Here is a 52,596-nt window from a genome sequence, read left to right as displayed (position 1 = left end):
TTTTTTACCAAACACCAAGTAAATACCATCGTGCAAGCATTGTATTCACCTATATGGCCCCGTGCGACTTCTTTTTGTTTCCCAAGCTCAAGTTACCACTTCGTGGAACGAGATTTCAGTCGATAGAGAAGATCAAAGAGAATGCGACGAAGGAACTGAAGTCCATCCCTTCGTCGGCCTACCAGAGGTGCATGGAGGGCTGGGTTAAACGTTGGCACATGTGTGTTCCTTCAGACGGGTCATATTTTAAAGGAGGTAACATAAATTTAACTCTGTTTTGTTTTATTTAAACATTTCCGGTACTTTCTGATGTGTACATGGTGATTATGGTAAACGACGGATGAACTGCGGCGGGAGTTGACTCGATCCGCACTCGACTCACTTTTTTCTTTAAACTGTATTATGAACACCGACGAATGCACTGCATTACAATCCGTAAACTTTGTTATCAACACAATCAGCTGTTTAAATTTTCAAAGCACAAAATATGGATACTATATTCTTTTACCTGGATTTTGGTGAAAATACAAAAGGTAATTTAAGGCGAAGCCGCCAAAAAGTTAGGGATACTGCTGATGATGTACTCCGGTTGCCTGATGATATGTAAGCTTTTCGTTGCAGTATATGTACGTAGAGTTATGATAATGTGAGCTCCTTTTCAAGGTTTTTAAAACAGTTTCGGCTTAATAAAGCAGCCTTTGAATATATTTTGAACATATTGAATGGAAAAATGCCTCCCGTTCGAAGATCATGGTCGATATCACCAAAGCTTAAGCTTGAAGCATGCTTAAGGTTTTTGGCCGAAGGGGGCTATCAAAATGTACTGGACAAGATTTTAACATAGGAATGGCGAAGTCAACAATTTCTACAGTACTTTCAGATGTTTTAAATATCTTAGAGGCTACATTATGTCCTAGATGGATAAGCTTGGCAATGACCGAGACTGAAGAGCTTGAAGCCAAAAGATATTTTTTTGGAAAAACAAGAATTCCCGGCATGGTTATGTGCGTAGATGGCACCCACATAAAAATTTTGAAACCTGCTGGAGACAATTCGCATCTTTATTATAATAGGAAAGGATATTACAGTATTAATGCAATGATAGTAAGTTAATTTCTGAAATTTTAATTGACTAATAAAATGACTTTTTTCTATCTTAAGATATGTGACCATAAGCAGCGAATAAGGTATGTGAACAGTAGGTACGCAGGTGCAAGTCACGATTCTTTTATTTGGGAAAATAGTGAGGCTTCAAGACATTTCCAAACCATGTATGAAAGTGGACACAGAAGCACTAGATTGTTGGGTACATATATGACAAAAACGAAACAGTTAAGAATACGTAAGTAATTTTGATTTAAATGTTCCCTAGGTGACTGGATACCCACTTTTACCCTGGTTGATAACGCCCTTCCGAAATGCCGGAGCGAATACACCCCAAAGCCGTTTCAATAAAAGCCATAGCTCGGCGAGCTATGTACAACATCAAAGATATACCAATGAAGCAACTCCGGAATGAAATGCTACACAGCTTTTTATAAAGAAACTTTTTTTTTTCATTTAACGTACATAAATATATGTATGTTTGTATATATTTCTTAAGAACAAAATAAAAACAGCCTTTTTGGCAAATGTTGCACATTAAAACTTAAGCTTAAAATATAAAAGCCTTTTTGGCAAATGTTGCACTTTAAAACTTAAGCTAAACAAAATTTCTAATTCACAGTCATTTTTTAAGTCTCAATTGCTTGTCAACTTCTCCTAATTCAATGCTTAAAAGTTCTTTTTTCACCCTTAATTTTTCAATAGCATTTGTCTCCATAGCCATATTATGTCTTATTGGGCCTTGTGCATAATAAGCGAGCATTTGCTCAGACTCGAGTTTTGGAGTAAAAGGTAGGTTTGGTATGCATAAAAATTGTTGAACTCGCTTGCTTTTACTCGGTACGTGAGATAGATCTCACATGTCGTGTTTGAACTCAAGTCATGAAATGTTCGTGAGTTAGAGCTCTCTTTGGTATGCATAACAGCAAGAAGTTGCTCACTTTTTTGAGATCGATCTCACAAAAAGGTGAGACTGCCTTTTAGTTGACTCGTGTGTTTACAAGTATAAAGATGGCCGAATATTTTGTTCCTCTTAGACAAAAAAAAACTTATAAATCAAGAAAAACCGCTATTCAAAGTGAATATAAAAAAATGTACCGGTTTGATTTTGAGCGTAGACTGGCTGACAAACTATTTCCTTGGTGAAAGTAGTGAAAGAAAGGGTGGCGCGATTCCCAACAGGGAAAAGATGTGTATATTTTTAAGGTTTTGTGCCGATCCGGGCTTCCAAAATGGAATTGGGGAAGATGCAGGAGTTCACCAAACCACCGTGTCAAGAGTGATTGGCGAAATGGCACGGATTATATCAGGGAGGGCTCATGAATGGATTCAATTTCCATCCAAATTGAAGTAATCAGAGCTGCGCAAAACCAATGGAAAGCAAAAAATCGTTTTCCGTTTGCAATTGGCGTCATTGACTGCACGCACATTAGAATAAAAAAACCGTCTTCGCAAAGTGATGAGTACATATGTAGAAAGGGCTTCCATTCGATAAATGTGCAAGCAACATGCGATGGTAATGAATGGTTCACCAGCTTGGATGTATCCTGGCCAGGTTCGGTTCATGACTCTCGGGTGCTAAGGAATAGCAGCATATACACGATCATAGGGAATGCTCAAAGTAATGTCTTACTCCTTGGAGATGAGGGTTATGCTCTCTCTCCTTGGCTAATGACTCCATTTCGAAACCCACAAGCAGAAGCAGAACTAAACTATAATAGAATATTTAAGAAAGAAAGATGCATCATCGAGCGGTGTTTCGGTCAAGTAAAACAGCGGTTTGCAGTTTTGCAGTACAAGGTGCGAGTAGCAACAGAATTGGTGCCAATGGTCATAGCGAGCTGTTTTGTTTTGCATAATATTGCAAAGTTTTTAAAAGACGATTTTATTTTTGATGAAAGTTATACACCAGATGACTCCCCGCATTCGGAAAGGGACGAATCTGTGCGAACCAATTCTAGAGTTTTGGAAGCGGGAAAAAGAAAAAGACAGTTAATTTCGAATTTATTAAACTAAATTTTTACAGATGTACATACATACATACATACATGTATTTGTTATTCCTTTGATTTTTAACAGTTAATCTAAAACTGGCCGCTGTGGCTGAGTGGTTAGACGTGCGCACTACATTCAGCAGCGCCTGGGTTCGAGCCCTGGCTCCAGCAACATCTAAAAGTAAATTGTAGAAAAAAGGTTTTTTCTAAGCAGCGGTTACCCCTTGGCAGGCAATGGCAAACCTCCGAGGGTATTCCTGCCATGAAAAAGCTCCTCGTCAAAATACATTAGCCGTTCGGAGTCGGTTTGAAACTGTAGGTCCTTCCATTTGTGGAAGAACATCAAGGCGCACACCACAAATTGGAGGAGGAGCTCGGCCAAGCACTTAGAAAAAGTGTAAGCGCCAAATTATTATTATATTATTATTATTAATCTAAAACTAAAGAATTTGATTTCATTTTATTTAACTTTTTGGAAAAAATATCTAATTTGGCAAAAGTGCAAAACCGCGCATCGCAATTCTGCAAAACAGTTGTTTTAATTCACCATAAAATATAAAAGCTATTGCTATAAACTCTGTGAAAAACAAGAAAAATATTAATAAATAACTTAGTTTTAAATATATTTTCGAGATCGTAGTTGTTATGTTACTTTTAAGTTTTAGTGTTAGTTAAAAAAAACAGATATTCAGTAAAAATAAGTATAATAAATTTTATGTTTTAATATTCGTCCAAATTTAGCTCCTTTTCTGCAACCCGATTTTCTAAAACTTTTAATTTCAATGAAAGAACTTTATTTTGCTTCAACAAAACAAGTATTTGCAATTGTTGAAAGTTTAAACTTTTCGTTTCCTCTGTCTTATACTCATCGAATATTCGTTTGGCCTGTAATTAAATTAAGTTATCAGATTTAAGCAATCATATTAGCGGTGTTAATCCTACGTCTTAATGCAGTTCCATAATAATAAAGTTGGCTTTTATTTTAAGAGTACTCTCAATTCTAACTTATTCTTACTCCTATACCTAGGGTTTTATTTAAAAGCTTTATGTAACAAATATTTAGTTTTTGTACTTATACTTTGTTTTTGCTAATCAAGAAATAATACAACAAAAACGGCTCAACTAAGGGACTTTTGTAGCTCTATGCTCCTTAGCCTAACGAAGACTTACCGGCCGAATATCATGTTCGTTATCATTTAGCTTTCTTTTTGATGTTTGTTGTTGTGGCACAGATGGGACATTTACGGGTGTGTTCTGTACTGCCGCGCTGCTGGTGGAGCTGTCATTATTAATGCCCACTGCACTCTCTAAGTTGCTGCTGGAACTCTCATTAGCATTAACGCCTACCGAAAAATTGCCTCCAGTGGAAAAAGTAAAATAAAAAAACAAAAACAATTTATTATCACCAAAAAAAGCCACGCATTATAACGGCACGATTACTGGTAACTTTTCCGATAGCTGGATTCGATTCAGCAGAAAGTAATTCAAATAATTCATGTTCCCATTTTTTTAAATAAATTTGTTTGTTTCCCGTTTTATTTTTGTCACTTTTTGACTTTACTCGGCACTTCATATTAGCAATTTTCTTCATTATATTTTTTTCGCTTATTTCCACACCAGTTTTTTTTTTTATATTCGCCACAAAGTTTTCTAATTATTTCTTTTTTTTTATTTTTTACACCGGGGAGTTGGCTTTTTTCTAATAAAGTCTTATATTTTTTTAAGTATCCAACTATGAAAATTGATAAATTCTCATTAGCATCAAAATGTAAATTTTCACTTAGACTTTTGCAACTAATCAAACAAGCGGTTTGATCTCAGCTAACTCGAGTTCAAGGTATTTGCTCTATCTCATTTTTATGCATACCAAATTGAGCACGAGCTCGGTCTTACCTACTTGAGATAGATCTCACCAGACTCTACTCGAGCAAATGCTCACTTATTATGCATAAGGCCCATTGTCTCCTCAAGAAAAGCTTGGAGAATTTCATTGTTTTTCTTCTGGTGATCACCCAGAAGGTCAACCGACCTAGTCAGATTTTTCAGTTCTTTTTTTACATTTTTAAAATGTAGTTCCTGTGCCCCAACACCTTCCGAAACTTTTGAATATAAGCTCTCCTGCACACCGATTTGCTTGTCTAACAAGTCAAACTGCTCTGGTCTCTTTTTTTTTCGGAGTTCATTTCGAATGTTTTGGTTATTTTCCACATCGTCATTTTCCAACAACTCTATGCAGATGGCGTCTCTCGAAGTATATGAATTTGTACCCTCACGAGCTCTCTTCGATGTAGATGGAGTAATGTCTTCAACCACCTGCTCTGAATTTAGTGGAGTGGCATGCTCAATAATTCTCCTCTGAGGCACTCCAAACTCTTTTGAATTTTTAATGCCCCCAACACAGTCGTTTAGGCCCACTAGAGCAGCAACATCTTCTTCTAGCGACGATAAAGGTAGTTCCCTATTTTCGCCTCCACCAGTTGCTTGTAACTCCCTTTTATTGTGCGCCAACTTTTTCTTTACTGCTGATTTAAAATCTGACCAAACCTTTAATTAAAACGGAAATAAGTACTTATATTCTCAATGAACTTTTGAATTATCAACAAACCTTTTTCCATTCTGAAATACTCTTCGATGGAGGCCCTAATGATTTCAGTTCCTCACGCACACTCTCCCAAAATTGCTCTACCTCGTTAGGAGCACTTCTGGTAAAATTTTTTGCAATATCGGGACGCTCCTTCATACGAGATATTAAACCTTTAAATTGCTCTCTGGTGGTTGTGCGTTTCCTAAAATATATAAATTTTGCCATTTGTATAAATTTTGCCAATATATATAATACGAAAAAAACAAATAAAAATGTTTTTCCTTACATTTTATTGCTCTCCATCTTTATTATAATAATATCCGCAACACAATGACCTGCGGGTGAGAAACGAGTAAATTTGTTTGAAACGCGTATTGAGTGCGTTGTTGGTGATGCCATTTTTTTTAATCGATCCGTAAACCACATTATCGATCCGCATACTGCTTTATCCGACGTTTATTATGATACCGAATACTGTCGGATCGAGTATAACTCCCTCCGCAACCATCCGGCGGATACCATAATAGGGGCTGTAGTATATATGTATATACATATATATATAATTGGTGCGTACACCCTTTTTGGGTGTTTACCGATCTCCTCCTCTTATGTGTGGTGTGCGTCTTGATGTTGTTCCTCAAATGGAGGGACCTACAGTTTCAAACCGACTCCGAACGACAGATATTTTTTATGAGGAGCTTTTTCATGGCATTTTCATGGCAAATACACCCGGAGGTTTGCCACTGCCTGTCCAGGAGCGACTGCTATTAGAAAAAACTTTTTCTTCATTTTGGTGTTTCACCGAAATTTGAACCTACGTTCTCTCCTGATTTCGAATGATAGTCACGCACCAACCCATTCGGATACGGCGACCGAGAGATCGGTAACTGCTAAAAAGCTCATAGTCTTCAAAGCTGTGCCAAGTAAAAGGATAGATTGAAGGCGGAAAGGAGAGAAGTAAAATAGTGAAATAAATAGAATAGAATAGAGATAGAGAGCTCGTCCTGTGCGCATTTTCCAAATTCTTGGCAAATCAGAAAATATCCTCCAGCCTGAGAGAACGAATATTACTCATTCTCATGACATCGTAACTCAAAATTTGTAGCCTTGCTCTAGCAAAGGCAGCACTCTTGCAGAGAAAATGCTGAGTGATATCCGGCTCCTCTAAGCAAGACAGGCCAATCCGGTCTTCAATGATTCCAATGGTGATCATATGCTGACCCCATGAATTGAGTCCCGCAGTAATACTGACCATCAACCGAACGTCTTTTTTTCCAAGTTTTAGAAGAAAATTCGGCAGTTTTCTGTTTAGGCTTGTCATAAAATATTTTGCAGTTCCGCAGCGTTTTAGACTGGACCATCGCTCCTGATATAAATTGCATACATAATCGCTGATCCAATTCATGATCCTGTAGAACTGATTCCGATTATTGGCTCTGATACCTTTACCCCACAGATCCGCACTTGTCCAAATCATCGGCAATTTCATTTCTTTCATCACCGCGGTGTCCTGGAACCCATACAAGTACAAGCTTATTACGTCTTGCAACAGAATTAAGCTTTTTCTTACATTCTTTAACTATCTTTGATTTTTGCCTTGCCTTGACTGTCTCTAAAGGCTCCCATTTGTTTCCCGCTCCATCTCGTCTCAATTATCCATTCTGCTACTTTCAGAATGGCAAAAATTTTCGTTTGAAAAACAGATGCCATTCCTCCCATAGCGGAGGAAGGAGTTTTATAAAGGGAATATTTGTTAGCAAAATGTGATGATTTGCATTAAATACTTTGGATTGAAACAGATTCAAATGGTTTGGTAAAACTAAAATCTACTTAAAGGCAAGCAGCAGAGAGTAGCTGACTAGTTTTAAAGGATGTGAGCCCATATACCTGAAATATCTCATTCAAACAAATCGCACCTGTGATAATTATAAAAATAATTGAATACAACTGTCAACTGCTTACTTGCCACCTTTGCGCACCATCTTTGAGATAGAGTGTGTATGTGTGCATGCAAGAAGTTTGTAAAAAAGCTATTGTTGAAGTATTGAAAATATTAATGGCACCCTACGAGCACTCAGTGGTACAAAAGTTTAAATCGGGACGTACTTTGGTTGATGATTTACCTCGTTCCGGTGTTCCACTCATATCTGTAAGCATTACAAAATCATCGACAAAAAATAAAAAATTGTTCTCGAAGATCATCACGTAAGATTCCTGAAGACTGGTTCGGAGGAATTGCAGCGTGACTTTTGCCGAGACGTTGGCATGGATCTATGAAAATTATGTTGAAACGAAATTTTCAGTTCTTGATTTTCAGCAAAAACAAAAATTGTTTAGAGATTGAATCAGTGACAAATGTAACAGATATCTCAAATTTACAAATGGGAAACGTTTCTGAATTCTGAAATTGAGCGAAAAAGTTGATTCGTAACAATTATTAGATGAGGGATATTTTTTCCGTTGCCGATAAGTTATTTCCCAATGCATATTTTTTACATGACCAATCAAATAACCTTGTGGCGAATAGATGAAGCAACCGGTGTAAATATTTTAGCTGCGCTGGAATAGAGCTACCTTAAATTACATGTGTTTATAAGGCAGTGAGTTAAACCAGTTTATTGACCTATAGCCATACTCGCTAGGGGTGAATCTTATTCTATGACTTTGTTGTTGCTTTCGCATGCAAATTTTTCGTTAAGTTAGTCAAGCATAGAGATAGCGAGCAGAGAAGTGGCGAACAGAAGAGGTCTTATATTTAATATCTGCCTGCATTAGTATACTTATATGCAGGATGTTCGGTGGCATAGTAACGTTTTAAATTTAAAGTTTCTCTCTAACCACTGAGCGTATGAGTGGGGAGGCAATCGCGCTAAATTTGTTATTCGTGCGGGTTATTTAGTTACAATGTAGCAATGGACAGGTGAACAACGAAGCATATTTCAAGGCCAATGGTTCGTGAGCAGCTACTCGTCGTAGATTTTGTTCATGTTATAATATTCGAGGTTTACGTGATGCCCCAAGTGAAGATTTGATTCGTTCATGGCTGCGAAGGTTCTGGGGAACAAGTTCGGTGGCAAACAACCCACGGCGGTAGATCGAGAAAATTATATTCAGAAAAAATATTAAATTATACCGAGAACGATATTAAAATGTGCGGAAATAATATGTATTGATGTCTATGTAATTGATATATGGGGTTATGGTGACTTGGGGTTATGTAAAGGTTATTGATATATAATTGGCCCTTACACTCTTTGTTGGTTGTTTGGCCGAGCTCCTCCTCCTATTTGTGTGATGCGTCTTCATGTTGTTCCGATCCCTGTTGGATAGGCTTTTCCGAATGGTATGCACATACCCACCATTCGGCTTCGGCGACCGCCGTAGAATTACTATAAAGAAAACTCGTGCAAATTAGTTATTGGTGATGTAACTGAAAAATATCTCTTATCGGCGAAATAAAAAATACTTGTTATCTAATAACATTTATGGAGCAACATTCTGCGATAAATTGCGATGTCATGTACCTGGATTTAAATACATGTTATGTGGCCAGAGTTATGCCTTTTTGTTTCTTAAGTTTAAAATCTTTTATTTTCTTTCAAGCCATCTCGTTTCTCAAAATTGAGTAAGTTTTTTCCTTGTTTTTTTTTTTTTTTGTTTTTTCTTAAAATTTTTGAAAATTACCATATGGAAGGTGGCGCAGCTTTTGATTTTCCTGTGTGCGGCCACTGTAGCCAAATAAGTTTGTGCATTAATATCATTCGGTTGTCTCGGGTTCGAGCCTCTAAAAGTTTGTAAAATTTCTCGGCATGGGTTTTCCAGGGATTTATAGGCCTTGAATCCTTCCCCGGAATGTCATGGAGTCCTATTAAGGAAGATTATTATATTTGAATGATGCTGTTCCACAAATGTTCTCAAATGTAGGACCTACAGTTTAAAGCCGACTTTATGAGAAGCCTTTTCATGATAAAAATACACTCGGAGGTTTGTCATTGACTGCTAAGGGGCGACCGCTATTAGAAAAAACCTTTTCTATCATTTTGCTGTTTCATGCACGAAGACCCGAACCTATGTACTCCCAATTGATAGTCATGCCCCAACCTCTTAGCCTATGGCCACCATTTGTGGAGCAATATAAAGACACACGCCAAAAAATATAAGGAGAATGCATGTAGAAAACAACATAGAACCCAAATCCTTCAATCGGGGAGTGTTAGCTGGTGGTTTTGAAGAACTAACAAACCTTGTAAGCTCAATGTTGGGGTAGTCATAGCATTTTTTATTGGGCATTGTGTGATGAAGTGCAAGGTACAGCAGCTATCACCAAAAGGCTGCGATTTTTTTCTTAATGATCCGTCTTTCTTTAACGAAGACATGTAACCGCAAAGAGATTTTGTACGGTACATAAGTTCTGGTCTCAGCGACTTTGAGGCTTTCTTCTTACTTATCTTATTATCGAGTATATATACGAGTTTATATATATATAGGTATATATATTTATTTGTATGAAATAAATATTGTTTTTAATTATAGTGAGCCTAAGAACAGTTATTTTGCGTGACTCAATACGCAGGCTGGTATGATTTACTTTTGTTCGAAACCGTATTGTACGAGTATACATCAAAAGGATATACGACAGACGATGAAATTGTCTTCATTCACATAATACGTTATAACTTCTACAAGTTTTCGTCTATTCAGACAAACTTAGGCTTAAAATGTAGGTGACAGAATTGTCTTTTGTCGGTATAAAAAACATTTTTGTTCCAGTAAAAAGTTAATTAACTTTGATAATTTAGTAAAAAACGTCTAAAATGCCTTTTTTCCAACTTTAGACAGCTGTTTTGCGGAAACTACGACTTCCATTGACACGAATTATAATATTGTATATATTGCCATATAGGTTATATGTGTGCCTTTCGAAATTTATGCACTTCAAAGAAATGGCGCGCACTGTTTTCGAGATTGCAGGTAATAACTGCACTATTGCCCAAAAAAACAGGTTTTTTGGGAATATCTCGAAAACCGTTCTTTGAAAAAAAAAAAACACTTATTTTTGCTTTCAGTGACCTCAAATTAGTCTAAAAAACGCTTTTTGGTCGAGGACCATGTTTGAAAGTGAAAATTCGTAAACTAGTGTAATATTTATTTACTTTTTTTGGCAAGAAATAAGTTGGGAATACATTTTTAATTACATCTGTTTTTTTCCGTTGCGTGACTAGTTAAAGTCACAGCATTTCTAATGAAACTTTTTGATGCCGGAAGTTAAAGCCCGTAATCTCCACAACATTTGGTTCCAGCAAGACGGGGGACGGCGCTACCCGCCATACAGCCCGTAAAACAATGGATGTACTAAATACTTTGTGGATAAACCAGCTTCGATTGAGGCATTGGAAACCAACATTACTAAAGTTTTTTACGAGATACCCACCGAGTCATGGTAAATTATGGTGCAGTAGCGGCCAGCATTTCAAAGGGATTATTGTTAAAAAAAATAAATGTCATCAAAGGTCCTATACAAAATATTAAAGATTGCCCAATAGTATTTGAATTTCCGTTGTTTTCATTTGTTTCATTTCAATTTAAAATCCGATATCTCTAAATTGATCACCATTTATATGTAATAAAAAAATTATTAAGTATACAATGAGCATAACTATTTGAGAAAAACTTACATTTAATCAGGTGCACTGAGAGGTAGAATGGTCAGGCGAATTCTTTTTATATTAGGTTTTTTAATTTGCAAAAGAAATCGAACTTAGAGTCAAATTTAAATGAAATCGAACGAATTACAGAACACCCAGGACAAATCATACAAACTGCCATTTCGGACTCGATTTTAAATCGCACGATTTTCAGGTTACGCCTGATAATGATAGAATCGATAATGAATGAAAAATCTCAATTTCATTACAGTAGGGCAAATTCTTAAACAGTTCAAGTAAATACCAGAAGATCAATCCAAAATTAAGGTTCTCTTATTAAATATAAGTTTTTATTTTACTAAATTTTTGATATAAAAATATACTTTATAATGAATGTACATACATTAATAGATTACGTAACTTTAAGTCGTATATATACATAAATATGTGATATTACATTTAATTTAGATGCATAAATATTTCGAGTCATATTTCGACGTATCGACTTAATTTAGCTTTGGTCACATCTGACTAACCGATTGCCAGTTAATTTTAAAATGGAAGGTATAGCCTGCTAGTTCACGTTTCTTGCAAACAGGCATGAAAATAACATAAAACCACCACTCGAATCGAGTGCTTTTACACAATTATATTCCAGAATTTGTGTGGTCGCTTATTTAACTTTAATCTTAAAAAATTAATGATTGTGGCTAACGTGATATAAAATTAGCACCGGAAATACTATATTCACTTTTTGTTTTTTCATAAAAGTATTCATTACAGCTCTCATTTATCAATTCCCAGGGCTCTCCGCTACACCGAATGCGGAAATGAACACATTAATCACAGTTATTATAAAAATGCCACAAATTGTGTAATTGCTAACTTTCTCAGCATGGCACACCTCCTTTTTATCTTCAATGTTGTAACGACTGTTAAGGATTAAACCAACACCAACCGCTATCTGAAATGTTAAAGAAAAAACGTATTAATGTTTGAAGATTCATTTTTTGTGAGACTAGCATCAAAAAGCCCTGAAGAAGAGTATAATTTCGAGTATCAGTGGCGATCTTTTGCTTCACTAAATTTGGGACCGTTTTCGCAACTAACTCCTAACCCTACAACCCACTTTATAATGAGTATGAACATATTTTCATTCACTCAAAAGCTCATTACATCCTTCGAGTTTTGTTCAAATTTATAGTTAGCAATACAGTAAAGTAAAGAGAAGTGAAATTATGATAAAAGAAAATTATGGTTATAAAGAGTCTTTCAAAAAGCGTGCCTAGATATCGTTTTAATATAAAATATGTAAATATTTCAGATTCCGCTATTTTTATTCAAAATACGACACTTAATAATTACATGTGAAAAATTGCATCAAATTCTCTACAACAGCAATATTCTCAACAGAACGTCCAGTCCTTTTTATCCTTGGCAGAACCAGTTTCTTAAAATTGTTTCCTAACCTTTGAATTGTTGACCCATACGGACGATTATTTTCCCCAAAAGTTTAACGCATTTTTACGATATGTTGCGCTTAAAGATCGACCATTTTCATAATAAGTTTCATTAATTTGAACCTGTTATTCTATTATGTAAAGTTGTACACTTGCCAGTTTAATAAATGTCGAATATGGCATAAAAAAGGTGCAGCTAGGAATTATTCATTTATTTCATTCCATTTATTTATTCAGTTATTCAATCCTAACACGGCAAGGATAAACCTTGTAATTTTTAGTGCTAGTCACAATAGGTTTTAATTCTCATGGTAAAATTTAGAAATATATTTTATGTCTCAAAAGAATAACGAATCAACTTAACATTACTTATGAATTACTTATTATTAAATTATCTCGCTTAGTACTAATATATCTCGGAAGTTCGCGTCTAAGCTAATTACAGATACTAAATTTTGGGGAAGAGAATTCCAAAGTCTATATTTGTATTTTGTATCTAGCACAGCGATAAGTTTTGAGTTTCCCACTGACTTCGTGGCAGTTATTGTGAGGGCGAGGTATCCGGGTGCTTTCAAGAAATTAAAGCTATTTTTGCTGAAAAAATCGATGAACTCAAGCGTGATGGTGTCGATCTTCTGGCAACTGATGCGTCTGTTGTGCTTAATGCTGTTGGTTGTGGCATTTTTAATGTTACAAACAACACGGAGCATTTGTTTAAAATAGAAATGCGAACCTCCTCCACTTTTGGTGAGTTGTGGGCTTTGCTTAAGGCCTTAGATATTGCGAAAGAATGAAAAATTAGTAACATCTGTATTTTTACTGATAGTATGAGTTCAGTTCTTCATCGTGGTTGGTCTCCTTGCCGCGGGGATGGGGCTTAAATGAAGGCTAAATTCCTTTTAGGAATTTAACCTGTCATGAACTAAGAGGGAAGCTCTGTATGGGGATTGGTCGAACACCCTTACACGATACTGCGTGTGGGATGCTCGTCCAACCACCTATATGGAGAGTACCGTACCAACACATTCCCAAGTCAAGGGGTGCTTGGTATCGTGCCGAGGACTGAATGGTGCAGGGAATTAAAACATGTGCATCGCGAACGGAGTTTCCCTCTCGAATACCTGGCCGCCTTCGAGAGTAACTGTGGCCTTACCGCGGTAAGGGGCGCTGCCGCGGGGGACCCCATTACTTCCCCTAAATACTCGTGGGTTGTGGAGCTTGACGTAGTCAGGCGAAGCAACCGTAAGAAACAGATGAATATGAACACACAAAAAAACGAACAGAACAAAAAATTTGTGCCGCGCTGCGACACAATACCATCCTCCGAGGAGGATACCCTGCTGGCCTCCAGCCAAGATACGGCTGAGTCAGCAAAGAGTAAGGGAAGTACCAGCCATAGCATACCCTTACTAAGCAAGCAACAACAACAACAAAAAGTTCTACCACAAACCTCGAAAAAGGCGGCGGACGGCACTCAGAGAGAGAGTCAGGCCGCTAGAAAACACAAATCCGAGGGTGCCCTCACGAAGTCTCGCTGCACGAAGGCGAGGTTCATTCTAAGCAAGATTGCCAAAAATGAACTCGCTGGAGCGACTGACGAGCGCGACGCGGCCGACAAACTAAAATACCAGCAGGTGGTTAAGGAGTACGAAGACTTCTTATCCAACAAACCTAAAGAGGACAACAAGAAAAAGGCGATGCGATGAAAAGGAACAGGTCACAGGACGTGATCGACCAGGCACCGAAGAGACCTAAGGTGTCCAGCAGCATCGAAGAAACAAAGCAACGACCGTTCAGTGAGGTGGTTAAGGATAACCTCCTATATGCACTGATCGACGAGACCACAAACAGCGGCAAAGTGGTCCTGCAGAAGTGGGGGCAAGTGGAGGCCAAACTATCCAAGCTCGTGTTAGACAAGCATGTGGTTGGAGCACAGGGCGGAACTCTCCCTTCCTTCGATTCTGCAGGAGTACTTCGCGGCTGTAGGGTTATCAAGTGCGACGACGACTGGTCAAGGGTTGTCCTAGAAAGGTGTGTTGCTGAGATCAGCAGCACACTGGAAGGCTTAAAACTTAAGCTTATTCCGGCCAAGGACATCCCCTGCCCTCCTCGCGCTCGCATTTGGCTGCCGGTGATGGACTTGAGCGGTGCAGAAGTGCTGAAGTACCTGAAGTCACACAACCCTGCGGTGCCGATGGACGACTGGGCAATCGTGAAGGCAAAAAAACCGCAAAAGAGCAGCATGTCATTCGTTCTGCAGATTAACGATGAGTGCCTGCCAATACTAAAACAACACGACAACAAAATGCGGTTTGGTCTAAGAAAGGCCAAACTGAAAATTTTCAAAGCAGACAGCAATGAAAATGAGGAAGACCCAGATGAGGCAGACAACAACATACAGCTAGAAAGACTAGAAAAGCTCGACCTAGCTGAAGACAACAATAAATCCGATGCCTAGAGCCATACAGGTGAATCTGCATCACTCGAAATGTGCTACAGAGAACTTGGATGTCTTCCTCAGGGAAGGGGACATCGACATCGGTTTCATACAGGAGCCCTGGGTCAGAGACAACGAGATTAAGGGGTTCCAAAACAACAAGAGCATCAACATATTCTACAACAAAGCAGACGGTAAGCCACGGTCATGCATAATCACTAAAAAACACTTAAAAGCTTTTCTGTGTTCTAATTTTAGCACTCCCGATTTTACGGTGGTGAAAGTGGAGCTGCAGAAATCGGCGATATACCTGGCATCGGTGTATATGCCACATGAGAAACCGGCGCCGCCAGACGAAGTGGCTCGATTCCTGTCAACATTGAACAGCTCGGACAAACTATTGATGGGCTGCGACGCAAACGCCAGAAACGAGCTTTGGGGCAGTTCAGAGACGAAAGAAAGAGGTGAGTCACTTTTCGAATTCCTATTAAACACCAACCTAGACATATGTAATGTAGGGACCACCCCAACCTTCACTTTTTCGAGCTCGGCAAATTTTCCAGGCTGGGAAGAGGTCTTAGACATTACCCTATGCACAAATAATAATTCCCAAATAGTCACAAATTGGAGGGTATCCGACAAGAGATCCTTTTCAGACCACAGCTGGATCCTATTCGATATCAATCTTAAGCTTGAGAAACCTTTCCCATACAGAAATCCCAGAAGAACAAACTAGCATACATTCCGTAGAGTGACCCAGTCTAAACTTCAAAACTTAAATAGAACCATAACGTCACTTCGAAACTTCCCTGACGAAAGGACTTGAAGCCTCATGTCCCGCCACATATGGCAAAACAACCTATCCTACCTGGTGGAATGAAGATCTAAGTAAACTCAGGAAAATGACAAGAGAAATCTTCAATATCTGCTACAAACACAAATACTTCAAACCCTACAAAGACTGCCTTAGGGAATACAAGAAAGCAATCAAAGAGGCTCGGACAGAGGCTTGGAAAGATTTTTGTAGTTCCATAGAATCGACCAAAGATACGGCCAGACTAGGCAAGCTTCTATCCAAGGAACACTCCTGCCCTTCCTTCTTGAAGAAAAACAACGGAGAGTGGACAAAATCATCAGCCGACACACTAGAACATCTGGTAAATACACACTTCCCAGGCAACACAGAATATATTGAGAACAATACTGACAGTGTTCAAACATCCAAACTATCACCCATTATAACCAACCACATCGTATCCCAAGATAGAATATTATGGGCGATAAAAAACTTTGAACCATATAAGGCAGCCGGTCCAGATGGGATATTCCCAGCCATGCTGTGGAACACTCGAGAAACGACGATTCCTTGGCTGGAGGTCTTTTTCAGGAAAAGCCTTATGCTAGGGCACATACCAAAGAGCTGGAGGAGGGTAAAAGTGATATTTATCCCTAAAGCTGGTAGACGCGGTCATGATACAGCGAAAGATTTCAGACCCATCAGCCTATCCTCCTTCATCCTCAAAACTCTCGAGCGATTGTTGGATGTATATCTCAGGGAAAAGATTACAGACTCAACGTTTTCACCATCTCAACATGCCTATCTCAAAGGAAAATCCACAGAGACAGCTCTTCATGAGGTTGTAAGTGCGATTGAGAGGAGCATAGAATACAAGCAATACTCACTAGTTGCTTTTCTCGACATAGAGGGGGCGTTCAACAATGTTACCACAAGATCCATAATTGAGGCTCTTAACATGTTAGGCATAGACATAGGTCTCAACGAATGGATAGGGAACATGCTCAAAACTAGAATAATCATCGGTGAGGTAGGCAGCAGTACGATAAAACGGTCTGCCAACAGGGGAACCCCTCAGGGAGGAGTCTTAATCCCTCTACTGTGGTTACTAGTCGCCAACAACATCCTAACCAAATTTAACCAAAAGGGAATTAAAGTGGTGGCGTACGCGGACGACATAGTGCTTATGGTTTCAGGAATGTTTCCAACCACAATCAGTGAGATTATGGAAGGAGCTCTGGTATTACTCAGCAATTGGGCCACGGACTGTGGTTTAAGTGTAAACCCGAGAAAAACTGAACTGATGCTATTCACCAAGAAAACCAAGGAGCCAAACTTTAATCTCCCAAAACTAAACGGCGTCAGCCTCACGCTAACCAAACAGGCAAAATACCTAGGGGTTATCCTGGACCCCAAACTCAGCTGGAAGTCCAACGTAGAGTACAGGGTAAAGAAAGCGAACATAGCACTTTACACATGTAAGAGAATGTTGGGGAAAAAATGGGGTCTCCAACCAAAATTATCCAACTGGTCCTACACTGCCATTGTAAGGCCAATACTAACATATGCGGCACTAGTTTGGTGTCCTGCAACAGAAAGGAAATACATCAAAACTAAGCTGAACAAGATACAAAGAACAGCGTGTATCCTAACTACAGGAGCGCTTAGCACCAGTCCTACTGAAGCGCTCAATGTACTAACACATCTATTGCCATTAGATTTACACATTAAAACAATAGCTACTTGCAGCGCGGTGAGACTCAGAGACATAGGAAACTGGACAACAAGGCCGTACGGTCACAGTAAGATCCTCCTACAGGGACCCCCGCTGCTCACAAACGGATCGGACTACACAGTCCCCGACCTCAACTTCAAGAAAGGCTTTACGGTACGCTTTCCACCGAGAGCCGAGTGGAGCAAAGGAGAGGTGATTGGAAGACACGATATCGAAATTTATACCGATGGTTCTAAGATGAGCTGTGGTGTGGGAGCTGGCTTCCATTCGGAGCCACTCAACCTATCTCAATCAATTCGTCTTCCTGATTATGCCACCGTGTTCCAGGCAGAACTTTTAGCGATCAGAGAAGCATGCAAATCCCTAGAACTCTACAAGGAAGTTGGTGCAAGAGTAGCTATCTTCTCAGACAGTCAAGCAGCTATTAAGGCCTTAGACTCCAACTACATTTCATCCAAACTGGTCTTACAGTGTAGAGAGGAGCTGAAACTGCTCAGCCATTGGCTCGAAATTACCCTGATATGGGTGCCCGGTCATAGGAACATACGGGGCAATGAGATAGCGGATGAGCTAGCAAGAAAGGGCTCGACACTAGACATAGCAGAGGCGGTGGCAGTCTCACCCCACTGAACACACTAAAAGCATCCATTGCTTCATACTATCATGCTTTAGCCGAAAGAAGATGGAAGCAAATACCTACATGTATTACAACAAAAAACACATGGCCGTCATACAAAATCCAAAGGACGAATGACCTCCTAGGATGTTCTCGGCCAAACATTTCACGTATCACTGCAACCCTTACAGGACATTGGAAAGTAGGGGATCATGCAGCTAGACTCAATCTACCCTTCAATCCTATCTGTAGAAGCTGTCAATCGGAAGGGGCGAAGGAGAGTCTGTTCCACTATTTATGTGAATGTCCGGGACTAGCCAGGGCACGACTCCGATCCTTCGGTAAGCCTTTCTTACAGCATATTAAAGAAATCTCAGATATCGAGATAAAGGATTTGCTGCTATACTTGGACCTCACTAAATGGATCTGACTTGGAAACAAAAAAAAAAAAAAAAAAATAACAACATCATCTTCACACGAGATAGTGGTAGGAAAACGGTGCTGGTCACTAATTAGGAGCATTTCAGCTCAGAAATGTTCAACCACCTCAACAACAACAACAACAACATGAGTTCAGTTGGTATTCCAATAAATGAAAGAGCCGATGCTATTGCTGCGGCTCAATATTGAGCGTAGAATTCACTCAGAATTATACGAAATTTTATATTCAGGGATTGGTAGCCCTCATACCATTCGTTCATTCTCAGAAGTAAAGCCAAATCTTTTTGCCAAACCGCATGATTGCTTGCCGACAAAACCTTGATTTTATAAAGCTTGCTTTGGTGTCAAAATTGTCAAAATGGTAAATAGAATACTGGTGGGATGTACTTAAGACAACATATATTTGTACAAAATACGGGCTAATAACACTGATCTTTGTATGTGCGGTGAAATTAACTCTTACGTTCACAGAATCGTTAACTGTCCACTCCTTGATCACATCAGAACAAATTACAGCTTTTTTGATTCATACACGGACTTTGTTTCCACATTTAAAAAACAATGAAGTCTTCAAGTCTTTTATTTCATTTCTTAGTGCTGCCAATCTTTCCTTTTAAATAATGTCACTCTCAAAACTTTGATGCACCAGAGCACTTAGTTTTACATACCGAAAATAGGCATTTTTCAATACCAAACGTTGAACACCCTGCCTTTGGTGGATGTCAAATCCCGCAAAACACTTCTTAAATTCCAAAAAAAAAGAGGAATGTAAACTGAAAAGCTTCAAGGACATGTACTCCATGTATTAGAAAGATGATTGTATCAGAAAGATGAGAAACCTGGTCTCTTGCCTTGATGCCGAGCACGTAACGATTAACATAATTATGTTTTAACAATTAAGATGCAAATACGTAGAGGAGTAAAGTGTTGCGTAGTCCAGATCGCGCGAAGCATTCCGTACATCTTACCTACGACTAAATTTAAATCTCGACCCTAAGGACATAATTAATAGTAATACCGTCAAGTAAAATTTTTTGAAAAGTTGAAGTGTCGAGGGACTTTCTCGATATAACAAGCACTTGACACTTCCCAATGTAGAGAGTTAGTGCATTGTCGGATGCCCATTTGTTTATGCGGCATAAATTTTGGTTGATTTTAAGAGCACAGTCATCTATCATATTTTATTGAGATTGCAAGATCGATAAATCTGGGCATCATCTGCATACAAGTGAGAGTGCATTTCGGTAAAGATTGCTGGTAGGTCTTTGAAGCACAAAGAAAAGAGGACCAAGAATAGATCGTTGCGAAACTCCCCTGTGCAATTCTAAAATAGATGATATCAGTGTTCAGTATTCACTACTGACATCACTTTAGATAGACCCTTTATAAATAAGAGTAGCTGATTTTGCTCACACGCATTCTTTTTGTATATGAGGCAGTTGAAAAACGAAAAAATCGAAGTAAGCTATAGTTTGCTAGTTGGATTAGCAAAGCTAACTTCATTGGTTAGATGTGAAAACAGTCATTTGACTTATTCTTTATCTAACTATTTGATGTTATTAAGTGAGCCTCAATGCATAAGCGCAGATGCAAAAAAATTACTTACTTGGAAGCCAATACTGAGTATGAGGAAAATCAGGCTGGGGTAGAAATATGGATGTCTATTGTAGGTCTCGAGCACATAACGTAACTGGTTGGCGTTTGCTGTAAGTAGTGCTAAATCCATCATACCCTGAGCTAAGGTTTTCTTATGGGCGTACGCATTGACATCCACTGAAGAAATGTCTTCCAAGGCATCCAATTCCTCTGCAAATTGTAAAAGCATAAACAATTTTATATTTTCTGTAAAAACACTAGTTTTAATGTCCAAGTAATATTGGTATATGTATAGATATATGTACTTAACTATATTTAATACATTTATAGTAGACTTTAATTTTTTTTTAACCAATTGGTGATTACTTTTTGAAATTTGTTAAATTTTTGTGTATTTTGTATAAAATTTCGATATATGTCATGCGTATATGTATTGTACATACAATATATTTCTATGAAAAGTTAACAACAAAAATTTGGTTTGAAAAATTTTGCGAACCACGTTAAAAGATGGAATGACTTAATTATGTGAGCACAAGTGTATATTTTCTTTGTCCGGTTCAATAATATGAACTCATATACTAGGTTGTTCAATAAGTTTTGTGGTTCGATAAGAGAGGGCGTTGCACTAGCCTAAATTTTTTGTATGCCTGAAGTATCGTGCCGTGATTGAATTTTTATTTTTGGAAGGCTTAAAAGCAAGGGAAATTTATGAAGGAGTGTTGAGTGTCGTCATCAATTAGTAGGTACAGTAGAAAGATACGCTGCTGAATTTAAACGTAGTCGTACAAGCCTTCAAGACGATCCACGTCACCACGTCAAGGACGTCCAAAAACAGCAACAACACAAGAAATCGTAGAAAAAATATATGATTTCGTATTGGAAAATTGTCCAGTGACTGAAAGAGAGTAAAAAAAGCCCTAGACATTTCATTGGGCAGTGAAAGCTTAAAGTGGATTTTGTGCGTCGATTCATCACTGTGGATGATACTTGAGTCTATCAGGGTCGTGCTCAGAAATCGGCCAAGAAGGTGTTAGCATCATCTGTTTCTAAAAAATACATGAGTGGAAAGTGTTTTTAATCAAATGATGCGCTCATGATGGCTCAGGGATGGTATAAATTGGAGTCTCGTTGGAACATAAAGAGCATTTCAAACCATAAAATAGCGTTTTTCTTATCGAACCTCAAGACTTATTGAACAACCTAATTTATAGATTTTTCGAATAGCCTTTGCATTTTACCTCGAAATGAAGTTTTAGATAATTATGAAAGAGTGTACATACATATACCACTACTAACGTAAGTATTACCTGGAACCTGTGTTGGTACATCTACTTCACTACGTTCCGAATTTATGAAATAATCATTGGTCAGGTGATCTCTATCCGATGCATTGTCTCCTATATCAATGAATTCCTGGAAAAAAATTATGTAAACTCAATTTAATATGGAAATTGGTTGTAAAATCATTACTTTTTTAAAATGGGTTAAAAAAATAGTCTAAAATGCTGTAAAATCCAATATATTTCAATCTAAATAATTCTTCTTAAATAAAATGCACTGCAAACTGACTCAAAAGTAATTCAAAAATAAATATATTATGCACTCAAAGCAATAACGTTTGTCCATGGGATTGTCAATTAGTCAATATTACTACCTTCATTTATTGCTGAACTCCATAAAAGAATAAAAAAAGAGGGCCCGCATTGCAGAGAGAAAGTCTTGGACTATCTCACGAAACAGTAAGAGAAAAATATTTCCAGCACCCATACCCATGTGATCGAAATCCAATTTCATTATTGTATTCCTTTCGGTGAGGCATCGCATAGCTTCTTTTTAAATATATACCTATTTTTATAAAATTTATTGTGCAATATTTTTCGTTCATTTTTGAAAAAGATGATTGAAAATGTGAAATATAACTTTATTTATTCTTTCGGCTTGAAATACAATAATGGGAATAATATTTTGAATATCAAATTTTAACGGTAGCAAAAATAAAACAAAAATATATACCAGCAGCCATGGACTTTAAACGTCAAGGCGATTTTAGTATTGAAGGTGACACCAATGAATAGGAAGCCTCCAAATGGAGTTTTTTTGGGTTTTTATGTGTATGACGCCATGGCAAGAAAGTGTGTATGTATATAATTTCTTGTGTTGGGTACGGGATACGGTACGGTACACTAAACTGGGCTAGTTTACTGAGGCGGCAGCCCTTGGTCGGGAAAACCCTGATTCATTCCCGTAACGTAGAACCGGCTGCCATGGGAATGTTGTTGTGTTGGGTAGTTTCTATTGCTTTCGCCTACTCTTCCTCTTCACAAAAAAGGAATTGCTCTAACTTTTGCTCGTTTATTCATGGAGCCTGACGCTACAGCGAATTCGGAAGGCGCAACCTTGTATTCTATCATCTTTGCTTAAGCGTTGGGCAATTCATTTACGTATATTTAGTGGGCATTTTCACTTCAAAGTATTATTTGCTTGCAGAATTGTATTTTTCTTAAAAAATCTGTTTGAATTTTTATGAAAAAATATGTGAAATCTACAAAATGTCTGTCAAATTTCATTTACAAAAAAAATGTTAACTGATGCGGGCGTAGTTTTATTCCATGTATCAAAAGAGCAGTACACAGGATTGGACGAAGCGTCCTATTGTCGACTGAAACAATTTTACACGAGTTTCGCACAAAGCTCAGGAGGATATATTTCAAGTGTTTAGATAGATAGATTTTAGGTTTGCACTTCGACTTATGGTCTTGTGTGCCTTTTACTCATCACAGTACCTCATCCAAACCCAGTTTCTTTAATAAAATTGGCATAGAGCCGGTTTGGGCTGTGTGTATATGCCTTTTTTCTGGCTGTAATTGGCCGAGATATCGCAACTTTCCCAGCGCTATAGCGCTGCATTCAAGGAAAAAGTATATTGCAGTCTCCGAGGATTGGTAGCAAAAACGATAAGAATCAGTGGACTATATCCCAATTTTTTTAGTGTGAAATGTCACCTTGACAACGAGCATAAATTTTAAATTGTTTGATTGATACTTTACGAGATATCGATCACTATCACACCCATCTACCAAGAAAATAATGGATTTCTTTTCCCCAAAGTAATATTATACAATATATATTTTTTTTTTTCAACAGAGGACTAATTAAAACATAATTTTCCATCATTGTGCACTTTTTAGGTATATAGGGCAGCAAAACAGAATATTTCATAAAAATGCAAAGTATAATATTTTTTTGGAATATAATTGTAATATTTAGAAATACTCCTTACGAAAGTATTTTTAATAATCAAGAAAATAAACTTTGAAAAGAAATTGTTAAGCAAAAATAAAGTATCCTCCTTGAATATATGCATATAAATATATTTTTTGTAGCAGTCTATTAGCTTAATAATGTAATTTTGTTTTCCTACCTTGCAAATGGAAGTTTTTTGTTATATTTCCCGAAAAATAATAATTTTTAAAACTTCTGTATATTATTAAACGTGCGATATATTTTATCTACTATATGCATGTATACGTACATATGCAAAACACTTTATCAAAGCGAAGAAAAAATGCCAAGAAGAACGTTAACCTCCCGAGTCAATAGCATTGCCAAAATAATTTCTTCTCTTAGCTTAACGTGGCAACACGCATTTGCTTGCACAAGGAAAAAAAGAATTTTGAACAGCGCTAGTAATAGTTGTTAACTAAGTCTTTCGGTTTTATTTATACTACCAATTATACCTATTAATAGATAGTGTAAACATTGAACGCATACTCGTCTATTGTTATCACAAACATACAGCTCGCGAACAAAATATAACACCTCCAAATGTGGAGAAGATTTGACTATTTATTTATTTTCTAATTTAAATTATTTTTTATAAAAATATACGTTTTTCATTCTATAATAAAGAATATTAATTTTTAAAACTTCCATTTTTTTTCTATAAGATTTATAAAAAATCGGCAAATTTTATATTAAAATGTTTAATCAGAATAAAAAAAGGTGTACACAGTTTAATAGCCCATTAAAATTTAGTATACTAAAGAGTGGCCTTACTTTGTGGCAATTTTTTCTCTTGGTGGTGTTTAGTAGTTTCTCCATAGAAAAAAAAAATCCTCGGTTTGTTATAGGGAGAAAATGCGCAACACTGCTAAGGAAAAAAATTAAAAAAAAAACGATATTTTTTAGTAACTTCAAAAATTAAAAAAAACGATATTTTTACAACTTTTCTTTATTATACTACAATTTTTCTTGGTACTCTAATTAAAAACCGTGGAATTGAACTGAAATTTTTCAAATTTTGTATAAAATTTTTCAAATTTTGAATAAAAAAATTTAAAGTTGGATTTATATGGCCTCTTTTTTTTAGACGTAGTATAGCACTTTTACAAAATAAAATAAAGAAGGGGAATATTGTCATATTTTTCCTGCTGGCTGTATATATTGCATTTATAGTAACACTAAGTAAACCACCAATACAACTTTTATACGAGTGTGCACGCAAGCAGAGCGATTTTACCGCGTCTTTTCGAAGTATGTACTGCAAATTTTATATGTTTATGAAAGTTTTCCCCATTTGAAAAAATTCAAGTGTTTAAAAGGGTCTTTCAAAAGTGACGCCTAGATGTTAGTAGCGAATAATTCCTAGACCTTTCATGTACTTGTACTTTTTTATGTCATCCTTGAAATGTTTCAAGCACAGATATGCAATTTTACACGATAGAACAAGGGGTGAAAATTATGGAAAACTATCATGAAAAAGGTCGATCCTTAAGAATAACATATAGCAAAACTCCTGATTTTTTGGTGGAAATAATCAATGGTGTGAGTCGACAAATCCAACGTTGGTAAAAAAATTCAAGAAACTGGTTCTGTCGAGGATTGAAAAAGGCAGATCAAAACTTAAAACGACATCTAGGAGTGTGTTTTGAAAGACGCTTTATATTTAAAGGAGCTATTTGGTTTCCCAATTTTTTCAATGTGCATATCACTAATTTATTGTAAGAATTTTAGATAACTGTGCAGAAATTACCACCGGCTCTTCTTTTATGTTGTGTAAGAAATTTATGGCAATTCCTATTTACAGTATGGCTTCGCGCGTACATATTTTATATAAATAATTGGCGCTTACACCCTTTATTGGTTGTTTGGCTTGGCTCCTCCTCCAATTTGTGGTGTGAGTCTTGATGTTGTGCAGCAAACGGAGGGACCTACAATTTTAAGCCAACTCCGAACGGTAAATGGTTTTTTATGAGGAGCTTTTTCAAGGAAGAAAATCACTCGGAGACGGCAATTGCATGTCGAAGGACGAGCGATATTATATTAGAAAAACTTTTTCTATCATATGGTGTTTCATGCCCAGAAATTTGAACCCGGACAATACCGAAAAGTAAGCGGAATAACCGCAGGTGACGTTGTAAGTCACCTAATTTGAGTTCTGTTTTGTTTACGTTAGGTTGTCACATCAGGGATTAATATTTCACCAAAAATTGTATCGATATAGTTTAACATTTGTAAAAATTATACTGTCTTAAGTGAATATATCTATGCACGTGTTTTCGTTTTCTTCCAGTTTTAAAAATGAATTTGAATTTGCACAACGGGTTTGTACTAAATTTTTGTTTGTACTAAATTTGGATTCAATGGTGCGAAACCCTTCGAAAAGTTGGGAATCTTTTTCGGTAATGATACTTTACGAGTGACATGGACGCTTCAAAGCGATGATCACGGTTTTTATGGACTACAGCGGTATTGTACTCCACTAATTTTTACCAGAAGGTCAAACAGTTCATAAGAACTATTATTTCGCCGTTATTAGACGTTTACGTGAAGCAATTCGCCAAAAGGGAAAGGATTTGTGGGAAAACAACTCGTGGATTTTGCACAACGATAACGCACAGTCGCACCTTGCCGCATTAACTGTGAATTTTTGACCAAGAACGAAACGAATATCATCCAAGAGCCATCAAATTCACCTGCTATGGCTCCCTGCAATTTTTTTTCTGTTTGATCGAGTTAAAAAACCACTACAAGGAACGCACTTTAACGGCCGAAAGGAAGTAATGGAAAAATCGAAAACGGCTCTCATGGCTACACCGAAAATAGAGTTCCAGAAATGTTTCGACAGCTGGAGAAAACGCTGACATGAATGCGTTGCAGTTTATAGGGAGTACTTTGAAAGAGATAATATCACTTTTGAGGAATAAATTTGTATTTTAAATATATTCCGCGAAATTTCTGATGAAGTAGGTAACTTTTGAAATAATGTCACTAGACGTTTCTTTTCTCAATAAAATCATTTAGCCTGTTCGTTTTGATTCATTCAATTATTCCATCAGCAACGTATGATAATATAAGTAATTAATACAATACAGCCTCGCCTAAATACCTGAATAATCTATCAGTGGCTGCACATTATTGACTGCGTGACTCGTGAATGCAATTCGACATTTTACCGCTTATGTTGTTGCTGTCACACGCAAGCCTTTAGATGCGTCGTCAGCAATATTTGTGGAAATGGAGTATTTGCCGGATGCCGTTTGCTGGTGTTAACTAATAGTTTGTGTAACAATAGTGCATTAAAATCTTGTTTTAGAGTATTTATTACCTTAATACAAACCCACATTTAATTGAAAAATAATAATAAGATTGATACACATACTTATTTTTGTGAAAATTGTAAATTTTTGTGTATAGAAATTTACACTTTCCCGACATTATTCATACATAATAAATCAAATAAATAAATAATTCGTGCGTACATTTCTGTTAGGTATTTGGCCGAGCTCCTCCTCCTATTTGTGAGGAGCGTCTGAGTGTTGTTCCACAAATGGAGGGACCTACAGTTTTAAGCCGACTCCGATAGGCAAATGAATTTTTATGGAACAATTTTTTTTTTTTTATTATTTGTTTATTTAATTTTATTTTCTTAGCTGATCATCCCATACTGTCGTAAGATGGCGAGTCAGAAACGTTTTTCTAAAACCATCGACATCAAATAGTAACCTCGATTTATTCAATAATACAAACAAACTTTCCAGTACCATGGACAGTTGTTCAGGATCCTACAATAGCGCGCCAATGTTTCATTTATTGAATTTATCACTAGATGCGATATATAGTTTTTGATAGAATTTTTTAATTAATTTATTGTAGTACTATTTATTATATCCTATTTTTAAAAGTGAAATCTCAAAAGAAAAAATTAAATTTTTTTTATTGTTGAAACTAAGTCTGAGATTAAACTTTTCCTTAAATTAAGAGAAATATATGTATTTCATACAGAAAAATATCTCTTTTGTTTGAAATACCACGATTCTCAATGAGAGATGTCGGAAATCAACGATGCAGATTTTAGAAATAAATAAATTAGTAAATGGCTAGTTACTTAACCACCAGTTAATTTCAAGTCTAAACATTTATTGGCTGCACATACAAAGGTGTGACTACTTTTTGCAACCTATAAAACATCATGACTTGTTTGAAGATAAAAAAGAATCCCTCAACAGTAGCTGCATCTAGCTATACTCGTATATAGGCTTAAAACTCACAACTCATTGCTTCGCCGGTAGAAGAGCTAGCTAGAATTTGAAGGAATTTCCAAAGGGCTTGCGTGAATGAGAAATACAAATAAGAATAACATTAACACTGAGTACTGCCAATTAAAAATATTATTTATAGCCGCAATTAAAGTTGACATGCAACTATGCTTGTTTAGTTCTAGTATTTAGCAGCGCTAAGGCTGCAATATTGCGCAGATCCATGATGGAAAGAATAATGAGATGGCGCCTATCGTGGTCCCGTTACTTTGCGCTCAGCGAATTTGACAACTAGTTACGTGATTTTAGCTCCAGTATGGCCAGATTACCATTTTCGTAACTTGATTTAGCTTTTTTTTTTTTGTTATTTAGTCTCGGAGTTTTAGTTCTTTCTTGACATTTTTCTAGCTGTTCTAATTAAAATGTCATGTTTATAATTTCGTAAAATATACATTTTTTAAGAATTAGTTAAATAATTCACTCAGTTTGATTTAGCTTTACTTTTTTTTAGCATCTGGTGGCATTGCCCGCGATTGCCGGTTTTGTTGGTGTTCTTTTGCTTTCGGCAGTCAAATCTCTCTCTCGCTACTGCAGAGTTGCCTAGCTTTGGATATAAAAACGCACTTAAATGCCCATTTAAAGAAAATAACCCAACAAATTTTTATTGAATCACTTAAAGAACTTTGTCTGCGTGACAAATTGTCTTTAAAATGTGCGTATTTTGAAGTTATGTAACTAGATAAGGTACTCTTTTTGTAAAAATGTTAGTATGGTTTCTTTAGTATTTTCTGGTATTTTGTTGTTTATTTTTACAATGAATATAACTCTTAATGTCCTATGTCTCACTAAGGATTGATGACCGGAAGAAACGATTACACCTCTATGGTTTTAATTCGCATTCAATAAACTCAAAGGCTTTTTAAAATGTGTAAAAACGTTTTCAATCTTAAGAAGAGTTGAGAGAGGGGCATTTAATATTTTTGCATAACCTTAAATGGAGCCAAAAATTAAATTTACACTTTCAAATTATCAAATTTTATAAGAGTAAAAAAATTTTCATTAGCACTAAAATCTTCTCAGAGTGACCTTTTTTAACCTTTTTTTGTTTAATAATATAGTTTGTTATAATAAAGTTATAATAAAGTTTTGGTAGCTTAAAATTAAAAAAAAAAAAACAAACACAAAACTTAAAAATTTTCGCATTTTCGGTATAAAAAAGCATTAAATTTATTGCGAAGGGCAAATGGTTGACAATACTGCACAACTCAGCAAACGTGACGTCACGTACGCTCTGATGGGCGCAATCTTCTTTCTATCATTCTTGGCGCAGATCTACTAATCACTAATACATGAACACAATATTCTGGTTGACTTGGCACACGCAAAGGAATTAGTCATATTTTAAGGGAAAAATATATTAACATCAACTAAAGTTTTATTACCTCTCCTTTGGTTTCGGATTTATCGTTCAGCAATCCATTTGGCTGCTGCACTTTTGCCATTATTCTTCTTATTTTTAATTATTCTTCGTTTGAATGATATTATGTACGTATATTGACACGCTTGATCACCACTGATGTTTGCAATTTGACGTTTTCCAAAATAAGCTGATTTTTTGTGGCACCGTTCCTACTATATATTTATTTGTTTTATTTTTGTTTGTTTACGAATACTTTTTTTATAAGTATATATAAGTAAATACACACTGTGTACACAAATAATTTCACAAATTTGTGATTTTTATTCCGTGCTTTTATTTTTTATTTTGCTTCTTTATTTTAATACTTTCTATGGAATATTCACAGCAACACAAAAATTACTCATGCAGCCGCCTTCGAGGCTCCCAATGAACTGATTTTGAAAAATGCTCAAATTGAGATTTCAACTAAGCTTTTCAAGCAACGATTGTCGCTCCCGATCGTTAGCCATGAGATGTACAAAAGAGCAGAATCTTAACACAACATGGCTAGGTACATGTGCATACACATACATACGTGTACAATCACACAAAGCTTCTCTGGTAAAATCCCCGCAGAAGAAGAAAAGGCAATAGCGCTTTCAGTGATAAATACATTCACTAGTGCTATTGCAATAACAATGCATTTAGCTTCAAACTTCAGTGCCTTTTAATTATAGAACGACCGAACCTTGGCTTCGGCTTCGGATGCGGCAATATTCGCCAAAAAAGTTCTGTTCGGTTTCGGTTTCGCATAAAAAAACCAAATATTGGCCGAACATTGCTTAATTTTTATTCCTTCAGAAAAATTTAGATTTGATCTTTAGGTTTTGCACGATTGCGATATGAATTGCAGAAATAATATTGAAAAAAAAAAAATCCTTACCGCGCATGCCGTTAGAGGGAAATGCTAGGAAAGCTTTTATTTAAACATAGATTGGAGGAAAAAAAAGACGGCGCCCACGAAAGAGATGGTTAGATGACATCGAATCACATCTTAAGAAAATAAATGTACACAACTGGAGAGATGAAGCCATGGATAGGAGTGGAGAAATATTGTGAAGCTAAGAAGAATAAAGAAATGGATATGTGTGTGTTTTTTTTTTGGAAAAAATTATGTCATCCGCCCTATAAATATGTTACGTGATATGATAATATATATATATATATATATATTGTATATATATATAATTGGCGCTTACTATCTTTTTGGCTGTTTGGCCGAGCTTCTCCTCTTATTTGTGGAGTGCGTCTTGATGTTGTTCCATACAAATGGTTTTAAGCCGACTCCGAAAGGCAAATATTTTTTTTTCTTTATTTTGGTCTTTCACCGAGATTCGAACCTACATTCTCTCTCTGAAATCCGAATGGTAGTCACGCACCAAGCCATTTGGCTACGGCGGCCGCCGTATGATAATAGAACAAGAAAAATGCAACACTTCTATAAATTATATATTTATTATAATAAAATAAAAAATAATAAATTTCTTGTAATAATTAAAGTTTTCGCGCAACTATTTTCTCGAGCTTATGCGCACAGATAAACTAAAATTAGTTGAGCAACGTTCACTCTCACCTTTTGTTAAGTGCAGAAAATGCTCAGAGTACAACAGTTTGAGAAACACAATCCTGTGAATAATCTGAAAAAAGAACACGAAAATTTTAGAGCCTTGGTACAGGGAAGAATAAATGTGGCATTATTGCGAGAGAAGAAAATACTATTAATAAATATTTGCTCCCAAGAAATTCTAACATTATGGAATATTTACTCACATCAAACCTCATATTTTCTGTTCCATCGGGTGTGGCTACTGAGCAGTTGTTCAAGGCTACAGATCAGGTCTATATCGATAGACGGCGAAGGCTGCAAGGTGAAAATGCCGTTAAGCTTTGTTTTTACATTACAATATAACACTATTCAACAATAGGTATTAAATAATTACTACATGTACTTGTACACGTGCGAAAAAAGGTTTTTTGTTTTGTACGTTAAGAGCTCAAATTTATATGCTTTATGTATCTGCGTTTTGCTTTTTTATTAATAAAAGTACTGGAGTTTTAAAAATTGCATGGCATGTTTATTACTTGGTGCCTTGAAAATGTTCGGTTCGGCTTCGGCTTGGGCTTCAGCTTGAAAGTCTATGTTCGTTCGTTCTCTACTTCTAATCAAAGTTGTTCCGTATAAATTTGAGAAATATATTTATGCAGCTCCATTACCAGTAAAATATTACTAATTCTCAACGGAAAATTGGAGTAAATTTCCGCAAACGAGAATTCCCCCAAATATAAATTATTTGATTTATGTTTGTATGCATGTTGGCATATGCATGAACCGAAGGCGCTTAGTCATTCTACTTTTAATCATATAATATAAGTATGAGCTTTGAAAGCATTGGCATATATGTAAGTATGTATGTATGCAAAATTTGTTTATGATTTACCTGCGCGCGTTAGATAATGGGAGCATCTTATATTGTTTGTTGCTTCTAAACAACAAAGAGAGGAAATAGACTGCTTGTGGTCTGCATGATCGAAAGTGCTCTCAAACAGATGCGGTACTACCGGTGCAGTACGAGTATAAGATCATGTTTTATGCGGTAACGATAAAAATCAAAGGCCCTTAAACTGGGTTTAAACAGGGTTGCAAAACCAGATTGGTGCATTCGTGCAATAACTATCTTTTACGCTTGCCTTGTTGGTTGGTAAAAACTCGAAGCAACATTTATTTGAATTTAATAGTTTTGAGATGGAGTCATCAAACTCAGATGACGATTTGATAAAATTTGTTGTAAGCAGATGCAACTCTACATTGAAAAGGTCACTCATACCAAGCGGCCAATTGTCCTTGTATAGGTGCTAGACAAGTATATAGTTTGTATTGGTATAGTTTTTTACTAAAGCGTACGTACCGGCAGCTCTGCCGGCAGTAGCGCATCTATTTGCGGGGATCTTTAAAGTGAATCGAAATTTATTTTTACAAAACTCATTCATTACGAATGGGATTTTATTTCTCTTTCAGCTATCCCACGCCATTCCATACATGTATACATACTTATATATGTATGTATATAAATATTCTGATATTTCTCCCTTTGTTGATTAAATGTTAATTTTCTCTTCTTATACATGTATGTTTGTATAATATGTATGTTTGTATAAAAATTATTCACTAAGCTTTTGCAAGTAATGTATTCCGACTAAAATTAATTTTATGTTCTTAATGGGAGCAATTTACACAAATTTTATTCCAACTTCCTATTTTTCTCTGTTTATATCAGCTTAACGAAATCGAATATCAGAGATGGGAGCGTGTGTCGAAATGGCTCGCGGTAACGATTTCAAAAATCATGCACGTAGACGTTTTGTTTATGTTTATTGACACATGTTCACGTACGCTCACGAAACCTATTTTTTATTACCCATGCTGTTTCAATGGGTACAAGTACAAGTTTTACAAGTTTATAAGTTTTTGTAAGTGTAAGTACAAGTAAATACATATCTATGTATGTATGTATATAAATTGCACTCCAGATAATTAGACTTTTAGCACGGGGTAAACGACTGTCTCCCACTCTAGCAGCATTCCCCCTTAATGCTTATGCTGATACAACAACAACAAAAACTATGTCTTCATTCTGTTATAAAAAGAATTATTATAATATAATATTAGGTGCGCAACTAAGTTCCCGCTGTTTGTCAATTGATGCCGCTAGTCGATTCTAACATAACCTAAACGTCATAAACCAAGTTTAGCTTTTGGTTTTGTGAAAATGCCTGATTTTGTGCCAAATAATCGTCATTTTCCTCTTTCATTCGAAAAAAACGGCGCCTGAAGCCCATCGAGAGCTACAAAAAGTTTACGGAGATGCTGCTTTAAGTGAAACAACGTGCCGAGATTGGTTCCGTCGCTTCAAAGACGGTGATTTTAATGTTGACGACCGTCCTCGTGAAGGAAGGCCAAAAACCTTCGAAAACGCTGAATTAGAAGCATTGCTCATGAGGATCCGTGTCAAACGCAAGAAGAGCTTGCTTCAGTATAAGGAGTTACCCGCCAATTCATTTCCAAGCGATTGCATGCTTTGGGAATGATTCAGAAACAGGGGACTTGGGTTCCTTATGAGTTAAAACCAATTGATGTTGAACGTCATTTTTTCGCCTGTGAACAACTGCTCCAGCGGCAAAGAGGGAAGGGGTTTTCTTCATTGCATCGTGACGGGTGATGAAAAATGGATTCATTACAGCAATCCAAAGAAAAGAAAGTCATGGAGACTGCCCGGTCATGCTTCTACGTCGTCGCCTCGGCCGAATATTCGCGCTGCGAAGGTTATGCTATGTATTTGGTGGGACCAAGTTGGTGTTATTTATTATGAACTGTTAAAACTAAGCGAAACCATCACTGGGGATCGGTATCGACTTCAATTGATGCGTTTGAGCCGAGCACTGCGCGAGAAGCGGCCGCAATACGCGGAGAGGCATGAAAAAGTGATTCTACAGCATCAAAACGCTCGGTCTCACTTTGCCAAACCCGTTAAAGCCTACCTGGAAACACTGAAATCTCCAGATATTGTGCCGTGCGATTATCACCTGTTCCGATCGATGGCACATAGTCTCACCGACTAGCAGTTCCATTCATATGAAGACATCAAAAAATGGCTTGATCCGTGGATAGCCTCAAAAGATGAAAAGTTTTACCGCAACGGTATACGAGATGTACCAGAAAGATGAGAAAAAGTAGTAGCCAGCGATGGGTTACACTTTCAATGATTCATTTTTCCTTTAGAAATCTTTGCTCTTTGCTAGTTTTAAACACGCTCAATTTTTCAAAGAAACGTGACATTAAATCTACATATAGTACATACATACATATATAGATACGATACTCATAATTTATCTGCGTGCGATATACTTATATTTGAGTCACCGAATAGAATTAAATAAATTAATGCACATCGCATAACGTTCAGTAAATTACTTATGCTAGAGCTTAGTGTGGAAGCTTTCGAGGAACCACGTAATGATAATGACCTCCCAAGAATTATTGTGCATTTACTAGAATTGTCTGGTATGTATAGTCTGTCTAATAGAAGCGTGACCGCCCTAAATTGGAAACTATTTGACCAAGTCGATTGTAACAAACTGCATTGCATGGGCTTTTGATATTTACTATAAGCAACAAATTCAATTAGAGTCATAATTTGCGTTAATTTCTGCGCAAGTTGTGGAGGTAATTGGTTTCGAATCAGCCGAATTTGCCTTAATAACTATTTGATCGTCCATATTTGTTTTTCTTTGAATTTTTCTTAACTATTGTCCACACAATTTCAATAGGATTATTATCAGGTGACTTTGAAGGCCAATTCAACATTTCATCCCATTTTACTGTATTCGCTCCACACACATTCGGCTTTGATGCTTAGGATTTATGTCTTCCTGTGAAATCCAAGGTTGGGTAATTCTTCAAAACAAGTTCGCAGCTGATGGCAATAAAACTTTTTGGTAAATTTTATTCATTAAAACTGCATTGAAATTGCCGGTAAACACAAATAAACGGGCAAACCCTTTTTCGAAGCAGCAGCCCCAAACAAGAACCTTCACTGGATGCTTAGCAGCTCGTTGAAGTTGTCGATTATCAGCAGCACATCCGGACCGACGTATGCAACTATTACGTTTGTCCAATTCCATTCTGAATTCGTCTTAGTCCATGCAAGTATTGTTTCAATGAGTGAAAATGACATTCGAATTGTGTCTTTGAATACATTAACTCCACTGCTAACTTAAAACTGCTTCAACTTCATGCAACACTACGTTCGACTTTGTCACAAACAAATCAGTGATCTTTTAATCCTGCTGTGGAGAGGTATTTCTTTTATTTCTTTTTTTTTAGACCCGTCCGGAAAATCGTCTTCATGAAACGTCTTCGAGTTCTTCAAATATTTTGCTGCAGATACACATACACTTGAAATATTTGGACCTATATTGGGTCTGTACAAATGCGGAACTCTAAGTTTGAATTTTGCCAGTCACGCTTCTATTAAACAGACTGTAGGCGTATATATAGTAGGGTAGTATACAGCGGCTGTTAGTGACCCATGCGACTCTTGTATTTCATTAATTTACATCATAGTACCTGCATAGCTATGAAAATGGAGTTGCGAGTCAAAACAAATAGGCTTCAGTATGCAATGATACCTGAGTGCTAGTTGTCTCGGCAAAAAAAAAAATCAACCATGTTTGACGACGTGAGCATCGTCGGTGACTGAGATATACATTTGTCTCTTAATTCTTTAATTATATTTGATAATATGTTGTCATAAACTTTTACAAAGATTTACTGAAATGTTGATGAAAGGTATAAACGGTAATATAACTTATCCACATATACTCCGTATAACAGGTAGTCGAATGGATTTGGGGCAGACTATCATGTGGTAGGTATTGGCTGCGAAACCCATTCGGGGCATATAACACCAAATGATAGAAATAGTTTTGATTACTGGTTGTTGTTGTTATAGTAAGAGGATATTCATTAGCTGTCGCAGGTAATGGTAAACCCACGAGTTTATTTCTGTTATAAATAAGCTTCCCATGAACACCATCTGCCAAAACGACTTAAAACTACAGGTAAAGAAGCAATCATGAATTTGTTTTGTAGAAGTACTCGTATACATATAAATATTTACTGGTTTGGTAGTTTACAAGGTGTGTTCCAAACTTATTGGTACACATTCTTCATCTCCTACGGTGAGCCTTAAAGTTGTATACGTAATTTTAAAACTGTCGCGACCACTTAAGTGATGTACTATATAGTACAACTTGTTACCACACCACTATCTGCGAGTAACATACATACGGTTCACTAGACAGGGTTAGTTTACTGGGGCAGCAGCCCTTGGTCGGAAAATTCCGAGTTATTCCGGTAACGCAGAATTGGTTGTCATCTAACACCCGTCTCCTCTGGACCCAACCTGTCGAAATAGTAAGTTTTCTGGGTCTACCTTTAGATGAGTTAGACGAAGACAACCGGTGATTTACACTACACTGATAGGGCTCAGTATTACTGCTACAAGAACAACAACAACATCACCACCACCAACAACAACCACAGTAACATACATATATTCCCCACAGAATCCATCAGAACTGTCCCCATGTTTCAGAAATTAAACGCCAAACGGAACCAAAATAAAATCCGTAAGAGTCTGAAATGAAGTAAATGAAGATTTTCTATCATATTTTGATTCCTATGCCATTGTTCACGAAGACTCCAATTTAAACAGGCAAAATCGCTAAAGTGCAAATTCTGTCTTAATGTTTTGAAGAGTCTCACCTGTTTTCATCTGGGCGTGCATACAAAGTAATAAAAAAGAAAAAAAAATAAATTAAATTAAAAAATACTCTTGAACCAACAAGGCAATGAAACTGTAAAAAACATCGCAGATAGGTATTCAAGTCGTAAGTGCTTCAGCCCAACTCGAGATTCCACGCCGTTCACAAAAATTGCGAATTTCTCAGTCCACATTGACCACATTGAGACAAATCTTTGCCTACATCCTTATAAGATCAAATGAATTCAAAAGAAGAAGTACCGAAACTTTGGCTTTGTTAGGCTCAATAATGGTGGAATACAAGAATAAATTCCATCATCATCTGATTCAGTTGCGTGAGAGAAATGTGAAAATACGAACTGGAATACAAGAAGAAGCATAAATTACAAAACGCGAATAAATCACACAAGTGGGACGCCGCACACAAAGCAATTCTGTAAAATTTACTGAGAGCAGGATAGCGGTACGAGATGAGTGCCAACTTTGTCACACACACACACACCAATTCTGTAAAATTTACTGAGAGCACAACAGCGGGAGAGCACAACACGAGATGCGTACCACCTTTGTATTCTGTACATCGCGTGATATGCCCATATTAAAAACTTCTATAGAATTCATTTGTTCAGTGTAGTCATCGAAGCGCTTGCAAAAATTGCCAAACGTTTGTCTTCACAATGACTTGGTTTTTTCAGATGGTTTATATAGGTAAATTGTATAGTATCAATTAAAGAAATTTAGCTGAGTTGGCTTGTGCGTGGGGAACATTTCAAATCAAATCCTAGTAAAAGTATTTCTAATTGTAGTCGCCCTTCGGCAGGCAATGGCCAACCTTCGAGTTCACTTCTGCCAAAAAAGAAGGTCTTCCATTCCTAGGACAACTGGGCAATATCAAGTCGCACACGAAAAACGGAGGAGCAGCTTGACCATACACATAATGAAGGATGTACACGCTAATTAAATATATATATAATTATATGTATGCCAGCAATTGATATTAATGATTTTGAATAGTCAAAAGTTTTGTCATAAGAATCGCAGAATTTATAGCAAAAGTTTGCTTTTAATTAAAAATAAATACCAAAACAAAAGGGTTAAATCACTAAAGTATGCTTGTGCCTAAAAGTATGCTAGACTCTTCACAATATTCGAATATAGCAGGGATTCGACTACCACTGTGCAGGGATTTGTTTTTATGTAGGCATTACAAAACCTTATTTACTATATCAAAGGAATTTATTCGATTATTTTTTATAAAACAAATAACAAGTTACTTGAGCTATACGTACGTATACAATATTTCGAATTTGCAGTATTAACTGCTAATACTGGCTGATGGAAAAGTCGCTAAAGATGTTTGAATTTATGTACATATATATGGCGATGTATGAATGATAGTAATGTGAAAATGTGATGCAGGGCTAACAATGTTTGGCGCAAAGATTCTTTTAAATGATTAAAGTGAATGCCTAAATATACATAGATGCATACATGTATACGTTGCTACGTATTTTTGTCTAAAGTAATAATAAATACTAATTAATAAGGTACACATGGTGCATTGCGCGCTCTGCAGCGCTAATGAGAGAATAATATTTAACTAAAATTTAAATTAAAACTAAAATCAAAATGTACAAATATAAAATTAACCGTATAAAAAATTAAATTTAATAGGTAGTATATACATATATTGGCTGCTGGCTGGAATGTTGATTGGGCGAATGAATTGCACGTTTAAGCTGTGTGCAAAGCTCCGTGTCGGCTGAATTGTTTAGCTTGAAAAGTGAACAAGCTAAACAAAACACGCTTAGCAAAAGAAATCCTCTTCACATTTGTTGTAACAGCAATATGGGATGTTGTTGTAGCTGGCCGCATGTTCTCGTTTGTAGCGGTCCTTCTTTTCGTGATGCAGCTTTTTTGGCTTATAACGTGGCACCACATCGATTTGACTCAGAATTTGGTAGTGTTCCTGGCCCACTTTCAAATAACCACCGCGTGGGTATAAGCTGCGACTGATGTAATGGCGTTTATCATTAAGTTTTGGATCTGTGCGGGGAACAAAAAGATGAGAGAAATTTAGTGAAATCTTATTGCTAATAAAGGAGGAATGATGTCAATCAATATTTATATATGTATATGAATAATATAGTTATGAAACGCATGATTTCAATTATTTCAGATGACGCAAAGTGCGGATTAAAAAGAATCCAATTAACGAAACCGGTGGGAGGAACAGTTAACTTGTACACTTAAATAACAATATTTGCATGCATGTAAGTATGTATGCTTGTATGTATGTATGGCATGCACTTGGGTGTGTCAGTGGGAATGTTTTTCGGAGCTTAGCCCAACTTTCTCTGAACTTTCCCTTAATTTGTATGCCTGTTATTGGTCTATCTATTTATATAACCGCACGTATGCAACGGTCGTGTGTAACAGCATAAGAAGACAAGATACATACGGACATATATACACCAAAAGGCTCAACATGATGAGAGAAGCCAGTTTAGCGATGTCACTCTATCCGACCATTCGCCCAGTAAGACGAGCAAACATTAATATTTAATTTTTTAATTAGTAGGTAATTAATATTTCATAATAATACTAAGATAATATTTAATATTTTATTTAATAATAATTTTAATTTACTCTTTATTTAATGCAATTTTGTTTTGAAAATGAGCGAAATCGCTTAATAAGCCCGCCCACCTTTCATATAACGGTATTATAATTAAAGCAATTTTACTCAAATTTAGTATAAATAGTGAACCCAAGAAAACTAATACTGTGCAAAAAAATTGCCTTAAATTGGATGGTACCACGCCCACTTTTGAGTTCAGCCTTACTGTTCGTTCGGCCGTGGTTTTCTATCGGCTCTTAATCTCTTACTATTTTCTTGCGGATTTGACTAGTGAAAATATGGAGACTTTTAATTTCTAGTTCGTGCTTTTCCAATCAGTGCAGTCTATAAAAGCTATATATCTCTACATATAAACTGAAAAAATCTAAAACGCAACATGCCGTACTTTTTCAGACTGCAAGTTGATCACACGCAACACAAGGTGCTAGAGTAGGAAGGATTGTCTCACCTTGACTGCATTTGCATCCTACCGGCTAATCTCGATTTCTTGAGCAGCTCGAGTTAGTCGTTCTTTTGTAATGCTTGCTGAGCAAGCAGCGCTCATCTGATTGCTTGTATGCACTAACAGCTATCAGAAGCAAAAGCCACAGACGTTGAAATTGTGAATAAGAAAAATATAAAAACTTTGAAAAAAAAATGAACGGCGCAGCGCCCACTTTTGGATAAATGCGTGTATATCGATAATGTATTAGCAAAATTCGCCTGCACTTGGTCCGTGTATTTCCGCTCATCCCATTTAAATTTGACATAAATATTATTGAGGTCGTATAAAAACTATGCGCACTTTTAATAAATTAAGATTAAATTTCCATCCGCACGTCTGATGCAGCCTGCTATAAGTCTCATTGTCCACGAGTTTGTTTGATTTTAAAAATTAACAACCAGCTAAAATTAAATTTTATTAAAATGTAAGCGGGTATATAAAGTTCGGTCCAGACTGAATTTAGTCTTCTGTACTTGTTAATAAGAAGCAGTTTTTTAGGCAGAATATAATCATATTCCCTCATTCGAATTTATTACTATCTTCATTTTTTTTTTTTTTTTTGTGGGCAAGCTACTGAAATTTCAGACACAATTTTTTCACATCCACTTTGTGTTTGCATCAAAATGTGAGCGGTCAGACAATAAATGCAAATCAACCGTATCACTTTCAGGGCTTTTTAAAACTTCACCATAATAATAGTATTACCGAGCGTAAATTCTAGGAGTTCATTTTTTATTTTTAAAGTTACGCTTGCTTACAAGCCTTTTGCGTATTTCGCCTGCAGTTGCTATTTGACTTGCACAAATATGCACACTTCCGCTTGTAAACTGCATATCAAGCACATTTATTGAAACTATTTTCTTTTTTATTTTTAATTTTTCTTCAAGTTTATTTATTTGTCGTTTAATTGACAGAAACTGTGAAAAATAAATGCAATGCCAAAGTTTACTGACTTGGTGGCCTTTTCGTGTCAGCCAGCCGCCGCCAGTTGTAAACATTGGCATGTTGACAGGCTTGTCGCCGGATTGACTTTATACTACACTCGAAATACACGCAATTATATTAAAGGAGGATGCTATTTTGCATTTACGCTTTTGTCGTTGAGTCAACAAAAACTCAACTGTTTATGTATGTATGCAGGCAGGTAGATATTGTAGTTTAACACTTGTCGGTAATGCATATTAAACATTTTATTTTTAATCTGATTAACACCTCCAGTACTATTTAAGTTGACTATAAATTAGCGCGTGCCAAATTCGTGCGCTTAAAGCACGTGCAGTGCATTTCCTAGTACAAGTATCACCCCATGCATGCCTATGCTTGTGTGGATATGTAAATGCTCAAGAACATTTGCAGGCATATTTCTGTGTTTGTGCATGTGTTTAACTTACATTCATTGTGATATATTAAATTGTGTTCATATGGCATGGGCAGTGAACGCTTCTCCCTCGCCTCGTCTTGCATGAATAAGTGCTCGCACGCCTCCATGGCGAATTTTTTCATCTTCTCCAGCGAGCAGTAGGCATTGACTTTCGCCACAAAGCCACAAGCGAGGATTGTGAAGATAAATATTCTTAGCTGAAAGATGAAATAAGATTTAAAGAAAGGAAAAGTTTGTTATAATTTTTTTTTTCAATTGCATAACATACATGATTTTAATGCTTTATAGGTAAATGAAACTTTCAATGTTGGCTGTATTAATTTTATTTCAACTATAGTCCAGCATTGAAAAATATCGAATTTCTTCTTCGACTGGTTGTTCGCTGGTGTTAAGCAAATGCGTTACGTATACGCTAGCGCGTACTAGGAAAGCTCATAGAAACTAAAGACTTAAGGCGCGAACACTTAATCATAGTTGGCAATTTATCATGTCACGGTAGTTTAACAAGAATCCAAAAATTTATTTATTTAGAATCATTAATTGAGCAACAGAAAATGTTTTTACCTAGAGATATGTGATGTATTTCTGTTTCAGGAGATCCAAGTCAATATATTAATCAAATACCAGATTATATTTATCTTAAAAATCACATACAAGGAATCGGTTTGGTTGACTTTGTTTTTAAGATTAATAATTATATTTCAGTCATGAATTATTATGTGAAAAATGATATGCTACATTTAGTTAAGCAAATTATTGTACAATCCTCATTATAATTAATAATATAATGGAAATATATTTAACCTAAAGCTATTAACTATCAAGCAATAACTGCTACACGAATGACCGCTATAATAGTGGGTTCATTCTTCTCATTTCCTATGCATTAAGATGTAAGATAAGAAAATTGAGATTTTTAAAAGGAATGACGAGCAAAAGAAAATTTGATTGGCATCTGTTAGAGCTGCAATAAAAACTGAAGTCTAAGTTTGAGAAGCAATGTTATTATCCTCAACTCATATAAATTTATTCATACGAATAACAAAACAGGTCAAAAAACCAAACAGCGAGAAAATGTTGCAGATGCATCAGTTATTGTAAAAGTTAATATCTCAGAGGATTCTGTGTTAGTTCTATGACCTACATTCAACAGTACAAATATTTGACGTCTGAAGATAGGCTTGGCTTGGGAAAATATCAATTATTATATTAATTTTTGTATTATTTTTAGCAAACTATCAATACTATTTCGACTAATTTCGTATTTAGATTAATTTTCAGTCTAAAAGTAGAAAAAGGTGAATTGCCATTACCGAAGCAAAACTAAAATACGAGCCGATTTCATATTGAAAGCTTAGTAAGTGGTGTGCATATGGCAGTAATGGCGATGTCTTGCAGTCTAATTTTAATGATATCTGGATTGACTTGTTTGTTGGGATTTCATTGTGCCAATAAACCATTGTTTTATAAAAGCAAATATGTTATTGTATTAAAAATATCTGGCATTTTAAGTATTTGAAGTATTCTGTCGGGATAATTTCTTGAAATTCCAACTGTAAATTTCGGAATCTGGGGCATAATATTCATATATAATAACTAATTTTATTTCAATATTGATATGAATTATTTAAGAGTTCATGTATTAGGTTGGGGAAAAAGAAATCCAACTCGGTAGATGGCTGTAGTAATAGATATCTCGTAAAGTATAGATCAAACTATTTAAAAGTTTACGCTCGTTGTCAAGGTGACATTTCACACTAAAAAATTATTTTGGTGTTTTTCGTTTGTTCCATTCAGTTTTGAGTTACAGGGCGTTTACAATGAAAGTCAAAAAAGACAAAATTTAGTACACTTTACAGTTTTTCTTTGATGAAGGCGAAAATGTAAACCAGGCTGCCGAAATTATTAGTGATGTTTGTGGTGTCGATGCTGTAAAAGCTAATTACGTGCAATTTTGGTTTCGTCGATTCCGTTCAGGCATTTTTGATGCTAAAGAAAATGTCAATAATTACGAAAATGTCGCTGAAATCACAGCAATAGTCGAAGTTGATTGGTATCTTAGTAGTTCTAGCATTTCCTAGGAGCTAAAGGTCGACCATAAAACAGTTATAAACCATTTTCGCAAAAATTGTACGCAAAAACAATGGATTTCTTTTGGCACTTACACCCTCTTTGGCTGTTTAGCCGAGCTTCTTCAACTAAATGTGGTGAGCGCATTGCTGTTTTTCCACAAATAGAGGAACTTACGTTTCTAAGTCGACTCCGAGCGAAAGTTTTTTTTTTTTTGAGCAGATTTTTCATGGCAGAAATAAACTCGGAGGCCTGTCGAGGGTCGACCGCTATTAGAAAAAGTTGTTTGAATAAAAACTTAGGATGATAATAATGATATCTGATCTCTAAAATAATGAATAAAAAATTAATAATAAGGAAAAAATGCTTTCACCAAACTCTTTTACGATTTATATTGCCAGATGTTTTTTGGTAAAATAATAAAAATCTTGGCATAGCAGACAAAACTTACAAACCTATGACAACTAAATTGATCATACTCACATTAAGATAATGTGAGTCATTGGTGGTGAAATTATGATACAAAAATATTTTACATCTTGTGAAATTCGTGTGTCTGGATGGCACAGAAACGCAGAGCAAATGATGTTAGCCAAATCATTTGGTGATTTATATTAAGTGACACTCTTATACCTTTGGTGACTCAGCAGTTTATTTAAAGGCACGAAAGCCGGCTCATATTCATTCTCTGCAAATGCTGTACTTTCATATAAATACAAATTGTCACCAGCACTTTGCCTTCTATACATATAAAACTTATGCAACACTTTACATACATACATACATACATATTAAGATGCCGGTATTAAATAAAGATACGGAAGTATTTGCGTTCAACAATGTAACAATGCAGCTTTGCCGAAATGCAAAATATGTATGAATTGTCGAACAGAGAGAACAGCGAATGTTGGGTAGAGCAGTGAATTCCAAATAAAGCCGAAATAAATCGTTATTTTTAACTGCAACTCGACAATACGGCGGTACTACACAACAGCTGCTGTGGGAAATGGAAAGTCCCACTGTTACAAAAACAAAAGATATGGGGTTGCATTTAGAAGGCGAAGTCTTATGCGGCTACCAAGCAGTAGCTCAAAACTTTTATTGACTATTTTTCGATCACAGAAGGAGATTAATAGACTTTTTCACGAATACACTTTGTTGTTAAACACTTGTTTCACTAATTTACGGTTGAGAAATTACACTTACCGTTATTTGCATGTCTTTTTAGTTTTGCAATTAAACAAACACTTTCACTTAGAGCTGCTAAACTACTCAACACTTTTACTTTTAATTCTATGTTTTTTTGCACATTTATTAGTGCTTTTTCTTTTTGTGATTGCAGTTTTTGTTCGAAAAAATATTTTTTTAAAGTACTCTTAAGTACTGCAGTCAATGTCTTTGTAACTGTTTCAATTGTTTGATATATTTCACGATCCAATAAAATTTTTGAAAACACTACGCTTATGATTGTTTTATACGAGCAACTCAAACCGTAATCCAATCTGTCTCCGTGCTTGCCGTTCTAAATTCTTAATTGTGGCTTTGTTCACCGCTTGCAGCGTTGTGTTTCCTAATAAAAATATCGAGTTTAAATGAAAGCGCTAATTTCGATTGATTCATTTATATATTCGCCGAGTTGACGACAGGTAATGAAAGAAAGGATCGCCACAATACAAACGCAACGACATCAACACAGCAACACACACGATACAAGATTTCATTTAACTTTTCAGAGATTGAGAGCATTTTGTGGTGCTGAGCAATGCTCAATTGATGAGCGTAACATTGATAATTGAGCAATTAAAATATTTTTGGGAGACAAAACGCGATCGCGTATGAAATAGATACTTAGAACGACAAATATTCATTGTGATTGATTGAGAGATTAACGGAGTAAGCAATTGACGAACGTAAAAACACGAACGCACGTTCACATTAATACCATGCTAAAAACAAAAACAACATAACAAAGTAATTCAGGTGGGAGTAGGAAGCTATTTGACAGTTCATAAATCAAACAATGCAACATCAATTCCGTTGTTAATAATTTGCATGTTTGCAGATAAAAGCAACTATTATATACATGGTCATATATTTTTTTGTCTTTTTTGCATTTTTCGTCTTTTACATACATTTTTTACAAGCATGAAAAAATTCAAAACCTAGACACGTCATACAAATTTATCGGTATTATGTAGAAGATATTAATGGAGCATATTTTACTTTATGTTATTATTCGAAGCGGCGATTTAAGTATTTATTCAAGAAATACATAGTTGTTATATATTAAAAGGCAGACGTCGGTATGCTTTGCAGTGAATAAACACGTGTTTGTAATTTTATTTAGATTAGGTTAGGTTAGGGTTATTTGGTTAATCAATAGGAGTCTCACGTAGATTACAACATGTCTCTAGTGGATTGTATGGATACAAGAATTTATATCCTGCTCGTTATGGTTTTTTTCGTGACACTTAGACCAGGGGGGCGGTATACTTTATGTCTCACTGAGCAAAATAATACAAAACTATAGCAACTATGAAAGTCGTGCTCTGCAATATGCTGGGCAGTGGTTGAAGTCGCTCCAGGCTACCCAAACCCACATTTGGACCATGAGAAACTTTCTCATAAACACTCCAACGACTAATTTATAATTTACACTTGAGAGCATTTAAATTTAGTTGGCGCTAAGCATATTATAATGTCCCATAAAGCCACAGCAACTGGTATATAATCTAACATTGGGATCGTTGGTTGTCCTACCAGATGTTAATGCTTGGCCACACAGAAGTCGGCTGCAATATCGTCGCTATCTCGTTATGGCCCATCTACAAACTCTTTCAAACATCAACATTGATAAACATGAAACGATGGGACGCCTAGGCACTCACTGCAGTCATAACTGGCTTTTAATCTGTCGGGGAAGATGCAGTAAAAATTGGTATCCCTCACAACACATACTGTCCCAGTTTTAAACAACCACATAAAAAGGAAACGATTTCCCATTTTCTCTGTGAGTGCCCTGCCCCATGGAAAGAGAATGTCAACCCTAGGCAAAGCGCTGTTAGAGAGTCTCGCATAACTGTCTGGCTAGGACGACAACAACCTAATAAGAACCTTACAGCACAGACTAGATACAGTCATGCTGTGAATAACCGTTAAACAAGTTGGTAGCGAGGATGTGACAACAAAATGGTGCGGAAGCGCTAGTTGGATAAATCACCACTTTAATCAACGAACCAATCTCTCGCTATCGCCTGGAATATTTAGGTGAGAGGTTATACTACTCGTTGGGCGATAATATTATATATTGTATATGTACCGGTTTTGGCCAGCAAATCATCCAGCTCAAATCATCAATCCGGCAATCTAGGCAATCTCGCCAATGAACATATTCAAGAGCTGCTGAAGATGCAGCGTAAGACTTAGGTGAAAACCCTGTTTGAAATTCGAGCTCAGCAGTAAAGAAATTTTTAATATAGCGTTTGAATTGAAGAGCAAAAACCATTTACTTCTGTCCACATATTATTTCAAGTCTTTCATTTCATGGCTAGGGGACAGCCAGACTAAAATTAGGAGACAAAGTGAGTGGACAACATTTTCGCCAAAACTTAGAAAGTGGCGAATAGATGTAGCAAATGAACATATGTCAGCAACGCGGGAACAGAACTGCCTTAAATGACATGTGCTGGTAAGACAGTGCAGCCTAATGAGCTATAGCCATACTCACTAGCGGCGAATCTTACTCGATAATTTTTCGTCAAGTTAATCGAGAATAGAGATAGCGAGCGGAGAAATGGTGAATAGAAGAGGCCTAGAGAAATAATTATTTTAAAAAGCTATTTAAATAAAACAACGATATATACAAATAAAATCGATTTCTTTGCTGCAACAATTTTATTGATAGAAGAGAAAGCTTGACAAAACAATATTTACTAGTAGAGCGCAAAATGTTAAGAGATACTTATAACCCCTTTCATTTGGAAGATCAAGCATAAGTCGTTATAAAATAATAACAAAATCAAATTCATATTTTTTTCAAGTTGCTTAAACAACTTCCTATTCAACTTATGTGCGTAGTTGATGGCGGTTGATGCCTTGGTAAAAGCGATAAATGTGAAGTGACAGCACTAGGCCTCGTAGAGCGATTTCTAGTAGAAGTGGCTACCAAACTTTTTTTCATCTTTTTTTTATAATAGTATGCAAATAAATTCATTTTAATAAGTACATATGCAAAATTTATTTTAATTTATTTTCTAGTATAATTAAATGTAAATAATTTTCATTTTAATTCATTGTGGCCATTCCGTCAGCAACCTCTCACATTGATCGCGGTATGTGGATGGTCAAGATCTATTGGAAAATAGCTTAAACTGCATCTGATGAATTTGTTTTTAGCATAATTTTAATTTTTTTTACAAAAACCTGACTTATACTTGAATACTGCAATAGTGACCGATTTGTTAGCATAGATTTGTAACTTGTCAAAACTCTACAAAAACAATCCAAAGACGTCATCTCGTTGACTTTGATGCCTATTTGGCTGATCTGTTGTGAATGACCCTATGGCAATAGCGCAATATTATAAATAATAACGATTTTTAGTCACTGTTAACCTTTTGTCACGGTTAATGGTGGCTGGTCAAACTTTTCTGAAAACAAGAGAGAGAGTTACTATGAGAGTATCGCAAGAATGAAAACACAGTTTTCTTTGCTGCCCTGTAAAAACAACTTATTGGATTTTATTTATAACTTTTCCATTTGATGCCTATTTCAAGTAACTTCACAACAGTAAATAATTAAATAAATAAGTTATAAAAATTATAATAATTTAACAGACGCTATATTCAAACGCATAAAATATAAGGCTCAGAAGTAGATAAACAATGAATATGAAAGTCAAAAAAGTATGCTACCAATTTAGTTTTACGACCTGAATTTGAGAGTCAAACACTGCAAGGAAAGTTAAATAACATGAGACTGTATAATTGCTTTAATGCACAAACTTTTCAGAAATCTCACCATTCCACTCTTACGCTAATTTACCTGGACTTCTCTGGCCTCCACAAACCAGTCATCTTCTTATTTCAGACGCATGTGACCAACAGTTCGATGAACTACTATTTGTATCCATATATATGCATATATTCAAAAGTGTTAGCTAATTGCATTTAGCAGTCAGAAAATATAATAATAAAGTATGTTTTTTAATTGACTATCCAAAGCTCTGCCTTTGTCGGGACCGCATGCCCTGAGCCAGTTTTTGGTCTATGCCAACTAAAGAATGCAAACATTATATGTGCATGAAGTCTCATATTTTTAAGCATTCCAGTTTGGTTCAAATTCCGGTCATTACAAAAAAAAAAAAGCATTCCACTTCTAATGAATTGCAAGCCACTGGAGTCCCCGGTACGGTAAGAAAGTATATATTATTGTTGTATACAGTAAATGGGCAACATTCATACATGCATACATATTTGCACGTAATATAGCACCGTTCGACACGTACGCGTATTTGCAAGACCGTATCTGGCCGGTTTTCTAGATCCATTTGGTTACGCGTTTTAGGCGCAACCATGCTGAGTATTTTCTTCCATATAAAAGACTTCCGAAGAAAATTTACATGCAAACAATTAAAGTTGAATTTTATAAAGTTGCCACTGGAACTTCAGTTGACAGAACTTCTTTTAATTATATATTTTGCGATTTTGAAAAACTGAATAGTTTGGATGGCTCTGCTATCAAAAAATGACCTTGCAGTGCGCTTTGATGCTTTCAGATCTGCTCAAAAATATTCCCAATTTTTAAAAAGTTTAAATCTGCTAATGACCAGATCTTTTGTGAAAAATATCGTCATTATCTGAATGAGTTCAACTGTCTGGGCAAATTTTTGTACCGTTATTATATTCTTAATTTTGAAATAAATATTAAGTCTACTCCGAAGGCCTTCTCGAATTTCATCAAATTAGCCAAACCAAAAATCACAATTCCATCATCAGTCTCCTTTAAGACAAATCTGCGTGTTCTATGCACGAGGCAGCTAACTTATTTGCTGATTTTTTTAAATCGAACTACGTTTCTGATGGCGCTGTTTACCACAATATCTTTGCATTTTTCTACGATACATTCGTCGATTTCGGATCACTTTCTCTCTCAACTGAGGATATATAAATAATAACTGGGATCTCAAAACGTAAAAACTTCCCCCAAACTGAATTTGAGGGTCTTACGGCTATTTTATTATTTATTGCCCTCTCTGAGGCTGCGCTGAAAATAATTTTCAATAAGTCATTATCTTCTGGAAAATTCACTGATTCACTGATTCAAACTCACTTCTATAACTCCCATATTGAAAAGCGGAATAAGAAAGATATATGAAATTAAAGATCTATCTCGAAGCTCAATAATGCATCTAAACTTTTGGAATGCGTCATGAAAGATAAAATAAATTTCTCAGTTAAGAGTTCAATTTGCCCGAATCAACACGCATTTCTATAGGGTCGTTCTACACTTACAAATGTGGCTGGCTTTAGTGACACGGCAATCTCTTCTGGGTGCCAAGTTGATTACATTTTCACTGACTTTTCTAAAGTCTCCGACAAAGTTTCACATATAGTGCTGATTGTCAGGCTCGCTTGCCTAGGTATTCACTCAACTTTTCTGCAATGGCTTAAATCCTATTTGAGTCGAAGGCGGTGCACCCTCGATGATATTCAATCTGAGCCTTTTTTCGTCTCCTGCGGCGTACCACAAGGTAGCATTCTGGGTACATTGCTGATTATTTTGTTTATAAATGGCATTGGTTCTCGGTTTTCATTCGCCGATCCGAAGATTTATTCAGTCGTTAAGAATATGGCAAATATGATGAGACACCAATCCGAATTGGATGAATATATTCTTGGTGCTTCAAATCACATCTTTCCTTAAATATTAAAGGCTGTGTCCATGTTTCCTTTTCAAAATCACACAGTTTATTAAAAAGCCAATACAGCTTCTCTAGAGAAATCTTGAATTTAATGATCTTGACGTTATCTTTGATATTAAAATTTCATTCATCAGTCATATTAATTTTATCGTTCCAAAGGCATCGCTATGCTTGGTTTTATACGGCGTAATAGCACTGAATTTACTGATCAGTACACCATAAAACTGCTTTATACCTCTTTTGTTCGTTCGCATCTGGAGTATGCGGCAATAATCTGGCGCCCTTTCCACCAGTTTCACATTGATAGGATAAAACGCGTACATAAGATGTTTCTAAAATTTGCTTTACGTTTATTCGGTCTCTCGGATCCTATGCTTTCATTTGCTCCACGTTTTTTTGTTTTGATTATTCACTCCTCTTCGGAGCATAGGGCCTCGACACGACTTGTCTGAAAGGAATCCATTCCAAATGTTCTAAAACTGTTTTATGGTCGATCTTTAGCTCCTCAGTGATGCTATGAGTACTAAAATGCTAGTCAACTTCAATTATTTCTGTGATTTTATCGACCTTTTCGACATTATTGACATTTTCTTTGACATTAAAAATTCCTGAACGGAATCGACGAAACCAAATTGCAAATGCAATTGAACCATCAAAAATAATAACGTAATTTTGCCACTGTCGCATTTTACAATCTGTTGGAAATTCAAACAAAAAAACGCCATGTCCGCGCGGGAAACATAATTTATTAAATGTGTTTTATGCTATAAAAGCTTGCTGATCGTGATGGTCCAATATTCTGGCTAAATATACATTCAAATGAAAAAGTCACCAATGACCTCAATATAAGTGTCTTTTATAACATATCCCAGCCATTTATGACACTTGGTGTCTGCTCTTACTGTTGCAGTTTTCTTTTGTTCCTTCTTTAACAGCAATTAATAGATGTTTATCTAGCTTTTCTTCTCACAGCTTGCATTTGAAAAATGCAGGTAAATGGGAGTAAATGGAAGTTAGTATAGCAAATAAAATCAAAAGCTTTGTTCAGGCTTTCAAACACTTTCATGTGTACCTCTAATGCTTGTATGTATGTATGTATGTATGTATACTTGAATGGAATAAAAAGAAAGTAAAATTAGTACAGTGGCGAGTATTGTATTTATACATAAAAATGGGCTGTTGTCGTAATAAATATTTTGGCAACTTGGCAAGGACGAAATTAAAACGCGATTATCAGGTCGATCGGCGGTCAAACGAATTGCGTCAGTCGGTAATTCGTTTAAATGGGTGCGACTGCACGAAAGAAAATATATTTCCTCGGATTTGCCAACGTGAATATGATGACGTTATTGCATACTACATACGACAATTGACAATGAAATGTAACGGTTGTTACTTACGACACTTACTTAATTTTAAAACGCCGGCTCGTCACTATAAATAATGCTAACACACAAGTGTCGCGTCGTCGTCGTCGTCAAAAATATCCGTAAATCGAGCACTGACCAAACAAGGTGGCCATGGCAGTGGCACTGTGCGGTTACTGGGCGATATATTCGTGTTTGTATGCGTAAAAATAATACGTTTTCATATTGACACACAATATGTATGTACATATGTACCTCTTTGCACACGTTTATATTATATGAATATGCATGCATGGAATAGCTGTATGAAATAAGTATACATATGTGTGTTGAATAAAACTTAAAATTACATAGCCGTTCATATACTATATATGCTCGCATGTATCAACATATGTACATATATACATAGGTGAATTGGTAATTGGTTGTTCATACCAGTTGACGATTATGCTATTTTAGGAAGAATCAAACAAGTTATTTTCTGTTGCTCACATATTCACAGAGTTGAATTTGGTATTATAACTGTAATATTTCAATATGAATATTTCAATGAATATTTAAAAATGTGCATTTGGCTTACAGCAGATATCATATAAATACTCGAATTATTATTAGAATACGTGATGTCGAATAAATATTTGTTATTTTGCAAACGGATTACAATTGATAACAGTCTCCTCGTTTTAAGCTGGCGAAATTTCCCAGAAAGTGAATATGAAAACAAGAATAGCTAACTCCCGTCGAGTGCGCTGGATACCGCTTGTGGATACGGAATAACTGAATGGAATAAAAATAGAAAACGGCAATGCTAGATCTCCTAGAGTATTTCTGCCATGGAAAACCTTATCATAAGGTCGCTTGTCTTTCAAACACGGGATAAAACTGTGGAACTGTCCATTTATACGGCTATCTCAATACACACACACACACATACACACACAATATACAGAAAAACCTGGACCAAAGCTTCTAGGCATTTTTTATTGTATTAACGTTTCTTA

At 36.0% G+C, this 52,596-nt stretch overlaps 3 protein-coding genes and 1 pseudogene across 3 annotated transcripts; 1 reads left to right on the top strand and 3 right to left on the bottom strand.

The window, feature by feature from the left end:
* Positions 1-1,831: 1,831 nt before the first annotated feature.
* On the top strand, positions 1,832-3,597 carry LOC128861785 (putative nuclease HARBI1; annotated as a pseudogene).
* Positions 3,598-4,604: 1,007 nt separating this feature from the next.
* Positions 4,605-6,206, bottom strand: LOC128861520 (uncharacterized). The gene is made up of 2 exons (XM_054099712.1): positions 5,969-6,206; positions 4,605-5,884 (listed from the first exon to the last, which is right to left on the bottom strand). Exons 1-2 carry the CDS (start codon positions 6,106-6,108, stop codon positions 5,695-5,697), a joined length of 330 nt encoding a protein of 109 aa, XP_053955687.1. The 5' UTR covers positions 6,109-6,206; the 3' UTR covers positions 4,605-5,694.
* Positions 6,207-11,649: 5,443 nt separating this feature from the next.
* On the bottom strand, positions 11,650-29,811 carry LOC128861725 (ninjurin-A). The gene is made up of 5 exons (XM_054100072.1): positions 29,656-29,811; positions 29,392-29,581; positions 21,719-21,824; positions 20,419-20,618; positions 11,650-12,291 (listed from the first exon to the last, which is right to left on the bottom strand). The coding sequence occupies exons 2-5, from the start codon at positions 29,449-29,451 to the stop codon at positions 12,121-12,123; spliced, it is 537 nt and encodes a 178-aa protein (XP_053956047.1). The 5' UTR covers positions 29,452-29,581; positions 29,656-29,811; the 3' UTR covers positions 11,650-12,120.
* A 7,990-nt stretch (positions 29,812-37,801) lies between these two features.
* On the bottom strand, positions 37,802-44,887 carry LOC128861723 (uncharacterized). Its single transcript, XM_054100070.1, has 3 exons — positions 44,513-44,887; positions 41,247-41,433; positions 37,802-38,776 (listed from the first exon to the last, which is right to left on the bottom strand). Exons 1-3 carry the CDS (start codon positions 44,522-44,524, stop codon positions 38,538-38,540), a joined length of 438 nt encoding a protein of 145 aa, XP_053956045.1. The 5' UTR covers positions 44,525-44,887; the 3' UTR covers positions 37,802-38,537.
* Positions 44,888-52,596: the final 7,709 nt, after the last annotated feature.

This window comes from Anastrepha ludens, chromosome 4 (assembly GCF_028408465.1).
Source record: "Anastrepha ludens isolate Willacy chromosome 4, idAnaLude1.1, whole genome shotgun sequence".
NCBI lineage: Eukaryota > Metazoa > Arthropoda > Insecta > Diptera > Tephritidae > Anastrepha > Anastrepha ludens.
The sequence above is the reverse complement of the archived record's forward strand: the minus strand, read 5'-3'. Positions and strand labels throughout refer to the sequence as shown.

Excerpts from the sequence above, each read along its gene's own strand:
- LOC128861520 (XM_054099712.1), bottom strand. The coding sequence starts at position 6,108 with ATGTGGTTTACGGATCGATTAAAAAAAATGGCATCACCAACAACGCAC. Across the intron at positions 5,885-5,968 it reads AAGATGGAGAGCAATAAAAT|GAAACGCACAACCACCAGAG; the intron begins GTAAGGAAAAAC and ends TATATATTTTAG.
- LOC128861725 (XM_054100072.1), bottom strand. The coding sequence starts at position 29,451 with ATGGCAAAAGTGCAGCAGCCAAATGGATTGCTGAACGATAAATCCGAA. Across the intron at positions 20,619-21,718 it reads TGTACCAACACAGGTTCCAG|AGGAATTGGATGCCTTGGAA; the intron begins GTAATACTTACG and ends TACAATTTGCAG. Across the intron at positions 12,292-20,418 it reads TACTCAGTATTGGCTTCCAA|ATAGCGGTTGGTGTTGGTTT; the intron begins GTAAGTAATTTT and ends TTAACATTTCAG.
- LOC128861723 (XM_054100070.1), bottom strand. Across the intron at positions 38,777-41,246 it reads TTTAATATATCACAATGAAT|ATCCAAAACTTAATGATAAA; the intron begins GTAAGTTAAACA and ends TTCCCCGCACAG.